General features: G+C 30.2%; 1 protein-coding gene across 1 annotated transcript; it reads right to left on the bottom strand.

The window, feature by feature from the left end:
- Positions 1 to 26,931: 26,931 nt before the first annotated feature.
- On the bottom strand, positions 26,932 to 28,860 carry LOC107443937 (uncharacterized). Its single transcript, XM_016057962.3, has 2 exons — positions 28,293 to 28,860; positions 26,932 to 28,136 (listed from the first exon to the last, which is right to left on the bottom strand). Exons 1-2 carry the CDS (start codon positions 28,858 to 28,860, stop codon positions 26,932 to 26,934), a joined length of 1,773 nt encoding a protein of 590 aa, XP_015913448.3.
- Between the last annotated feature and the right edge of the window lie 43,229 nt (positions 28,861 to 72,089).

Genomic DNA, 72,089 nt, shown 5'->3' with positions numbered 1-72,089 from the left:
CTATTATAATTTCAGTGAGATTTTTATGGCCAAATTACCACGAAAATATTTTTTACTTCTTACGGGCAAATTTCTAAAATAAGGATCACTAGGTTGAAGACAAATATAAACTAAGATCGGCTAAAGACAAACATCAAAGCTGTACATCCTATTTAACAATGAATGAATTGAGGATGAAATTCTATACATTGTATGTAGAAAGAAAGCACGTGTATCATCATTTCTTTATCTCATAACGATTTTTGTAATTATTTCTAGTAATGATTTTTTTAAGTGCCATAAAAACTCGATTTTCAACAAAATGTTTAGGTACATTTGTGATATATTTATAATTAGATTTTGACGATAATCGATTAAATATCAAATGCAGCCATGGAATCTCCTATTAAACCATTCTTGAGGACGAAAATGTCAACCAAAAAAATATGTCTGAATACGACGGCATTGCTTTTGATTTCCACTAACTGTGAGATTTCATAAATTTCATTGCGTGGTACTTGATATGATCTCTCTAATTGCCTTGAAAATTTTATTTCACCAAAAATTACTTATTAATTCTGAACGGCAAGATCATGAATAGAAACTAAGATAAATACAGCCATCAAAACTCTCATAAAACAATGTCATTTCATGAGGACGAAAGTGACAAAATATGTAGTCGACGTGCATTTGATGTCCTTTCAACAAATGTTTCTTCACATGAACCTCCGGAAAAAAATCTAAATTATTATTAAAGTCGTCTTTTAACTAAAATTCAATTATTTTTGATAAAAAAAACTAACAGCGTTTTAAGGATTAAATAAAAAACATGCAACGATTCTTATTTAAGAATGCTATTGAATGAGTTTCTCGTCAACGACAAAGTGTGTAATAAATTAGCCTTATTTTTAACTTTCATTACCATGACATCCAGTAAGAAGCTCAAAAATATTAAACGATATATTCTTTGGCAAAACAATCGCCTGACAGATCGTTTTTTTACGAAAAGAACAAAAATGATGTGCATCGGATGTTTAGGTAACGCAGACAAGTTGAGATATGTGAAAAACATGGCACAAACTTCTTTTTCCTGTTATGTTCGAGAGATGATTCAAACATCGAATTACTTTAATGAAATGTAGAAAAATCTCAGTTTTGACGTGCGTCATTAATATACGACATCAAACACTGAAATGATGGGTTTTGACTGTTTGGATTGCATTCAGTAATCTAGCCTCTGTTGGCCCGACGTACTTATTTAGTATTCAAGACAAGGTGTCACAGGGATTTTTTTGAGTTGCTAAGTAAAATATATAGCTTTTGCACCGTAAAACAAAATAGTTTTTTGTGAAACCGTGTTGTAAAATTTAGTAAACAAGAAACGGCAACACAAAAGAAGTTGATGTAAATGAATTACCGAAGTCAATAGAATGAACCATGGATTCAAGGTATTTTATTTGTAAGTTGAACCAGCCAATAAAACCGATTTAAAGATTGAGTGTATTTCTTTCTTCTGTTACTTAAAAACGAAATATAGCACACAACCATAATGCATTTATGATGAATATAAATTGCGTTTGTTATTATGTGGAATTATAAAGGCTAATTTTTAACGATAGATTTAAAAAATAATAACCATGATAGAAAAGTTTATCTATTTTCTTAAGCGTTTGAAATGCGAAAAAAAAAAAAAAAAAAAGATTCTTTGCACTTCGGAACATGATTAAGACGTATTTTGCTTGTAATAAATGCTGCAATACTGTGATTGGATAAACTCTGATCAATATTTAATAATTTGTGAACTTTTAATTGGATATATTAAAAGGTCTTTCGCTCTTTTTTTTCGTTTATTTAAGAACTAAACTATAAATAAAAGTTTTATTTTAAAAAAATAAGAAAAAAGTAGTAATTAAAAAAAAAAAATATTCAGTCCTGGGTCGATGCCGTACCGAATTACCTTTACCTCACCAAACCTTTGCATTTTCTTTTAACAATTAACATTTTTATTTATTTATAATCTGTTTCACTTTTTCACTTAATTTTATTCATTGATTTGTTTTTTTTCCTCGATTGTACCATTTTTTCATTAATTATTGCTTTATTAATCATTAATTGAATGGAAAAATATTAAATGACACTCACTGTATAAAAAATATCCAAAACTTAATCTGTCAAAAAGTATTGTAGCTTAATAGATAAAATAATAGTTTTAATCGTGCTTTTAATTTTAAAAATAAAAATTTATTTTATTTTTATTTATTTATTTTGAGGAAAGCTTTCGCCTTATTCTCATAACGTCGTAGTTATTAGAGAGCTATTTTAATAAGAAGGGAGCATAAAGAAAATAAAATATCCAAATAAATAGCAATTACTTATCACAGGGATGAGTTAAACTAAAAGAGAAGTTAAATAGAAACTTTTCACGTGTGATTACTGCACATATTAATGGAACTATTACTACAAGAAAAGTATGTAAGGGAGGGAATATATATTTCTTGATTGCGGCCAGCATTTAAAAAATTATTAATTTCAAATTTCATAAATGAGAAATTGATATATTTCATTTCAATAAAACCTTAATGACATCATAAAGTTAAAATAACTAAAAAACATCAAAATTGCAAGCTAAATTAATTAAATAAATAAAAATAACAGCATATACCATAATTCTTAACACAGACTTGAAATTAATAATATAAAAAGGGTATAGCTTGATGAAAAAGATAAAAAAAAATCAAATAATAATTTTGTATGATTATAATTTATATGAATCCTGATTTTAAGTGTTACAAATATGCTTTAAATTATAATTAGGCAGGCTCTTATTACATTATCCGTAGGTTAAATACTCTTAATGTTATGAAATATATCGTGATGTGTGACTTTTTAAAATTTTGTAAATGCGAATAGCGGTGAGTGATGTTTAAATCGCCTGAATAGGATTCACGATGCGTAAATTTTTGATCGCATGAATATGAAACAAAATGTGCCATTTTTTTTAATCACAGAAATCGGTATCATGAATTTAAATTGCGATGCATTATTTGTAATTGGGTGCTGATGTTTGAATCAGGAGAAAACGGATTTACATTCGGTGAATTTTAAATTGTGTGAATACAAATCACGATGTCACGAAGCGTGATGTAAGAGATAATAGCATATTACAATGAATTATCTATTACATTATACAACGTTACATTATATTAAGTCTTTTACATTATACAGTATTAATTTGCAATTCACAAATCGGGTGGAATAATTACGATTCGAAAAACACATGATGTAGCAAGTCGTTCATTTTGTAAATATGAATCGGAAGTTACTTACATGCAAATTTCAATGTAAATACAAATCGTGATTCATTAATCGTAATTCGTCAAAGTGAGCTGAATTTGAAACAAACAGATATGAATATTAATTAAAATAAAATAACGATTGTTAAAATTATTACGTAAAAACAAGAAATAGTGAAGTTAAATCAGAAAAAAAGCTGAGTCTATTTCACATTCCAATTCAGAAATAAACCTAGTTTTTTTTCACCTTGAAAAAAAAAAAAAAAAAAAAAGCGTAAAATGAATTCCTAAAATGTTAATAATTTTTAAGTTCTGGTCCCCAAATGATTTCCCCCCATTCATTCCATTAAAAAATACCAAAGTTGTAAGTTGTGTTTTTAGAAATTAAAATTTAATGTCGATTGACAAAGCCACTTTTTTCAGTTTAATGTAACGGTGAAAGCGGAACTGCTATCAAATACTGCAGCTCATTGTACGACGGTGAGACCGCAGTAAAAGCTTTTATGATCTTATTATTTACTGTTATTGCATTTACGGGTTTTATTGTCTCCATTAAGATAATTCGTAAGTACCAGAAAACTAAGTTTCGTAAATATCTGCCGTCTGTAAACTATCATTCTATCTCCCCACGTTTTGCGTAAAATTAAGTTTAGACATTTATGAAGAGGAACTGCGTTTATTATATTTATTTTTTATTAAGACATAAGCATGTTTCAAGCATTGATTTTCCGTGATGAATATTGACTATTATTTGATCTTGAAATGGAATTAAAATCTCTACAGATTATACTGGGGGGGGGGGGGGCAACAATTAAAATAGATATATAATATAATATATATATATATATATATATATATATATATATATATATATATATATATATATATATATATATATATTACTCACAGGGTTTCAACAATTTTAATCTAATTATTAAAACATTAAAATCAAATAATTATATAATTATATCCGGATTATGATCACTTGATTTTTAAAAAAAATCAATTAGTATTTATTAATCTTCTTTTACTTCTACACTTCGGTAATCTTCATTATATTTTATTTCATATTAAAATAACTTTTTCTTCAGAAAATTTCAGGAGATGATGCACTGATTATATGAAGTATATTTCTTTGAATTTATTTTCTCTGTGAGCTAGGATTCTCACGAATATTGATTGAAAAAAAAAATTTCTTAAGTTATTTATTAAACGTCATAAAACTATGTACTGACTTAAATACAAATATTTCATTAAAACGCCACAATTTGCGTAACATAAAGGCAAGAAAAATAATTTCTTGGTGTTAATTTAACTTACTGATTTAGCTTTATTTTACATTTCTGTTACAATTCATCGTTTTTATTGAGGTTGTGTGACATTTTCAAAGGCTTTGTCACAAGAAAATTACTATGCTCATAAAAGTTAGCATAGCAAAGATGGAGAATTATTCACTGATTTTGTCAAATTTTGGCTATTTTAGTCTACTTGGAAAAAAATATCACCAAATTGGTGGGTTTTTTTTTAAATGTTAAAATATTCACATTATTTGTCCATTTTGTATCCCAGATAATTCTTTATAGCAATATTATATATATGTAACAGGCAAAGTATGAAATCCGGCATTGTATAGAATGCCTAAAATTAGCCGTCAAAGTATGAAATGATTTATATTTCACACATTGCCTACACATTCTATAAAATGCCGATTGAGAAACCGGCAAAGTATAAAATACATCTCTGATTCGTCAAAATGTCATTCGAAAATGACAAATTCAAAACGTCATCCGATTTGATATTAATTTATTCGTGGATATAATTACATTTATTCGATATTTTAATACTTACTGACGATAGATTACATTTATTCGATATTTTAATACTTACTGATGATAGATTACAAGAAGCATCAGTGCTTGGAGTATCGGGCAAATATATACCGGGCAATGGCCCTTGACTTTTAAAAAAAACGTCAGTGTAGGGTATACCGGGCAAATGTATACTGGGCAGTGGCACTGAACCTTAAAATAACATCAGTGTAGGATATACCGGGCAAATGTATACCGGGCAAAAGCACTTAACTAGACCTAGTATGACTAGACCTTTGGAGAATGTCCGAAATATATTCTAGGTCTAGTGCCACTGCCCAGTATACATTTGCCCGGTATACCCTACACTGATGTTTTTTTAAGGTCAAGTGCCATTACCCGGCGTATATTTGCCCGTCATACCCTACACTGATGTTAAGTTCAAGTGCCATTGCCCGGTATACATTTACCCGATACTCCAAACACTGATGTTTCTTCTAATCTATCGTCAGTAAGTATTAAAATATCGAATAAATGCAATTATATCCATGAATAAATTAATATCAAATCGGATGTAATAAATATTTCGAACATTCACCAAAGCGACTATGTGATTGTCAACATTCACCGGTGAAAGTCAACAACCAACGATTTCGGCCATTCATTTTAACGTTTATTTCATACTTTGCCTGAATAGCATTTGGCATTCTATAGAATGCCTAGGCATTTTATACAATGCCTAGGGAAAGTATGTGATATTTCTCACATTTCATACTTTGCATAAAAACATCCGATATTCTATCAATGCCGGCGTTTCATACTTTGCCTGTAACATATATATATAGTTTGAAATTATAGCTTTACCTTCAAGCACTTTAACTGTGGCTTTCTTTTATCATTATTATGTTCCTCGGCGAAAGAGCTTCGAAAAGCATGTTTAAAAAGATCCTAGCATTTAAATTGTAAAACAGAAGTTCTGTTTTAATTTTAGCTTTTGCTAATTCTGAGCCTTCTTCAAAATTCCTTCCATAAATGTATGTAGAAAAGTCTTCCTAAAATATTACTAAGCTGTACGTTTTGTTAAAAACAGTTAAATCTGCAGAAGAATTTTAATTTCTTTCATTATAAGAAATACATTTAGGGGGGAGATATAGTCTTCTTGTTATTGGGGCAGCTTACAATATCAACAGACGTATCAGCACATTTAAAGCGATTTTCGAAGACATTTTAAATTGAATGAAAATTTGTACTAAATGGTGTTAATTAATTAAATAACAAAGCACATTAAATAATTAAAAATAAATAAACAGAAATTATTATAATAACTGCGAAAATAATTTTTTTAGGAATTTCGAAATATCATAAAATGCAAGAAGAACCGTACGTATTAAAACTTATTAAAAATGTTTTCTCCCAAAAGACATGCTATGTAATCAGGGAGGTAATATCATAATTTTTCTGTGATTTGAAAGCCGTTGTGACCCCTTATGAAAAATCTAAAATATATCTCACTAAGACTTAAATAACTGCCAGTGTACATAAGATACGAGGACAATCCCGGAGATAGCTGTCCACGTCGGAAGATTCAGCTATACAAAAAATTCTTCACGACTTTGTTTAGTAAAATATAGATCACAATACCCGAGGTCATTGTACCTCCAAGACATACTTAAATGTCTAAAAGTATTTACATCTTTTTTTGGGAATAATTGAATTATTTCTGACGTCCCACGCCTGAAGCCTACGAAGACTATGACGCACATTTTATAACCCATAAATTCCTAGTGTCATAGGCAGGTGGAGACTGTCCTTCTCCAACAGGTTTTTTATTTCAACTAAGATGTTTTGCGTACCTACAAAAGTGTTCCTAAAATATTGAGTCATGAGCCCGCATAATTGATACCAAAGATGTTAAGCGGACAAACAAAGCTTCGCTTGAAACTATTTTGTATTTGTGCGGCATTGGAAAGTCAATAATTGCCTTTCTTAGTTTTTTGTTATACTTCGGGGAGAGGGAGAGTCCTCATCAAATTCCCATAACAAGAACATGTCTTTCTTTTTTAATTATTTTAAATAAATACTGCTTATATGTTTTATTTCAATATCTTAAATTAATTTTAATTAGAAATAATTATCCTTAAAAGTAATTTGGGTGATGTTAATATAAAACATGCAAACAAAATTTTGCATGAAAACTTAAACAACATTTATTACAATATTTCTAAACCACGAATAAGAAGGAAAAAAAAATCATTACATAAATTTTTTTTTCTTGTTATTTCTAGTAGCCACATAAAGCTTCAGAACTATATAGTAAAAATCTACGTTTTGCGTGATGATAAAATTTCGCTTTTATGCCCATTCATGAATTAAAAACACAACTTTCACATTATTCAAATGATATACGTCATGATTCATTTTCTGATTGGTATCAAATTATCATTTGATTAACTGATGAACCAAAACGAGCTAGTATATGATATAGTTTAGATAATATGTAGGCAATGACTTGAAAGTAGCATCTTTAGGGAGTGGAAACTTGATTGAGACACCTTTTTCCTCCTTTGTTAAATAAGCATTCCAAATCTTTATCAAGTAAATGATTTCAAATATTTTTACTAGATAACATTCTTTGTTACTACTTAATCGAAAAATAATATAAGAAATCATATATTTCGATGGACCAATTTAAGGAAAATTTGATTGTTTATTGTAATTGTTATTGGTATATTATATTGTATTATATTATTGTAATTGTTATTGGAATTAGCAGAATCGGTATAAAACCGGCTATCCCATTTTATATCATGTCAAGTCGTGTAGATTTTTGTTACAACACATGAATTTATTACAAACAAATTCAATGCTTGTTTACTCATTCATAACGGCATACTAGAATGTTCGAATTCTAATTAAAATTTTATATCTTTTGACTAAATGAATTTAAGTTTTTTCATTGTATCTCTCTACAATCCAACCGAAAGGAATCAGTTTATGTAAATTCCAAAAAGCATGTATTTTAAAGAATAAATTTTAATCCACAAAAACATATGTGAGTACAAATCGACAACACGCACACTGTGCAGCATAGAAAAACCCAAGGTTTTGCAGATTTAAAAAAAAAATCTTTTCTTTAAAGAAAATGAAAATCCTCCTTCGTAAAGGAATAACAACCTTTTCTTACTTTTTTTAAAATTCCTTTCTGGAGTAGTGCAAAATACTTTACCAAATGTAGTAATGCGTTACTTAAACAATGTTTTGCACTAAAATTTTGTCCGTTAAGTAGTTTTTATTTTATAACCGGCATTGAACAGTCGACCCATTTTTGAGCGTAAGATTATCACCATTCAACTCTGTAGCCTTGAAATTTCGAACACACCCCAGAAAACAAGGGAACTCCTAGAACATGCATTGGGATGAACGAACCATCTTCATCGATTTTTCAGAAAATTAACTCGCCTTTGCTTTACAAAGACAGGAAAACCAGGAACGGCTAGTCTGATATCAAAGGAATTCTAAGTCGTCTATCACTGAACATATTAATACACCAGCTCTATGGTCGGTGCAAGCCGGTTGTAGAATTCGTATAGATCAACCGTTTTTAGAGATTCGTTTTAGAGATTCGTGCCCGTAGAGATTCGTGCCCGTTTTTTTTAAAATCATTTTTAAGCTACACACTTTCTTATATACAATTAAAAAAATAAATAAAAATTAATTCCCATAATATTCAGAGTTTTAGAGTATTTACCATACTTCGATCGATGCATTTTTGTATAGATTTGGGTTTCTTTCTTTATATTGTATATTTTGATTATACGCATTGTTTAAGTTATTTGTTTGAATTATGAGATTTTCTCTAACGTTGAAGCTTTTTGAAGCTGTTCTTCATTTCTTTATTTTTCCGTATTTTTAGAAAACTGTCATTTTCTCATAAGTTTTATAAAATTACGAATGGAAATACGCTTAGACATCCGTTGGGGACAATTTTTTTAGAGATTAATATTCTGGACACAATTCCATTTTTGTATACTTAACGCATGCACGTAAACATTGAAGCGGAAAAAAAAAGAAGAAGAAAGGAAGTAGAAAGAAAAAAGCATAATCCACTCACAAATCTCGCTTTCCTCATTTGATGCATTTAATTTATGACAATCCAGCGGCAATTTTTTGGCTCTTTGCCATCTTTCGATACGGTACACGTTAGAAGATGGATTGCTTTCTAGGGGAAAGGCTAAGGTCAATTTTTCAAGGTAAAAACAAAATTTGACAGCAAAAAAACTGTATTTCGGCTCCTTAAAGAGGCTATATGAGATAACTTGGTGGGGGTGAGGGCTTGAGATGGTACAGAAGAGATATTTAAATTGTCGCTGACCTTCATGTTATTGGATGAAGATTTGTTTAAACTATCATTGTTAAAGAAGAAATCTATTTCAAATGTTTAACGAATTGAATGACTTATTTTGAATTAATGACAAACTTCATGTAGGAACAATGACAAATTACAAAATTAAACAATATACAAGAAAAATGTACAAGAAATATACAGTCAAAAACAATAATAATTTCACATATTTTTTAATAAATTGAAAATCTTTTTGTGAGTTAAAAAAAAATTCTAATGGGAGCAATAACAAGCCACATAAAATGTAGAGAGATTTCTGTTTCCGAAATTAGATTAGAAAGAAAAATAAGCTTATAATAACAAGCAATAAGTAAAATAAGCAAAATTTTTCCTATTGTGAACTATTCACAAAGCTTCCCATGGGAATAATGATTTGCTACAAATTTAAACAATAACACAAAAGCAACAAAAAAAAGACAAAGACAAATAGACAAAGAAGGAATCATAGACAAAGAAGGAATCTAATTCATATATGTAATGAATTTTAGATCCGATGATGAATTAATGATAATTTCTCGTGGAAACAAAAACAAATCATGCAAAATGAAGTGAAATTTGTATTTCAAAACTTAGATTAGGATGTAAAACACACACATACACTTTTTATTATTCTGACTTATCGACAAAGCTTTCCATGGAAATAATGATTAGCTACAAATTAAGAAGCAAAAAACAGATTCAAAGGAGTAATCTCATAGTGAATTGAAGATCTTATTATAAATCAATGATAATTTCAAGTGGAGACAATAACAAGTCATACAAAATGTTGAGAAATTTCTGTTTCAGAAGTATTATTAGAGCATCTACAATTATTCATATTATAAAATGATGACAAATTTTATTTCGAAACAACAAATTTAAATAATAAAGTAAAAAAAAAAACTGTACGACGAAACTGTACGAACTATGGACGAAAAGAAATCTGTTTAAAATATTTAGTGAATCAGAGATCTTATTGCGAATTCATGATAACCATCAAATAAAGACGATAACAAGAATTCCTACTTCTGATGCTTTTCTACGGTTCTTATAATAATACAGTGATACTTTTGCAGATTATATGAAAATGGCATAATCTCATCGACCACACAATTGAAACTTAATTCCCACAAAACTGTATTCCAGGCGAAAGCAATAGCATTAAAGGAAGTCATCACTCACGCCATGAAACAACAAATCATAAGCCAAACTACAATATGGTCAGACACTCTTTCAACAATAATAGCACTTAGGAATTATAATACCACTCATCAAATTGTACAGGATATCCGAAATCTACTTAATAATACTAATGGCCTCCAAATCTCATGGATTAAAGCACATAATAACAACGATGGAAACGAACAAGCTGATAACTTAGCAAAAGAGGCAATTAATAAGGGTCAATTTTTCAACATCAAAGTTCCACATTCATTCATTAAGCTTAAAGCTAAAACACAAATTAAGAAAGACTGGCAACACTACTGGCATCATCACAAACCGAAATCAGGAATATTAATCTGGGAAATTTTTAGCAGATGTCTCATTCAAACCTTTAGAATCGAATAGGCAGCTAATCCTCTTCTTTACAGAGCATCGCCCCTTTAAAGCGTATCTAAAGCGCTTTCGCCTAGCTACTAACAACACACGTGCCTGTGGAGGAGAAGGAACAGTGTGGTATTTTACAATAGAATGTCCGCTTACCACATCCTACCACTTTAAATAACCTAAGATAGAATTACTCATAGCCTGGAAGAGATCTATCTATAAGAATCCAAAGTTGAAACAGAAGGCAACTAGCCTAATTATTTTTCTAGAAGAATACGAGGAAATCCTGAAATAATTTTCATGAAAAAATGACGAAATTATGCAATGGTGAGTACCAACCACTACTAAACTTGATCAATTAGCTCTGGATACTTTCTAATCAAAACTCCGTAACTAATAGAAAAATTGTTTCTTTTTTTCCCTTCAGTTTTTGTATTTCTTTTTAATTTTATATTTCTTTTTATTTCCTTCTCATTTTTGTTTCTATTTGTTATTTTTTCTCTTTTTTTCTATCTGTCTTGTCTTCTAACCTTAACCATTAACCAATAAATGCCCCTTTAGGGGCATAGGTGAGGGGTTAAATGTTGGTGTGTGTGCTTTTACAGATTTGCATTAAGTCATTAAACAGTACAGTTAAATGGAAACATTAACTATTAACTTCTGAAAAATTTCAAATCGTGAATTATGTATTTCAGCATGTTACAGTGTTATGTTGCTTTTTTAACTTTTAACTTATCTAATTTAAATTGCATAAAACTAAAAATAAGTTAATTTATTTGGGAAATTCATTAATTAATGACTTAGTTTAGGGCATGCAAAATTTACATTTCGAATTTAAATAATATATAAAGAAGAGTAGGAATAGAGTTAAATAAACTGTTAAAAGAATTCCATGGAAGAAAGTAAATTCTTACTTAGGTATAAAATAATGATCTCTGTTATTTCTTCAGTTGTAAACAAAGATGCAGTGACCAAATTTAAGTTGCTATTTGAGTAGCAAGAAACAAAAAGTTAAATTAGCAGTAGTTGGACATGCTAAAATCATCTGCTTCTATTTAAGCATGAAAAGAATTTCAAATAATTTTAGAAGTACAAACATTTCCTTCTATTTGTTTCAGGAACAAAATCTGAACTACGAATAAGCAGAAGTAAAATGAATGCATATATGTTGAAAAATTGAAAAAGAAGAAAAGTCTATTAAGAAAAAATGCAAAGAGAGCCTGTAATTTTGATATTATATCTCGGATTCTAAATTAATAAATTGAGCAAAATAAATAAAATCAACAATGAAACATTCTTGACACATGTTTTAAACTGTATAATGTGGCAAGATTTGATGAAATGAAAATATTTTATCAATAAACTATTTGCTCAGGTTTTCTATTGAAATCTACTAATTTTAAAATGATAAAACATTAATAATCAAAGGATGTCATCAGCGTAGTGTAAAAAATATGGTTTTAGAAGGAAACACATTTAGATTAATATTTGTTTTTTAAGATTTAGGAAAATGATTTGTTTTAAATGACAGTATACCATGTAATTTAAGATGATATAAACTCATGTTTGTGAAAATTGCAACGACATGAAGGAATCGTCATAATTAAATGAAATTTAATACACAGTTGAGTGGTAGTGGTACAAATAAATGATTAAACTTTCAAATCAAACAAACAATAACAAGAGATCAAAATCAGTATTTTGTGTAGCCTCCACGCGCCGCAATAAGTGCTGCTACACGACGTGGCATGGAGTCAAGCAAATTTTGAATGTCTGTCTGAGGAAGAGTATTCCATATTGTTTCTATGCGTACCCAAAGTTCGTCCGTAGAAGCAACAGGACGAGGATCACGTGCGAGAAGCCGACCAACGAAATCCCACCCATGTTCAATCGGCGACATATCCGGGGAATACGCAGGCCAAGGAAGAAGTTTTACCTGTCGCGATGCAAGGAAGGATTGAACAGTCCTAGCAATATGAGGGCGGGCATTGTCCTGTTGAAATACAGCACCTGGCAAGGCTTGAAGGAAGGGAACAGCTTGGGCCTGTAGAACTTTACTGATGTACCGGTTGCTGTTCAGATTACCCACAATTCGTAGCAATTGAGATCGTCCCTGATATGCTATGGCACACCATAACTCCGGGTGTTCGTCCACTGTGGCGCTCAATAACGCACTCCGGAAGGTGGCGTTCACCGGCATAGCGTCTGACACAAATACGGCCATCATGGTACCACAAATTGAAGCGAGATTCGTCAGAAAACACGACACGCTGCCAATCAGCACGCCAGTCCCTATACTGGTTGGCCCATTGCAGCCGCAGGCGGAGTTGGTTTAGCGTGAGGGGGATCCTGTATAAAGGAGTTCTTGCGCGCAGTCCACGTTGCAGCAGACGTCTATGAATTGATGAAGCACACAATGAAACACCTGTAGCTATTGACCACTGTGCTGCCAGTTGTCTAGAGGGAGCCGTACGGTCCATCAGCGCCATGCGGACCAGGTGTCTATCATCGCGAGCTGACGTGACATTTCGGGGTCCACTCCCAGATTTCCGAGTTGTCTGACACTCATACGTCCACTACTTCCAAACACGCATTACTGTGCTGCTGTTACGCTGCACACGAACGGCTACTTCACGATAAGACAATCCAGTTTCACGAAGGCCGATGATTCTCCCACGCTCAAACTCCGTAATTAGTTGTTGAAATCTCGCTCTTTTTCGTGGAAGAGGCATAAGTAACGACTAAGCTAACGCTTACCACAAGCAGATAACCACCGATAACCATAGACTCTGTTCTGTTCTGTTAGGTTGTTCGGGGTGCCTGAGGCCGGAACGGCCCTTTACCCCTTCATCTTGTGATAGGTTCAATGAGGTAGTTCCTTAAGGTGGATAGTGGGATGATGATTCTAAGTAGAAATAAGATGGTGGCTTGGCTGAGTTGTCGGCGTCATGGAGTAGTGAGGATCACTATGTCTTGTTTTCGGGAAGTAGAGATCGGAGTAATTGGACTAACTCCTCGTTCTGTAGTAGTTCTTGCAGCTCCCGGAAGATCTGCAGGAATCTGTTTGCAGTTTCGCTGGCACTCTTGGGCTGTCTCTGCTTCTGCTCACCATAGACTCCTCGCTACAGCCGTCTATTTATTCGGATCCATCAGCCATTCAGAGGGCGCTGCTTGGCATACGCATGCGCTACGGATCTGAAATTCTAATCATTTGCATATCATGTTCTACTTTGCATTTCCTGAAAATTTCAGCTCACTCGCATAAGCCCTTCATGGTGTTGCAATTTTCACAAACATGAGTTTATATAAAAATGAGATAAACACACAAAATCCAGAAAAAAAAAGGATTTTAAATAAAAAAGAAGGAAAAATTAATAAAAATTTAGATATTCTAAAATTTTATATGAACTTTTAAATGAGGAATTAAAAAAAGTAAAAGTTTCAAGCTTATCAATTTAAATAATACACTATAATTAAAATTTTTCACTTTCCTCTGAGAAATTAAATATTTAAATTATTAATGTGCAATTTCTATACTGAATAATCAGTCCAAAATTTCATAAAATACCTATTAAATTTAGAACAAACACTTGTGGATCTAATATTTACTAAACTAAATCTGGCACTATTCTATCTTAACTGCTAAAATAAAATTAGTAACAATATTATTAAAAAGATCTTTCATAGATTATTACCCCAAAGTCATTTGATCACATTAAACACAAAAGAATTAAATCAATTGTGACCTTTGATTTTAAGGATCTCCTTAATAGCATTCCACTAGCAACTTAAAAATGCTTCTTTGAGTTATTATTATGATTGAGAAAATATCCCAAATTGGGAATTTGATTACTGGAAAATTTTAATTAATCTGTCATTTTTCAATAAATATTTTAAAAATGGAAAGAATTTTTTAAATTTAAATAGTTGGAATACATCAAGGATCTAAGTTTTTACTATGAAAACAATTATTATCAACCTTACTATGAAAACAATTAGGCCCTTAGTATTAATTTGGTATTATATCGATTGATGGTTTAATTCCTTAATTTTTAAAGTTACATAATATTATAAAATTAAAGAAATTAATAATGCTTCAAAATCATGAAGATTATATTAATTTCAATTTCTTTGGATTTAAGTATTAAAAAAGAGGAAGATATCTGCATTGTTGACATATACGATGAAAGGAATGATTTATAAGTTTACTGCAAACATATTAAATACTTTTGAACACGTTTATTTAAATATTATTTTTAATCAAATAAATAGAATTAAAACATTTGTAGTAATTATTTATTCATTCAAAAAACAAATAGATTAACTTTTCCAAAAATTTGATTAAAAACAGTGGATATCCAAAATTAAGGAGATATTGGGGCATTAAAATTAATAAAAGAATATATTTACATAAAAAAGTTATCTAGAGTTATATTTTTGCCGTTGCAAATATAATACGGGAAAATCCGTGGTTACAAATTTTATCACAAACCTCCATTATTCAATGAAATATATACCAGGGCACCGGCAGAATAATATAAAAGGGGGTGCAACCCTCTAACAAACTACCCCCCCCCCCTCAGAAAAAAATATTCTGTTATTACATTTTGTTTTGTTACTACATATACTTTAACCTGTTAATTTTTTTAAGATACATTTCTTCATTGTTAACAAGATATTTAAAAAAAAAAGGTACGAATTTCTTGTACTTGCAAATTTTGCCACTAGAAACTCTATTGATTGCGCTGGCATAGCTACTGACTTTGAAACACAAATAACTACAAACAGTAGTTTCGTATACTAACGTGTTTGTGCACGCTTAACATTGGTATTTATTGTATTGATGAATTTTTACAGTTGTGATAGGTCAGTTAGTGTTCTACACCTTTGTTAAACCAAATAACTAATGGAAAATATAATATTACTTATATTTTATTAAATGAAATTAAAAAATATAACTTAGATATCTGCCAAGTTTGTGCATGCTCAGTGTGCATTACAAAAGAATGAAAGATGACTCAGAATTCATTGAAAAAGTTATAAACTGACTTGGACAGCAAACAAGACGATTACAATTCTTGTTTGATTGAACAATTTTTTAATTGTTATGTATCAATAATTACTTAATTATTTGTTTTTGAATAAAAATATATAAAATTTTATAACAAAATTGTTTTTCTGTATCTCCTTAATTGTTTGTTTTAAAGAAAAAAAGTCAGTGGGGTGCAAGTGCACCCTTTTGCATCCCGCTGCCGGCGCCCTTGAATATATATATACATATAAAAGACAATATATATAAAAGAAAACTCTACCAAACGATTTTTTTTATTGAAATGAAATTTGGGAAAACCCTTGAAGTGACTGGTATATATATATATATATATATATTTGAACAACAACAATTACGAAACTAGATCTGAAATACACGTGGTATTTATATTAAAAGTCATTCCATCGATGTTGCCCGAAAAATCGCGCCAGATAATAAATCTACACAAATTTTGATAAAATTCAACGAAAAGTTTTCATTTCTTATTGTTTATTATTTCATAACCTTTTTACTTACATTCTTTTAGGTTATCAACGTTTAGAGCCTTCGAACAATAAGATTAGTTTCACTACAAAATTATGGATTTCCATTTAGTAAAAGAAAACAAAAACTTTTCCTACATTTTTTTGGAGTCATGAATAAGTCCTACATAGACTTATGAACACGAAACTTTTTATTTTAATTTCACGGTTTAATGAAACTTCTAAACCAAATTCATTTTAAAATAATATTTTTTGATGCGTATATCATGTAAAATAACTGGTTCTATAGCTTAATTTTTTTTAAAAAAAGTATGAGAGATTTCATATTCTGAGCAAAATATTTTTCTTTTAAAAGGATAATGTCTGAGAAATTAAAATATTGCTAGATAATAAATATATTTTATTATGAATTCTTAAAAACTATACATTTTGTTCTATAGAAAAGAAATAAAAGAAAAGATCAGATCTCATGTTCACTAGATTTAAAAACTGAATTATATGTAAATTCGTTTTATAGTTCCAAGATTTTTGAAATATATCATTTTGACACAGAAGAATCAGTGTATTTTATAGTTATGTTAATTTTTTTTTTCAAAAAGGAAATATATCCATTATGTAATTTTGCTTTAATATTCATTGTTGTTTTTATATACAATAATCATTTTCTCCCACGCCTATCCCTTTCAAGCATGTAGAGATGGTCTTTTTTATGTCATAATAAATTTTATTTTTAGAATGCTTCCCGCAAAATCTATTTAACTTGGGGGAAAAGTATATTGAAATTACTAAATGCTGAAAGTATTGATATTTATTTTAACATTTAGCATTTTCCAGCATTAGTTTTTGTGCTCAAGTTTAAATTATTATTTTCCTTTCTTCAATATTAGTTAGAAAAACATTTTTACTCGGAAGATGAATTTGTTGTGTTGTTGTTTCTAATCCCCAAGAGGTCCATCCCAATTAGACCAAATCCATAAGTCCAAAAATGTCCGGAAAGTCTAAAAACAGAAGAGGTTTTGAAAAAACCTTGCCGATCTTAAAATCGATACAATTTAGAATATGCTCGGGCGAAGCCTGAGCAGTCCTACATTTAGCGCAAAGTCCAAAAGTCTTTTGCCCTTGAACATACGAGAGTGACCACTTGCAAAGTGACCACTTGCAAAGCGAGATAAGCAAGTCTGCTGGCTTCTAGGTCCCTCAAAAAGCAAGGCACGTCCAAATCGTTTTCTAAAATACCAACTACGCCGAGGTGGAACCCTCCAGAGGTCCATAAACATTTTTTTGCACTCTGTAAAGACCTCGTTGAAAGTGGAAGGTTATCTCGTTACCTTTCGTTTACCATCTCGTTACCTTTGATTCCAACGTGAAGACGAATTTAAAAGAGAGTGTCACCTAGCACTCGAAATTTCGTGCAAAAGAGTTTCTAATCCCAGAAATAGTTTTTACATAATACGAAAAGGTAATGACTTATGCGTATTTTTTCAGAAATAATTTCACTTGCTGAATTTTCATTATTTCTTTATCTATATTTAATTTTAATGCTATTCTATTTCCATTTTAATAGCCGGACAGCGTGCCCTACTGTGTAGTCAATGGTAGTGGGCTCGAATCCCGCTCAGAGCATGGAGGTTTCACCCTTTGCGTTGTTTTCTATTGTGTGATGTGTGAATGTGGCCCACCCTATAAACTGGTATAGGTGGCAGTGTGGCGTGGGTAATGTTGTTCGCCTCCGTGACGTAGGTTCACAGTTGCCCTCTGGGTAACGTTAAATGAGGCATCGTTAAATAAGGTAACGTTAAATCCGGCATCTTCCGAGGGGAAGAATTATGTTCAGTGCCTTCCATAGGAAAAAAAAAAGATTTATTTCAATTTGAATTCCATTATTACTTTATGATTTTTTACCGTAATTTTTTAAACAAGTTCAAATAGAGGTTGTTTGGTCATTTAAAAATATATATGTAACAGTTTACAGAAATTTTCTGTTTCACAAACTGATGTTCTTCATTTTAACTACAGATATTTTTCCGTTTTAAAAACTGAAGAGGTTTTAGAGAAAATATTTTAAATCAACATTGTGCAAATCTATTCGTCTAATTTAGTTCTTTTCATTTCATATAATTACTGTTTTTTGTAGTTTCAAATTTTGGTTCGAGAAAAGGATAAGAAAAGGAAAATATACAGTATATGTGCAGTATTTCATGCATTGTATTTTAAACTTCCCTCTCGCTCTCACACACACACACAAAAAAAAAAAAAAAAAGAGGAAAAAAAGCAGAGAATGTAATGGCAGCAGAGTTGCCGAGATTTTTCGGTTATTTGACGAAAGTAATATTTTCCGTTTTCAATACAGATATTTTCCGTTTTACAAACTGGCTTTATCTTTTTCAATTTCAGACTCATTTTTATCTAGGAACTTTAATAAAAATTGTGAAGAAGTGTACATGAAATCGATAGTTATTTGCTGTTATCAATTAAATAAAATGCTTTTTTTAAAGTCATACGCACTTAATGTATGCAAATGTTACAATACAATTATGGAATTGCTCAGCTTATACATATCTACTATTTCATCATCCAACAACTATCATTCTCTTAGGGATATTAATGCAATCTTGTTTTGATAGTTCTGTTGTATTGAGAAAAAATTCAATTAATTTTAAAGTCCTAGAGTTTTCATAAAATTGATAAAATGATGCATTTTTTACTTATAGGTCAGTAAATATGACAAAGTGATTAAATAATATATATATAAGGTGCTTGCCATATTTGCCGAAGATAAATACGTACAGATATAAATACAATACATACATTTACACATACGATATATTGAAACTTGAAATATCAAAACAAAATAATAGTGGTTCACACTAAAGTACACTAAATAGTAAGAGCCCCAAGAATTAATATAAGATAATCAATTCAGTCTGGTCAAGACTGTTCTTAACAATTTGAGTGGAAAACCTTCAATCTTTCCCTTCACCAGTCTTTAATTCAATTATAGTATCCTCGATTATTTTCAGTCATGTGTAAGTTATCTTCTTCAAATACAATGAATCGATAGCAGAACTTATAGAACAGGATCTACTGTTTGCACATAGGTGAAACTAGAGACATATTGAGCTCTAAAAATCAATAAAAACCTCCTCTTTCAACATCCTTGGTTACAGCAGCTTACGGTTGATGTCAGAATCTGAAAATTTATAGGAAACTAAACAAAATAGAATTATTTCAGAAAATACAGAAAAACTATTATTTTTATACATCATAGTTATTTTTTTAAATTTTTAATGACAAACGATTTTCATTTTATCTATAACATTATAACCTAGTTTTAAATATATTAAAACATTAGATAATAGGAATTACAATTATTTTAATTTATAAACCATCGAAATTTATATATTTTTGCATGCATTTCATATAAGCAGAGGTTTATCATTAAAAAACATATTCATTAATGGCTTAGTTAAAAAAAATAGAAATAATGCTAGTATTAGAAACTGTTGCTAGCAAATAAAAGAAATAGAAATTCTGGGATTGCATACTCTTCAGTCCTGATTTTTTTAAAATTTTTTTTTTTTAGTGTCCGTATCTGTAAGCAACTGAATATTTAATTCAGAAAGAATATGCTGAACCAAAATAAATAAATAAAATAATAAATAAAAAAAAACAAGTAATCCTCTAAACTATTTTAAATTAGATTGATTATCTATGCTATGGAAAGATATTTATAAATGTCAGTTATGCCATTAGCTGTTATATAAAAACCAATTATAAAATAGCACTAAAAAAGGGATTGAATAAATAACAAAGCCTTATTTTTTAAGTACTGTATCATTTCATAAGAATTTGGACAGCAATTTACAATAAAATGTTGACTTATAGTTTCGAATAAAATAAGTTTTAATCTAAGTATTGCTTAAGTTTAATAATTAATTTTATAGTTATATTTACTTTTTAAGCCTGCCATTATTGACTGAGTAACGTAAACAAGTCAACTTCATATTTGCACTTAATTTTCTTTAACCAGCTATAATATCGGTCAGTAAGAGGCGAAATCATGAATAATTGCTCATTTGATGCTCATTTAAAACTTATTTGCAAAATTTTCTTAGAAAATTTTAACCAAAAAATAGATAATAATTGCTATAAAAAATCAAGCAAAACCTAAACTGCAAACTTTAAAATTACGGTTTTGCCAACCATGTTTCTTAGTAAACAATATACTACAATATTAATGTTACAAACTTATGAAATTTATATGTCGTAGGTATTATCACAGTTAACAATTTTAGTTAAGGAAAAAAAAAGAAAGAAGTGATCAAAAATAAACAACGAAATTTTCACATAACACGAATATATAAGTAGTTTGCAAAAATGAAATACCTTCATTTGAAATGCATGAAAAAAGCCAATTCAACTTATTTAAAATACGCATAATAAAAGGGAGCTAAAATTGAGTAATAAAGCAAAAAATATTTTCAATATGGAATTACAACGATATAATCATTGCGTATGCGCACTGAATATTTACTTACACAGTTAGAAATTTCTCGGAAAAAATGGTTAAATAACAATTTATTGAATGGTTATTTTACCATATTTAATCAAAACAGTCAAATTACCATAAAAAAAATGGTAATCAAACTGCTAAGTTTGAGAAAAACTGTTTATTGACCTGCGCTCACCTAATATGGTTAAACAACCAGAATTTTATCTCACCAATTAGAACCACGTAATGAAGCTACTTAGTTCTATACAACGGCGTACATATCATAGCCGAGCGGGCTTATCTGTCAATCTCATAACCGGTTGAACTAGAGTTCGAGTCCTAGTGGTGACACCACAATATTTCTTCAATTTCCTTCACCACATGGAGAATTTCCAGTGTCCGGCACTCTCTCATTACCTTACGAAAAACCGAGCTCCAATGCCTAGTTAGATAATTATTTTTTTTAACATTTTTGAAAAATGCTAGCTGTAAATGGTTAAAAAACCGTATAGTTTTATATTCATCGTTTTATAACCATACTTTCTGTAAATGGTTTCAAAACCAAAAAGGAAAGAAAAAATCTTCTTTACCGTAAACTTTACGGTTAATCGGATGGACAGACAGCTGCCAGTTATTTTAACATAATTTTGGAATGAAAATTTTAACAGTGTACCGAGACTGTCTACGTCTGTACATTTCCTCTAATATCTTCCCTATTAGGATAGATGGAAAAACTTTGCAAAAGATTTTAAATTGTTTAATTAATTTAATATTCTCTGAAAAAGTTATATAAAACGAAGATACTTTTTAATAGCCAGCGGTGTAGATGATGCCGTGTAAAGTTACATCTAGAGCGGATCTTTCCCTTCAACCAAGACAAGAAGTACAGCGAATTCTCAGAAGATACAATTTAACAGTATGTATATTTAATTATTATCTTGTGACTATTTTTTCTCTCGTTATTTAGAAAATTTTTGTTGAACCAGTTTTAATTCAAATTTTCATTTAAACATTTTTTTTTTAGTTTATATTTAACTTCTTTAGTTTGTTCATTATATTTAGGTAAGACAAAAATGAATAAATAAATGAATGAATCGACTCCAAAAACATTAATTTGTAGCGAGAATAGTCAGCTACGAAATATAATTTCTTGCGGCTATACTCAAAATCTTTATTCTCCATTCTTTTATAAGTGGTTGGTTGAATGAATACTCTTATTCTGTATGTAATTTAATTCTCTTTATGTAATGCTCAGTTTTTATTTATTTAACTAAAAATAAATAAAGGCCCTGGTTTTTGCTTGGTTAACACAATATCTAAAAGTCCACTAGGAACTACACTTCTCAGTGTTATAGTGGTTATTTTTAAAGTTTCTTCCTTTTTTCCTTTTGAAACATATTCTTAAACGAAAAAATAAGACATTTTTTTTTTGATGATGACTTCAAGTTTTTCTAATTGTTTGCACAATACAAAAAAAAGGGTGGTATGAGGTAGATCATTCTTACGTTCAAAACCAGACATAAATGGCTATACCCGAAGTAGTGAACTCGAATAAAAGCTCTCAATTGCTGAAATTTTTTTAAATAATAGCAATAATATCTTCATGCCGGATAGACATGTTTAAATTAAAGGACTCTTTCGTTTTGAAGAAGAACAAGCGAACTGAAATAACGTTCCTACGCATCCCTTTTCTATCTTTGCTTTTATTTTCCACAACCCTCTCCATTTAGGGGTCAAGAGATACTAAGAGGTCAAATAGGGCGGATACCTCGTTACAGTTTTCTTCCTAATAACGAGTATAGTCAGGGTCTTCCTGTGCCTTACATAATGAAGATAAATTCCTTACCTGCAAGTGAGTGAGACCTTAGTTTACCTGCTGATAAAAATCTTTTGCATTTGGTATTTTGAATAGTATGGGGGTGCGCTAGAGGAAGACTAAATCCCCCCCCCCCAGTACTCTAACTCGAGACTTATCTTCCGCTTATATTTATTTGCTTTTTATGGTCTTGGGAAAGGGAACTAGGATCTTACCTTATTGTTGTTTTTCAAGGATCTGTTTTTTTTCCTTATTTTCTTGGGTTCTTGTTTTTCTTCTGTCTACGCGTTGAAAAATAAAAAAGAAAAAGATAAAGATTAAAAAATAAAAAAATTACTGCAAATTTCACCTATTTCTGATGTGACTATGTTGTTCGCCGGTGGACATTTCTGTTGTTTTGCTGATAACAACTGGGGAGGGGTGGTGGTATTGTTTTGATTTGGACTATAAGGTACAGGAGTTTAAATGAAGTGCAGGATAATAGTTTGAAAGGTATTTGTTCAATACTAGGAAATTAGGAAATTTTTGTTTATTCAAGCCAGTAACCCCCCTTTTTTTTTTCTTTCTTTCTTCAATGACTAAAAATAAACGACTAGAAATAAGTTGCGTGAACCAAGGAATGGAGAGAGGAGGGACGTGGGACTGATGTTAACAGTTGAAATAATTTTGTTTTGTTTCTTAACCGAAAGTTTCGCTAAAAATTTTGGCAGATTCACAAATCTCGTATGAGTTTCCATACGCACTCACATGACAGTGTACTTAATTGTTATACTGAATATTTTAAAATAAAATTTTATTTTTTAAATTATTTAACATTTTATTATTTACAAAGGTTGCATCTTAATTGAAAATGATTGATCCATTTTTTTGGTACAAATAAATTATCTATTATTGATTGTATCAACATTATAATTGATCCATTCGGTTGATACATTTAATTTATAAAATTAATTTATGTATATAATGTGTATGCTTAGGGAAAAACAAAATAGAAAAATTATCGAGTCGAAAAATAGACCAATGCATTAAAAAAGTAAATTAATTTTATAAAGGGCATCGCTCAGATGGCTGAGTGCTTTCTAAACTTATCCTAATTTACTCTGAAATATAAGCATATGTTTATTATGTGATACAAAGCTTAAGTATGTTTCGTACAGTAATGTAAGTTAAAGACAGATTTAACACTAGGGTTGTTTAATGGCTCAAATTAAAACAGATATTTTTGCTTTTGTCAACAAATTTCTGAAAATTGCAGAAAAATAATGTTTCCAATAAAATATTTAATTTATAGTAAGACCAAAGAAGGTAAAAAACAAATCCTACGAACGTTCTAAGTGGCACTCAAATAATAGCCAATTAAGTGCACAAGAAAGTAGCAATTTGGTTTTAGTAAGATAAAAAAAGTGAGAAATAAGAACACAGTTAGTATTGAGAAACAAAAACATTTCTTCGAAATAAAAACAAAATTTGTTTTATCATAACTTCAAGTGCAACTGGTTTTTTATTTCATAAAGGGCTTAAAAATAAGGATGAGGTATGAAATTGTAGAGTAATTTTCCTTTCTACTCTTTCTGATATTCAATAAATTCGTAATCTTTGAGGGGCGACAATGTTTTTATTTTTTGAATTATGATTATTTTTATATTTTACTATTACTATGAAAAAATCTGTTTGAGAACCAAGAGCTAGAGATATTTTCAGAGATCATCAAAGAAAAAAATCCGATTTTATATCATCTTCGAACTCTCACGTGTTTCTAAAATTCCATAGAAATGATTGCGGGACTGGAATGAAGAATCTCTTGGATTTACGATTAAATCGGTGCAAAATCGTACTAACGTGGTCGGAAATCGAAAGGTTGTTACTCATTTGTGCGATTCGAGATCCAATACAATAGTAATTCACGTAGTAGTGCCAATTTAAAAATATCGTTTCTTTTTAAAATTATTTAGAAATACATGAGTATTATTGCCAAAAAATTTATTAAAATTTTTTTTTAAAAAATAATAAATAATAAAAAAACATTTGAACTAGCGACAAAATTGGCGCAAATCGAGCGTTTTCGTCAAAATTTATTATTGAAAAGTACGATTCGAAATTCCCATTGAGATATTTAATTAAACGCATCGGGATTTCAAAATACCATATAGAAATCAGTGCTGAAAAACCATATGGATTTACGAGGAAATCGGTGCAAAATCGAGAGAAATGGTCGATAATCAATAGGTGATTACTTACATGTGCGAACGGAGAATCATTAGTAGTTTATTTTAGAAATATCGAGATTTTAAAAATTACGCATAAAATCATTGAATATAACCACCGAAGAAGTGGTTCAAAAAATAATGAGAATTTACGAAACAATCGGCGTGTGAGAATTTTAATTTTTAAATGAACGATTTGAAATTCGCTTGCCTCAATAGCATCCGATTTCAAATATCGAGATTCAAAAAACAATGAAGGAACCTATTGAAATAATTCATAAAAAGCCACGTAGATTTATGATGAATCAGCTGCCCATTCGTATTAAAAATATATAATATAATTAAAATATTAAAAATATATAATAAAAAATATAATTTTAATATTAATTTCATTCTAAAAAGGTAAAAATGAGTCTTATTCACATTTATTTCATCGAAATAATAATAAGATGAATCATTTGCTTTCATCCGCTGCAATCGCACAACTTTTGTGCGAGACTCGCGATTTCATATTTTTTGTGTTCTGAAGTTGTGATGAAGTTGCATCCCAATTTATAATTTGCGTTAAAAAAAAGCTATATTCAACCCTATTACTGCAAATTCTCAGATATTGATCATAGTTAACTGCAATAACACAATACTTCGAATACTCATAGGTTTTTATAATTTTGATGTATCCTAATCTTTTTTGCTTTGTTAAGTATTTCATTCGTTTTGTAATAGTTCGATTTTTATGCATGGATGTATTCGACAAAAGTTGAAATTTGGAAGAAAAAAAAAGAGGCGGGGAAGGTGTTAATATTTTTACCAAAATTTCTTCAAATATTCAAATCCCTGTGCGCGTATTCAATTCATTTCCTCCGCTGGTATAAAACTAGTTATTCAAAATCCTTAAGCATACTGCGATAAGCTTCATACCTTTGTTATTTAAACAATTTAAAAATGCAAAAATTGTATAGTTGAAGGTTTTTACTGTTATATGTTAATTCTTCTGTATGGAACTGTATTTTCGTCTGAAGGTGATTTAGAACAAGGTTATTTTTTATTTTATTATTTTAATTTCGTTCCTAATCTATGCATGTATTAAAATTTGTAAGGAATACTACCGAAACTGTTTGCAAACCCAATAACTATTTGAAAGTTCTTTTAACGACAAGTTGCTTCGACAAGAGTGGAACAACTACATTCGAATACAAGTATAGAGTTCTCAGTTTATTTATTTTAAATTAAATATTATTTTCCCTTTAACCATAAAATCAACATATTCCAATTATAGATGGAGCAATACACCCGGAAAATGTGTCATTGTTTCGTTCAGAGTTTCGGGTTGTGACTCAAAAGTAACCATATCGTAATTATGTGTGGAACAACACATTCAGTAAATGTTTCTGTTACGTCTCGGGATCTTATTGGCTATTGGTTTGAAATAAATCAGTGCGAGCCAATATTCTTTTTAGAGTTTTTTTATTTTAAGCTTAACGAAACGACATAAAAAAAAAAAAGACTGATGAAAAAAGCTATGTATCCTTACAGATGGGCACACTGCGCCATCTATCACAAGGTAAAAATTTAATTTAATGGAAGGAAGATGCAACATCCTCCAACCGCAAAAGGTTAAAGTTTAAAATTATCAAAAATTTTAAATAAAAGTTAAAGTATTAAGTTTAGAAATATGAAACAAAATTATTGCAAATACATAAAATATAAATCGAAAAGGACAAAAAGTTTTAAAGTATATTAATACAAAATTGAAGATTACAGTTTAACAGGTTTGACTGTTGATCTTAGAGTTTTACTTACAATACCTGTTGTTTTTAAACGAAATAATCGTTGAAATGGTCGAACTATTTCACCATTTTGAGTTTTAACCTTCGCAACTCAGGAAACACCATCTCGTCCTTTATAAATTTCAATTACTTTGGCTAGAGGAAAATCAACACGTTTCTTATTATCTGAACTGATTAGAATCATATCTCCCACTTCAAGTGGGGTTTGATGAGAGTGTCTGGATTGCTTAAAGAGCAAAATATATTCCTTATAGAAACGTGTTTTTAGTTTTTGTTTAAGGGAGTGAAGGTGTTTCGCGCGTTTGCGAAGATTCTGCATATCATTCTGATCTAGATCATCTACACAAAATTTAGTCTGATCCTGTAAAAAGAGAGAAGGAGTTAATGGCACTAGATCTGATGGTTCTTCGGAGAGGTAAGTTAGAGGTCTACCTTTAAGTAGAGCTTCACATTCACACACAACGGTGTACAATTCTTCGTAGTTAAGACACGCTTTTCCTAAATTGCGTCTCAACAATTCCTTTAACATTCTTACCACCCTCTCCCACCAACCCCCCCCCCACCAAGCAGCGGTAGGTGGGTTGAAATGCCAGGAGATTTTTCTCCAATCTGAGTGAGCAATGATGACATTCCAGTCGATACTTTTCAGTTCGTTCTTTGCACCAACAAAGTTTGCGCCATTATCTGAATAGATTAATTTTACTCGACCTCGAAGTGAAATGAAACGTCTCAATGCGAGAAGAAAACTTTGTGTGGAGATGTCCGAAACAAGTTCGAAATGCACCGCACGGTACACGGCAAACGTGAAGATTGTAATCCAAACTTTGTCACAATTTCGAAGAACCAAAGCACCAGCTAAATCAACTCCAGTTGTTTCGAACACTGCTGATATTCGTACACGTTCTTCTGGAAGAGAAGCGAACATCGTCGTAGCAGATTTGGATTTAAATCTTTGGCAAATTACACATTTGGAAACAACTGATCGAACGGTTTTTATTGATCGCAAAATCCAGTACTTTTCACGAAGGGTTGTGACAAGTGTTTGTACGCCTACATGGCTGTAGGTCCGATGAGTCTCTTCGATGAGTTTGAAAACTAGTTCATTCCTGTCTGGCAACAGGATAGGACATCTAAAAAAATAACCATCACCAGTCGAGACAAGTTTTGTCTCAACTCTTGGAAGACTACTGGAGTTGCGGTGAATGATGAAATTGGGTGGTATCAGTCGACGATTTTTCCCATATGAGTCATTTTGTATGAAAAGGAATATATCGAGTTCAGATTTGGTGAGCTCTTCTTATTTTAAGTTTCCATTCAAGAGTGATTCATTCTGTTTATTTACTACTGATTTAGCATTGAAGATAAATCGCTTAACATAGGCCAAAATTCGAACAATTGTTGAAAATTTCGAAATTCGCTAAGTCCATTCGAAAAAATTAGGTTCGGAATTACCTAAAGAAATATTCATCGTAACTGTAGGTTTTTTCCCGACGGTAGCAAGCTCTAAACCGTCTGAGAAATCAGCATTGTGAATGTTTGGCCAAGAGTCTCGATTTTTTAACCATGTGGGACCCTCCCACCAACGAAGACTGAACAGAGTTTGTGCGTTGCACCTACGAGAAGCGATGTCCGCTGCATTCATTTGAGATGGGATGTAACACCAATTTTCTTTAGATGAATTCAAGTGAATTTCTTGTATTCGGTTGTTCACGAAAGTTTTCCATGTTCCGGGATTTTTGATCCAACAAAGAACCACTTTAGAGTCAGTCGAATAGAAGGTTTCGATATCAGAAATGTTTAATGAAGTCTTGACTGTCTGAACAAGACGAGTACCTATCAGTGCAGCTAAGAGTTCTAATTTTGGAATAGACATTTCAGTTTTGATTTTGGTGATGGGATCCTTTTTTAGAGGAGCGATGCGTGATTTCACCTGCACTAATTTAATTTGAACTTCTTTTTCGCATTCAATTCGCAAAAATACGCACGCCGCGAAGGCCTTCCCACTAGCGTCGCTAAACATGTGAATAGTAGTAGTTGACTTATTAATTAATCCTCCAAAATAACGCGGAATTTGAATTAATTTCAAAATTCACTATTTAATAAGGATTATAGGTTGCGAACTAAAGTAGCGATTTCAAAATTAAGCAGGGAATGTCACTGTATTTTTTTCTTAATTTTTGATAATATTCATTTTTCTACTTATTATAATAATATAAATTAAGGTGGTTATTACGGAACACCACGTTTAGGATTTTTTTTTCGAAGGTTTTTCTTGCTCTAACTCTGATTCAATAATTATTTTAATGCCTGTTTACTTTGATTCTGTTAAAAGCCAGACATTTTTTCAAACTTTCTAAAAGAAAAAAATAACTATAAAAAATTTTTTTTGGTAATTTACTTTCAAAATTTTATTTTTAAAATTCTATTATTTTGTGTTGTTTTTGCGTTGCTTAGAAAATAATTATAAATTAAAAAAGATTAATACAGTTGATAGAAATATTTTTAATGAAATTAATGTCAGTAAAAATCCGGATAACTCGAAGAATTTAAAAAAGTTTTCCCTCTAAAAGGAAGAAACACGCCGAATTTCTGAATGAATATCATAAAAAAATATTGCTGATAGTTTCTGCATTGTAGAAGAATACTTAGAATTAACAAATTTAATCTAATAACATATTTTTCCATGTATTTTAAAAGCATTACTTAACGATGTTGATAATTCTTGTTTAAAATGCTTAGATTTTTTTTGTCATTAGGACTTCTTGGGAATGGTAATTGTAAGAATACTTAAGGAATTTTAAAATATAAATAATAAAAGCTATTCGACTACGTGTTCTAACACTAAAGTATGTATGTATTTATATATATACATATATATATATATATATATATATATATATATATATATATATATATATATATATATATATATATATATATATATATATATATATATATATATATATATATATATATATATATATATATATATGTATAAATCTTTTAATCATTAATCTTTGGATTACTATCTTAGATAAAAACAAACATAGCAATGAATTTTTTGTAAAACATTTCATATTGACCTTATAAATAAAAATAATGGCTAAAAGTATGAAAATCAAATAACAATACCACTTTAAACAGAATTTCAGCTTTCTATAAGCGCGTCTAATTGGAAATATTGGGGCAATATTATGTTTGGTAAAGTATTTTCCAAAGGTATCCAATCTGAATCAAAGTTTTTTTTAGCAAAATTATAGTTCTTATTAATCTTATAAGTCCTTATTTTTTTACTTTTTGTAAAGGGGCGTTTTTGGAATTTTCACTAAAAAATCATACTACACACAGAAATATTTTACGGTAACTACTCAGTAATCATGAAGTGTTTTTTTCTATCAAAAAAGCTCTCCAAAATAGTTTAAAAATGTGGCTTATTATTATATCGTTACAAGCCCTTCAACTATTAAATCTGACAGTAAATAATTTTCTTGACATATAAATATTCTTAAATTTCTTAATGAAACCATTAAATTTCATACTACAGTGAGAGACAAAGTATGGTCAAAACTACCAGAATATGGTAAAATTACCGCGCTTCTGTCTCTATGGGGCACCAAACTCGGTAATTTTTATCGAAATCTTTGGTCAAGGTTCTGGTAAAAATCAACAAAATGTGGTTTTATGAAATAACATAAAATTTGGTAAATGTGATAGAATTTGGTAATTTTATGTTATCTTAGAGCATGTCATAAAAACACTTTATTCGGTGAAATTTACTTTGCAGTCTTGTATTTTTTTACTAAATGTGAGTTAATAAGAACTATAATTTTGAAATTTCCAGTAAACCGTTTCCATATGAATATAAAAATTACCTAATGAATGGCTGAACTTCCGCGTATTTTCTTTTCGTTAGCCAAGATTATGTTTTTTATCTTCTTGGAAAAAATATCATTACCATAGAGTATGGTAATTTTGCCAGATTTTTTTCTCTCTCCTTGTATTAAGTGTGATTGCTTACATTGCTATCTTCATTAGTGACAATCTCCGTGAATCCTTGGCTAACAAAGAGCTATTGCGGGAATATTTTGAAGTTATACTTCTTATGCGACTTCCAGCAAGGTTGCGTTAAACGTTTAACGCTACATTTTCATTAGCCGGGAAATCACGTGGTAGGATCCAGTTTCCCCTCATTCATTTCCATATTGTTTTGGTTCTCACTAGCATAAAAATAATAAAAGTCATAAAATTATTTTTTTTCTATAAATATTTTTTTAGTTTGATTTGATACACATATAATTTAATAGGGTAGTATTTTTTATTTTCAAATTTAGTGGATAACAATTGCAAAAAATGAGTGAAAACAATCCTACGGACAATGCGACGGATTTAAGGTTATGTCAAGGTACGTCTCTTGTGAATATCAATTGATTGTTAGGTTTTCTCCTTTGAAATTACATTATGACGCATTCACATACATTATTAATACAAATACATTTTCCATGGCGAGACGATGAGGCTACCACAAGCACTTCCACTGGTCCAAAGGGTCCACGAGGGAAAAATGCACAATATTACCGTTATTACAGAGCATGGAAGCGAGCGGAGCAGGAAAAAGAGTCGTTGAATAGAACTAGTGATCCTTCTACGACTGCTGATTCTTCTACAATTAACGGCGCAGGTTACGAAGTTTAACTTCTTCCGCGCGGAGGGACTCCATGCACTATTTTTTCTTATTCATTTATTACTTTGGTTCCTTATATATTTTGAAATAATCTATGAATTATTTTCCTTAAATGCTTTAGCAAAATTATTACCAAACTTTTTGAAGGAAGATTTGCATGGCAAATCACAAATAATCAACCTATTTTACATTTTATTCGAAACAATACGACATATTTTATTGCTACCTTTAAAATTTCAAGATTCATTTAATACTGTTCCCTATAAAGGAATGAAGTGTTATTGGGAATTTAAAAATATCATAATTTGTGGTTTGGAATACTAAATTTGTTTGTATGTTTTAGCAACTCTATCAGACTTCAAATAAAAGGGATTGAAATTAGCTGCGAAATCTACACTACTGGCCAATAAAATTGTTACACCAGGAAGGCGACACACCACGAACTTGAAGTTTGCAGGACGGATAAAGCATGTTGTGGTATGCAAATGATTAGCTTATCAGCGCATTCGTACAAAGCAAGTCTCGACGGTAGCAACACCTACAATGTGTCTAAAAAAAGAGACTTGACAGTAAGTTTCTCATACAGAAATTGAATTTGAGCTTTGTTCTTGCCCATTGGCAGCTTGCATTCGAAATCGTCATACTGGCCCATCACCTAGAGTAATGGTATGGAGTGCCATTGGATACACGTCTCGATCACCTCTTGTTCACATTGCCAGCACTTTGAACAGCAGCCGTAACATTTCTGATGTGTTAGGGCCAGTTTCTCTGCTTTATCTTCGAGGCCTCCATAACGATACGTTTCAACTGGAAAATGCACGACTGCATGTTGCCCGCACTGTCATGACATTCCTTGATACAGAGCACGTTCTCCTGATCTCTCAACGTCTGGTCAATGGTTGCCGAACGACTGGCTCGCCAGCACTCTGTTCTGAGTACTAATTCCTCAGGATCTATACATCCAAATATCTTGAAAATTTAATCACTTGCTCTTCCAACCATAATGTATGTGCTCAATGAATATCATTCTGTTACTTGCATTCCTTCCTGGTGTAGCAATTATAATGGCCAGTAGTGTAGTTTAGTTAAATTTGGTTATAAAGGATGACAGCAGAAGTTGTCGAATTAGCCACGACGTTAAAAAATGTATCCAAAATGGGTAATGATGCTCTGCTATCATAAGATCTCGTAAGATGCTTTATCACACAGAAATGTTTCCATTCTGATTCTGGAGCATATGAAAGACGAGAGTATATTCTAAGCTTGACAAAATAGCAATATTCTCACTAAAGCGGCTGTAGTAAAAAGTCTAAAACTAGTTAGAGGGATTCGTTTATCTCTTTCTTTTATTATTTTAAATGAATTTGCAAAGTACATCTGGTACAAATTCGTCGTATAACTCAAGAGGATGCGTGTTCTTCGTTTTACACAAGAACGAGAGCTGGGCTATGTACACTCGATGTAGTTTTTCTTAACAAAACACAAATAATATAGTTCTAAAAATTAAAAAAAAAACTTACCAGTCTTAAAATACAGTATATGATATAAAAACAACAGTTTAACTCAGATCCAGGCAATTCTGCTTATTATTAAGCGTTTCTGTCTATTTTACAAATCTATCTGAACAAATTTTTCTAGCTAAAAAGATCTGTAAACTAAGATCTATAAAAGAGACATCTTTTTAACTAAAATGATTAGCGCAGAAAGTACTACAACTATTTATAATTAACATTATTATGAATTCAATATCATTTGAAGCGAAAAGTTTGTTAAGAAATGTAAAGCGCCAGCAACAATTTTGTTTTTCAGTGGCAGTTACGATCTCCAAAATACCTATTATGTCTATGTTATATTTATGAATTTGACAAAAAGAGTGTTTGATTAATTTCTGTCATAAATAACTTAAAACGAAACATTCTTGGTCAAAAATTAGTTACCCCACTAAGGTTACCTAACCTCTGGACTGGATAGAAGTTTCTATTCTAGATGGTAAAAATACGTCAAATGGCATTATTAAAGGTGGCACAATTTCAACTGTTTATGACCAATTGCGTAAACTAAAAAAAAGAACTTAGAAAAATATATGATTCTAGTCAGAGCAATTGGTAATGATTTATCACTCCAAATCAATCCGTTTGCAGCACTGTGGGAGGACTCGAATAAGGAGTGGACACGCCTTGCTGCAGCGAAAATTGAAAAATATTCAAATCTCGCTGTTTGATAAGGGCGTTGCCAACGAAATTCTAACCGAATCTTTTGGGATGATAAAATTGAAAGGAAAGAAAAATTTATGCGGACTTCCTTTCCGGCATGATCATTTTTATTTATTTACTTTTGTCTGTCTTGTTTCATTTTTTCCGTACAATGGTGGCGGTTGTAGCGTTTTCAACTGCCACTCTATTTTTCCTTGGATTATAACTATTTCGAAATCTTGTATAAATGGCAATTACGAAGGTATTTGAGGATTTTTCACCTACACGATTTTGCAATGATTCTCTTTTCCGTGTTCGTGTTTGAAACTTTTGGTAAATTTTCTTTTAAGTATGTGTCATGAACTGATGGTAAATTTCCTTTAAGGAATGAGTCATAAACTGATCATTGTTGAGAAAGTCAATAACGACATGGATGCCCCCAAGACAAGGGGGCCTGCAGAATAATATAAAACGGGGTGCAATCCTCTAGCAAACTAACCCACCCAAAAAAAAGGAAAAAAAAATTAAAAATTTTCTGTTATTACATTTTGTTTTGTTGTTACATATACTTTCATCTGTTAATTTTTTTCGAGATTCATTTCTTCATTATTAACAAGATATTTAAAAAAAAGTACGAATTTCTTGTACTTGCAAATTTTGCCACGAGAAACTGTATTGATGACGCTGGCATAGCTACTGACTTTTAAACACAAATAACTATACAAACAGTAGTTTCGTATACTAGCGTGTTTGTTGCTGGCCAAGAAGGTGGTGTTCAAAAATTGATTCGAGACCAAATATCCTAAAGCTGTGTTTTTTGATTGTGCCAATCATGTATTGAATTACGTGATCAACGACTTAAACCGCGTTAGTTAAAGTACAGAATACTATAGGGACAACGTAGGAAATTATTAGCTTTTCAGAGAAAGTACCTTGCGACGAAAATAAATTCCTAACATCCCCTTACTCTGTGAAACACGCTGGTCGGAAAAATACAATAGTACCAGATGATTTTCTGAGAAGTTTGTTGCGAGTATAAAAGCTTTTGAGGGCCTTACAGAAAAAGAGGCAAACAAAAACACCAAAGTGAAAGCTAATATACTTTCATCAGCTGCTACAACGCCAACATACAATGTATCACTTTTTGTTATTGCTACTTATTCTGCCAAACTTAAACCTGTGTGCAATCAGTTGCAAAAAGTAAACGCAGTTCTAAAAGAAGTAACTGATTATGTAGTCAAATTGATAGATGTGCAGCAAAATTCATCAAAACAATGCTTCTGAAGAGTTTACAGCAATTTTCACGAAAGCAGAACACATTTGCGAAGAATTAGGCACTGAAATGATTCGACCTCGAGTGACATCTAGACGAGTTCATAGATCGAATGTGCCTTTTGAAAACGCGGTTGAATTTTTCAGGAGGTCAATCTTTATTCCTTATTTGGACTCTATTATATCTTCTATGAAAGACCATTTTCCTTCTACACAAAGAAAAGCATTTTCACTCTTACAGCTACACCCGAATGCGATGAACAAACTGGACAAAGCATCATATCTTGAAGTTTTAGAAGATATATGTATTATGTATAAAAATCTGCTCTCATCGAATTTCATAACTGAAGCTACAACGTGGTACGAAATGTGATGGAATAGAGTAAATTCTTACGAATCCCTCGGATACATCGATTTAGTTATTGAGGCCCCGCCGCTTTATCCAGCTGTAGCGGAGGCAATTAAAATTGGCCTTACTCTTCCAGCTACTACGTGCACTATTGAACGCACTTTTAGTACAATGCGACGCTTCAAAACATGGAATCAGTCTACAATGTCTCACGAGATATTACGTAGTTTGTGCATGCTCAGTGTGCATAAGAAAAGAATCAAAGATGACTCAGAATTCATTATAAACGTTATAAACAGATTTGGACAGCAAACAAGGTGGTTACAATTCTTGTTTGATTAAACAATTCTTTAATTGTTTAAGTATCAATAATTACTTAAATATTTATTTTTGAATAAGAATATTTTTGCTAAAAAAATTTTATAACAAAATTGTTTATTCTGTATCTCTTTAATTGTTTAAAAAAAAGCCCCTTCTTGTACCCCCTACCGTCGCCCTTGCCCCAAGATGCTCCCTGTCATCGATAGAAATTCAGTACTTAAACCTTCCTCAGCTAACTAAATATTAGGCCAATGGACTAATGATTTGTGCCATTCTGAGGTGTAATAACTAGTTTACCATCTTCAAAGATATTATGCTTTAACATTTATCACATCATTTATATTTTAAAACAAGTTGATAGGTTTTTCAAAAATGTAAGATAAAATGTCCATTTAGAATTAAAAAAATGTTGCTTGGGTTAATATAAGATTTAAATTTAAGTATTTATTTAATTTGGAAAAATTATACGATTCTGCAAACAGTATTTGTTAAAAGGTTGTTCCGCATTCATATTTACGAAATTTAGAAAGTTAACAACACCTTTATTTTTGCGTAATTTACGTTAAGAGAAATTGTCAGCGTCATCCAAATCGGTTTGAATCATTTAGAACACTATTAAAAGTAAACAGTAAAATATTTAAAAATGGAAAAATATGCAGCATTAAATTACCTATCGCAAATTACTAACTGCATTATTTTATCACTTTACATTTTTGAGAAAATATCTCTAAAAGTTCTGAAAAGTTCTTCTTCTCATTTAATGTGGCTTTCATTTTAAGCCTATTTTTTAAATCTGTTGAATGATATTTTTCTGTTAAAAGTTTTTTAAGGACAGATAAATTAAAAAAGAAAAAAAAATACAGCGAAAATTAAAATACCTGAAATTCAAGATGATGAAATAGGAAACTATGCTGCAATTCTACAAAAGAGAATGATATCAGAGTCGGTTACATCACAGTGACGTAAATTGTTGGTTAACTGATTCAGCTTCGCAAACACAAAAATATTTATTTATTTTTACATCGTTTACATTATTTTCTACAATAAATAACTATATACCAAGAAAGCTAAAGTTTTATCAAGACTTTAATTTTAAATTAAAAAAGATAAATAAAAGCGAAAAATAAAAATTTAATATTTGTAATTTTTAGTTAAAAAAAAAAAATGAAAGTTTAGTTTTTGTATTGAAAATTTAATTTTTAATAAAACGTAAGCGTTCTAACGTTTTGATATAGTTGTATTAATAACTTAGTGCCAATAATATTACCGTTATCAAAAGTTAATTATTTAGCACCATTTATGTGATAAACTAACTAAATACCCGTTCTTGCGCTTCGTACACGGGATGTAAGAAAGTAAGCAATAAATGTATTAGTAATGAACAACGCTAAAAAATAATCCTGCTCTAAACTAAATTACCAATGCAATTATTTAAGCTAAAATAATAACATTGCTTAAATTTATTATTATAATCTTGTTCTTCTCGGTGTCTTTCCATTATTAAATAAGGCAAGTCACGTTTTCAGTAGATTATTCATTCAAACTAAAAAACAGAAAAGAGCATTTTTCACGATGTCTATATTAAAGCTTCCTAGTATTGATGCAATTTTAATAGGTATCAAATATACTAATATAATACATTGTACCTTTATTTATACAATTATTTCCTATGAAAATTGCCCCAATTACCATAATACCAGTAGTTCCGATTACCAAAATTAATTCAACATGATTGACTTCAATAATGTTAAGGCGAAATTTTAAATTTCTCTGATTCGAATAAGTGCCATTTCTCTATTGATTTTGCTTTATAGTTTTTAGAGTAAGCAGTTTTTTTTATTTCAGTTATTACTTAATACCAAAATTAGTTAAACATTATTGGCGTCAATAACAGTTTGGCGATTTTTAAGATTTTTTTTGAAAAAGGGATAAGTACCATTTCTTCATTAATATTACTTTAAACATAGCTCATTTCTAATTCTAATTAGTGAATTATTTCCAAACTTAATTAAGTATCAATAGCACCAATAATAATAAACTCCTGTTTGTGAAAATTGCAACACCATGAAGGAATCGTCATAATTGAATGAAATTTAATACACAGTTCAGTGGTAGTGGTACAAATAAATGATTAAACTTTCAAAGCAAACAAACAATAACAAGAGATCGAAATCAGTATTTTGTGTAACCACCACGCGCCGCAATAAGTGCTGCTACACGACGTGGCATGGAGTAAAGCAAACTTTGAATGTCTGTCTGAGGAAGAGAATTCCATACTGTTTGTATGCGTACCCAAAGTTCGTCTGTAGAAGCAACAGGACGCGGACCAGGAGCAAGACGCCGACCAACGAAATCCCACACATGTTCAATCGGCGACATATCCGGGGAATACGCAGGCCAAGAAAGAAGCTATACCTGCCGCGATGCAAGGAAGGATTGAACAGTCCTCAGCAATATGAGGGCGGGCATTGTCCTGTTGAAATACAGCGCCTGGCACGGCTTCTAGGAAGGGAACAGATTGGGGCTGTAGAACTTCACTGATGAACCGGTTGCTGTCCAGATTACCCACAATTGGTAGCAATTGAGATCGTCCATTCTTTGCTATGGCACCCCAGACCATAACTCCGGGTGTTCGTCCACTGTGGCTATCGATAATGCACTCCGGAAGGTGGCGTTCACCGGCATAGCGTCTGACACGAATGCGGCCCTCATGGTACCACAAATTAAAGCGGGATTCATCAGAAAACACGACACCCTGCCAATCAGCACGGCAGTCCCTATGCTGATTGGCCCATTGTAGCCGCAGGTGGCAATGGTTTAGCATGAGGAGTATCCTGTATAAAGGAGTCCTTACGCGCAGTCCACGCTGTAGCAGACACATCTATCTACGAATTGATGAAGCACACAATGAAACACCTGTAGCTATTGACCACCGTGCTGCCAGTTGTCTAAAGGGAGCCTCACGGTCCGTTAGCGCAACACGAAACAGGTGTCTAACATCGCGAGCTAACGTGACATTTCAGGGTTCACTCCAAAATTTCCGAGTTGTCCGACGCTTGTCCATCCACTGCTTCCAAACACGCATCACTGTGCTTTAGCTCACTCGCGTAAGTCCTTCATGGTGTTGCAATTTTCACAAACATGAGTTTATATAGCTATTTTTTATGTTTTTCCTAAATGATTTAGCAACATTTGCTTATTAATTTTGACTTATTAGTACACAGAATATTTCTTTTTTCATTCTATTATAGCCAAAACTAACTGAGCATTATTGGCATCTATTATAGTTTATTTTTATGTTTCTCTTAAATAAATCAGTTCCAATTCTCCTTTAATTTTTCTTTTTAGTTCACAGCTTAATTTTTATTTCAATTTGTATATTTCACTAAAAAGAATTAAGATTTATTGGGGACAATGAGCGTTTCTTCAAGTTTACCTTAAAAGGATAAGTGAATTTATGCAATTTATTTTGCTTTTTAGAACATAATTTTTTTATTTCAATTAAAATCTATTTCCAAATGCAGTTTGCATCGTTGCCGTAAATAATAGTGGGGAGTTTTTTTCACGCTTCTTCGATACGAATTATGTACTATATCTTCACTAATTTTGCTTTTCAATTTTGTAACTTCTTTTTTTAATGGCTCTTCGTATTAACTTTTTTAATATTTTTGATTCACGTTTGAAAGCATAACTGGAAAAAACATAAACATGTGATTTCAAATAATTTTAGGAATACTAATTTGGTGACGTAATCTACCTATGCCAAATGTTCATGCTGATCAAATGATGATCATTGCGTTTATAAGCTAGCAAACACCACTGATGTTATCTTTAAAATATTTGAAAAAAAGAGAACCTTCTGCAGTCCTATTTTTATCAAGACAATGAAAAAATTTAATTCTTCATATGGCTCTGCAGATTGCTGGACTCATTGAAAACTTTGAATGCATTTTAGGATCGGGACTAAATTTGACCCTTTCAGGCAGACGCTGTCCAAATTTCAGAGTGATAGATGAAGCGGTCCTTGATTCTTAAGACAGACACAGAAACTCTGCATTTATTATTAAAGATACTTTGAAAATTTAAGATCAATTTAAACTAAAAAAAAAACGTTAAAAAGATTATGTTTTAATAATATTACAATTTTACAGAATAAGAATAACTGACATGGCTGGTAGATGACTCCATTTTCATTTCAGGGAAAATTTTTCGTTACTTTTCGTTAAATTATGGCTCAGACTGTTACCCGCATATCGTTACTTTAAAAGCACATTTTGCTCATTGATAATTGAGATAATAAAAAATGGACGTTCTTAATTAATAGTCAATGGGCATTTACAGAAACACTTATTTAAGAGAGAGAGAGGAGATGTGTGTTTGAAACTTAGTTAAAGATTATTGTTAAATTTAAGAGATAGAACGAGTGAGATATTAAAGATTTGAGAATGATTTGGATGAGAAAGGTTAGTGAGGCAGATTAAAGAGAGAGTAATGGTTAGGTTTACAAATATTAAATGAGACTGACTTGAAAGAGAAAGAAAAAGAGATTAAAAAGAATTCAAAATTAGAAAGAGAAAAAAGTTGAGGAGAGATTAGCGAATTGAGAGTCAAAGATTTGGAAGGAAAGATTAGAGAAAATGTTTGATTAGAGAGAATGAAAGAAAGAGCTCTCCAATTTAATGTGTATGAGATGTTGTCCTATTCCAAATACCGGCATACAAAATATTTCCCTTATCCGTTTGTAAAGTTGAAAAAATTCCTATTTTAATGAGTAAATTAAGAATTTCTCAATAGCTGTTTTATTTAATTTATTTTTTTAGTATAGTCATTTTTTTTTTGTTTCCGAGTAAGGAAATATTGAAAGTTTTGATTTCCATTATGGTTGTTTAATTTTGCTGATGCTTTTGTAGGTATCTTTCATTTGTAGGTATTTGGTTTCACATACCACTTTTTTAGCGTACACTTAAACGGAAAGGAATTGAATGAATGGGGGCGATAACCTTCGTGTATTAACGCGGGTTCCTGCAGAGTAAGAAATTCATTACCAAGTGTTACAAAACCCGTAAAACGATTTGTTCGAACCAAATAAAGGAGGAACGAAGGTGAAACGTTTTTGAATTATGGACTCAGAAAGAAAATTTGACGGGGTTTTTTGGAGCCAAGTACCACCCGTACGTAAACCCGTATTTTTAAAGATGAATAATTTCTTTTTGATTGAAAATATGCTTTAAAAATTGCCAAACATTAAAAAAAATTAAAAAGTATAGATTTATGTATATATACGCACGACCCTACAATAGTTGAAGAGGCGCTTTCAGTTTTTGATATTTTTCGAATTTCTCAAGAAAAACTTGGTGAAATATTTTGTAAATTTAGCATGCAATTTTTCATACTTATCAATTAAGTTTAAAGCTTTCAGACGTTTGAGAGACCGACAATAAATTAAGAACGAAGACAAGTATTTTTTTAACACATTAAGCTAGAAAATCAAGCAATAAGCTTGTAACTTGTATCGATTACTTTGGTTGTTAATTGCAATGGCTGCATAAAACTAAATGAATCTAGCTTAAATGTTTATGCGGAACATTTTTTATAAGAAACTAATTTTTTTGACTTATGATTTTTTACTATAACTTCAAAAACATTCAATAAAATAAAGCAAAATTTTTTGATCAATTTTAAATAACTTGAATAACTTATAAAATTATAGTTCAAAATTTCGAAAGAAATTGCTAAAAAAATGCTCAAAATATGAGTATTTGAAGTAGTTCATTTGCACGGAGCATGTGCGGAAAATTCATAATTTTTCATAATTTTGTAGTGAATCATATTAGGCAACTAATGGAAATAATCTGATTTAAATATCTTAAAAATGTAAAAATTTTTAAGAAATTTTTAAGTTTTTTTTTTATACTTTTTAAAAGGAAGCTGAAAATAACCACTAAACAATAACAACTAAAGTAATCCATACAAGGTACAAGCTTATTGTTCGAGTTTCTGACATAGAGTGTTTAAAAATACTTGCTTTCTTTTGTAATTTATTGTCGATGCTTAAAACCTCTGAACGCTTTAAACCTTATTGCGAAGTATGAAAAATCGCACGAACCAAACACTTCTAAAATTACAATTTTTATATATATATATATATATATATATATATATATATATATATATATATATATATATATATATATATATATATATATATATATATATATATATATATATATATATATATATATATATATATATATATATATATTACAACTACAGCTAATTTTACAACTTCTGCTGTCCTCCTCTTTAACCAAATTCAACTAAACTAGATTCTGCAGCTAATTTCAACCTTCCAATCAATATTAAAAAACCGAAAAACAAAGCAATGGAAAGATATTATCACATCATCAGCTCACGTTTATATCCGCAGAAAGGAGAGTTTTCTAATATTGCATCAATATAGCCAAAGTAAAATATATCAATACAATAGTGTGAAGAGCACTCAAAAATGCAACAAAATAAAACAAACTAAGTAAGAACGCGCCATAAAACAAAAATCCCTCTACTTACGCTTTTAGCTTCATTTGCGCTTCTGTTTTCATATTTTGTAGTCTAGCAATCTTATAACGAAAATATTTTAAATTATTCTTGTAAGAGTCTTGTACAGTCCGCAAAAACAAAAAGATATCACTCTGAATAACTTTTGTTCTAATGATCGGATTTTCATGAACTAAGTGTCAATCTTAATGGTTCCTGGGGGTGTCCTCAAATATGCTAATTAATTAGTGCTAACTATCAATTAAGTTATGAAATCAGACATGAAATCACACTTTCTCTGAATAAACATAGATTTTTTTTTTTTACATTTGGAATTCTGACATTTGAAATAGATTTCGAAAAACAAAACAATTTAGACAAAATTTCGAAAAATTTGGGTCGTAAATCGGGTTGCAATAAAGATTTATATACTTGGCGATAGTCCCTGAAAGCTCTGACAGACGTTACTGGTTAAGACATTGATTATTGTGAGCGGCCTGTGATCCTTGCAGGAGATTTTAATGTGAATTTCTCGTTACCTGAGGATGAAACATTATTAACCTTCCTTAAAGACAAATTTGGATTGGAAATGATAAATGGTAGAAATGATCCAACAACCAAAGGGGGAACTACCATTGATGCAGTTTTTGCAAGAAATATTGAAAAAAATAGAACTCAAACATTTCGTGTCTTACTTTAGTTATCATAATCCCATTGTAAATGTTATAGGTTTGGATATTTCTCCACTCGAAAAGGATAATTAAAAGATGCGATCAATTGTGAATTGTAAGCAATGTTAATAAAGTTTGTCTTAAAGAAACAATATGATTTCACTAAAAATAAATTTCCACCCGTTCCTCTTTTCATTTCCACATTATGAAGTTTCACTTCTTCCACGCGGAGGACCTCCACGCACTGTTTTTTATTATCAATTATTTTTTAAATGTTTGAAGTTTTTATCATTTCGATTCAGTTTCTTAGGATTATTCATTTAGTAACACACTATATTAAATTACTTCACTCGATATTAAAATAAGTTTTATGTAAGATATAGGCATAGGTTTTTAGATTGAAAAAATAATAATTGGTCTCCACTTTCTAAAAAATTCAGTGGAGTAATTTTTTTTTTGAAGTTGTTTGAAAAGGTATTTTTTATTTATCTAGTCCGAAGTTTATTCTAAATATATTTTAGGGTATACTTCAGACGTATTTCGAATGAGTTTATTTTTACACCCTTATTTGCTTAAACGTATTAAATAATTTGCTTAAAATAAATTATTCAAGCTATTTGATTTAATGCGTTTATAGTATAATAGTAAACGGGGCTTCCATCACATATTCTTAACCTTGTTACCGCTATCAATAAATAAATAAGCTTAGGTGAATAATAATAGTGAAATTTTTTCTCATTTTAAATTTCAAGGAATAATATGTTTCGTCCAATCAGATTTCAATTCTCGAAAAAACGAAATTTATTGAGTAGGTTTTTTGGAGCAATTTCATCCTCTTATGTCAAAATATATAGGAAAAATTGCATTTCGCAGTTTCAGTAAAAAGTATGTTAACCTTCTCTCAGCGTATTTATTATTTTTTTTTTATTAAAATAAGTGTGAAAATCGCGTATTTTTTATTGCATTTTTTAAAATCAGATGCGGATTCTGAAATTGGCGTGCCTTCGGAATTTTTTTACAAATTTCATTTTTAGTAGTCGTTGTTTAACAAAATAAGGCATTTTCCTAATAACAAATTATGCTATAATAATATCTTGGGAATCATGCTAAAGTTGGAAAATAATTTTAACTGAAGTAAATTTTTTCAACACATTTTTTTAAAAAGAGCAACTTTCTTAAAATTAACTTTGCAATGTATAAGTTTAAACGTCAAAAAAATGTGGTCTAAATTAGTTTACTTAAAAAACAAAGCAAACAGTTGAGGTTTTTTGAGTTGCACTAATATGTTTTTACTTTTCACAAACCAAACAAATAAGAAACAATAAAGTAAATAAATAAATAATTTGCTTGTTCAATCTTAGAGAAAAGTGTGCACTTATTCACTACGATCAGTCAGATGTTTGCACTGAATAATTTTAACATAGAAATTGTTTTTAAAATCTTATCAGCTAACTAGCTATAGTTCTCAAAAAACTTAGAAATTCATTACAACGAGGGATAATTTAAAGAAAACCTCTAAGTACCAATAAAAATTAAGCAAAATAGTTTAGTATATTATCAAGGAAAAAATTTACGTGGTAGCATAAAGAAAAAGCAAAGGATATAATGAAATAATTAGTTGAATAGTTCTGTGAATCACAAGTGGCCAGGTAATTAAAAATTTAATATCGCAATTAAGATATTAGGACGACATTTAAGATACTGAGATATTTTAAGACGCTTAAAAATTTTGGCTACATATTCGACAGCTTTTTTTGTTCGGTATCTTTATACTCCTTGTAGTGACTTATAAAACATCAACACTATTTTAGATAATCTATGTTGAAGTCACCAGGAAAAAAAATCAATAATTTATTTTTATTTTTCGAAAAAATAGCATACTTAGCAAATAGTCAGCTGTTTTGCATCAAATAATTTTAAACAGCAGAATGTTTTTAATTTCTTAACAAGATTTTATTCTTAGCTAGCAGGCAAGTTTTCTTTCTATCAAAACTTGACAATAATTTGAAAATGAACTTTAATTTAAATGAAAACTTAAATTAAAGTAAAATTTATTAGTACATTAATGAAAGAATAATATACGTGATAGTGTAAAGAATATGATTTCTAGAAATGTTAAAATTTAATTAAATAGTTGGAAAATTGGAAAGTTGTGCGAAACATGGCAGATGATTAAAAAATTTAATTTAAGATTAAGACGATATGTAAGATGTTGAGAAATTTTAAGATACTTAGAAATGTTGACTACGTATTCGTATTAATTCGTATTAATAATTATGAAATATACTAGGAGGCTCTGCCCCCTGCTCGCTAACGCTCGTCAACCCCCGAGAATTGCCGCGCAATCCTATGTGGTTCACGCCGTGAACCATGGCTCGCTGCGCTCGCTCGCCAATGAACACAATGTTCTAGCACAAAGACATAGTTTATTATCATGAAAGACATAGTATTTTATCATCAAAGACATAGTTTTGTACTTATGTCGAAGAATTCTATCAATGTTTTTATTGGCTTTTAAAAAAGAATATTAGCTATTTAGATTGTACATGGTGAAAAAATCAAAACATTAGCTAAATGAGAAACATATTAGCAAAATAAATTATCAAATATTGCAGTTACTCGCCTAAATTCAACTAAATGTGTATAGTATATTAGTTAATGCTAGAAATTCTGAAAGTTTTAGAAAAAAAATTTATTATTTAAAAATATAAACTTTAAACCCTAACTTTTCCTGGTGAGATAATAACCCTCAAAAAGTCTTTCATTTTCAAGAACACAAAAATTTGTTTTATAGCCAAATGAAATATTTTTTGGTGATCAGCATTATTGAAATCAATTTCTATATTAATAATTTGTGATAAAGTACATAACATTCTAGAACAAAATAAGGATGTTTTACATACAATAAATTAAAATGCATGGCTGTTAGCATTCCCCGAGAAATACTAAACTGATTTTCTCAAAAGTCTGACCTTGTGACTTATTTATAGTCATGGAGAAGGCCAGCCTAATTAATTCCTAATTGAGTTTAAATTAAATATTATCATGTTTTTAGGGCATGAATCTGATTTTCACAACCTGATAATGCTCACTCTGGTTATTGTTTCCGTTTTTAAAAGCGCTATATGTTGAGCCACCGCATGTGACATTTTTAGCAGCAATCATTGGCCGATTTTCTAACGTTGCCATTCGGGGAGTTTTAATGAGGCTTTTTTTTGGTGCCGTGTAAGAGAAATATATATATAGATATTGAAGATATTGATAAATGTATTATTCCAAATCTATACATACGTAAGTATATTATTGAAATTGTATCAATTATTGAAAAAAGATTCTAAGAAATTAAATATAATCACATTAAATATAAGCACAATCTGATGTATAACCATATTCTATATAAGTATGCTTTTATAAAACTCATCATTCGTTAAATAAAATGTTTTATTCAAATTTCTTTACTAAATTACGAATAAATTTTTAGACGACTAAAAAAGTTAATTTAAATAAAAAAAGAAGATTAGCAATCGGTTACTAACGAAAAGAATATGAATGAAATTTTACACTACTGGCGCGTAAATCTAGTTCCTCGTAAGTTAACCACATTTAAATATTAATCGCCCCCCATTTAAATATTTCTTCATTGTCGCCAAATTATTTTTTTAAAAATAGTTAATTTCAACTTTTCTCAGCTTCTACTTAATAAAAACAGTTAAGTTATAGTTAAGAGTATGTAGATTAATATGGTATAAAAAAATTTATATCTCACAATTCAAAATTTTTTCATCTCCAATTAAATTAAATGAAAAAAAAAAAATTATTAAAAATTATTTTCATATGAAATTATCTTTGGGTAAAAGAGTCTTATTAGTGGATGAAATGTTTTTTTGAATTGCATCGTTAGTTTTAAAAATATGACTGAAAGCGAAAAGAGTGAAATGAACAACTCCGAACTTCGCTCTCCTGACCAAATTATGGGGACCATGCTTCCCAGATTGCTGTTACCCCCTATATTTTGAAGGTTAAAAATCCAAATATGTATAAAAAATATATGTTTATACTAGGGAAAGTGAGTTTTTGCGTCTGATTTCATAACTTAATTAATAGTTAGCACTAAATAATTTGCATATTTAAGTTCACCCTAAAGAACCATTAAGATTGACACTTAGTACGTGAAAATTCGATCATTAGAACGAAAGTTACTCAGGGTGATATATATATATATATATATATATATATATATATATATATATATATATATATATATATAAGTTCAAAATGAAGAATAAAACAAAGAAAAATTATAGACATATGAAAAAAAGGGGGGTGGGAAATAATAAGTAAAAAAATAACAAACAACAGTTTATTGAAAAAAAAAAGGAAAAAAAATGAAATGAAATGTTAATTAAAAAACCGGAAAAAAAGATATAATCTTTTCTTCAGCCCACACGATTATATCCGTAAAACAGAGTGCTCTCTGATATTGTATCAATAAAGCCAAAGCAAAATATATTAATACAATAGTGTGAGGAGCACTCAAAAATTTTTGTTTATAAAAATGACAACAAATAAAATAGATCACAAAAAGTAAAAATAAGTAAAAATAACATGTAAAAACAGATAATAAAATAAAATAAAAAGAAAAAACATTAAAAAGGGGGGACTATAAAGCGAGTAGCAAAATCAGATCAACTTACATGGACAGAAAATTTTTCAAGAGTGATTTAAAAATGTTTTCGCAGAAAGATTGCCAAATTACAAAATATGAAAACAAAAGCGCAAATTGAGTGTAACAAGAGGGTTTTAAAGTGTCTTCTTACTGCACTGCTGAAGTGATTTGTTATTCTGAGTTTTGATTTGTTAGTTACCAAGGATGGGCCCGAAATGGATGTGCGCAAGGTAATATTATACTGGATAATTTTAAAAATTGATCATAAATAGTTTTAGAAGATAGATGTTTATTTAAGAAAAAATATAAAATAGAAAAGAGAAACATAAATTGCCTGTTTTGCAAATAATTTTAGCCGCGGATTTGCACGATATAGATTAGCACATAGAAAAATTATTTAAATTATCAAAGAAGAAAATTTTAATAGATAATTTTAACACGGATTTGCCCGAAATGGATTTGCACATGGAAAAATTAACAAAGAAAAAATATTTTAGTAGCTAATTTTAGCCACGGATTTGCCCGACATGGATTTGCACATGGAAAAATTGTATAAGTTAATAAAGAAATTTTTACCAAACAATTTAACCCACATATCTAATGAGTTTTGTTTACTTGCAGCTTAATCGCATTAAATGAAACTTATTGTTTTTCTTAACTTTCTTCGTGTTTTCTTGTATTTATTTATTTATTATATATATATATATATATATATATATATATATATATATATATATATATATATATATATATACATCAAGAAGTAATATTTCTGATTTGAAATTCGTGTTGTGTAATAACAACATGAAAACTTATTAAAACCATGTTTATAAAAATAAAAAAAATCCGCGGAGGAAAAAAACTGTCAAAAATCGAAGCCATAAGACGTTAATATTTTATACCCTGGTGAAATAAATCAAGAGAATTTGCATATTTCATCGAATTTCATGAAAAGAACTGAACTGAAGATAAACCACTGATTCTAGACAAAAATGCAAATCTTGTACATAAAATGCGTAAGCGTACATGTGTGTGTTCGTGGAGCCCGTAGAGAAACAGACTTTATATGTGAGCATAAGTTAAGACCCATTTCGTTCGCTAACACATCTCGGCGAATTTCTTGCTGTTATTTGTAGCAATAGGTTAAATTCAAATTGTAACAGTAAAAAAGAGTAACCATCAACGTTTAGATGATGGAATGAGGTGGCGCATTACGTGGAGGCTAGAAGCAGACCAATCTCAGGTCCAGATTTGTAGAGAGTTTAATTTAATGCTCAGCGTCGGGTATAATGATCGTTATGGAAACAATTCCAGGATATTAATCCCATCGAGAGAAAGCCTGGACAAGGTTGTCCAAGAGCCACGACGGCCAGAGAAGATCTCCATTTGTTCATTATAGCGAGGCGTAACAGAGGGGCTACAGCATCTCAGCTCTCTCGTGACTTGTATGCAGCCAAAGGAACCCGTGAATTAAGGGTGATTGTTTCCAAATGACTTCATGAGAGAGGGTTGTCTGTAGGAAGACCTGCTGTTTGCGACCCGCTCATGTCTACGAACAGGAGAGTCACTTTAGCATAGTGAAGAAAGAATAGAGATTGGAGTATGGATCAATGGGCGACCATTCTCTTCACTGATGAGTTCCGGTTCAGCCTAAACACCGATTCTTGCCATACGTTCATATGGAGAGAACCAGGGACCCGCTACCTACCCTCCAATGTCGACCATTATGCCGGAGCAGGTTTAATGGTCTGGGAAGACATCATGTCGGATGGCCGCACACCTCTCCATATCCTGGAAAGAGGCTCTATGGCTGTTGCGAGGCTTAGGAATGAGGTCTTGGAGCCCTATGTTTGCTTTTACAGGGGTGCAGTTGGTCTTGAGTTGTAATAAATAGAAATTTATTATAGTTTTCTTCTTCTCAATACATTTAAAGAAGGGTTTGTGACTATTTTTTCTAATGGATCCTTTTTTTTTTTGTTCTGACGTCCACTGGATGCGGGATGACTCTTGAGGTAGTAAACCAGTCAGCCTGGATCCTTTCGCCTGGCTGAGAGGAGAGATAAAAAGGACTTGAAGAGTGGATGAAGAAGCAGTACTACGAGAGGGCGGATGAACTAAGACGGTACTGCTGAGGGAATGATGAATTAAAGCCGGAGTCTCTGGAGGAATGGCTAGGTCGGAGCCCCTGAGTATATTGAGCAGGAGTCTTGAGCAAAGTTAAGTCAAAGCCGCTAAGTTGAAAACTGAAAGTGACGAGCTGAGTTCGTATGTTCGTATCTGTTTACCTGTCCCGAGCGTCTCAGTGCTGAAAGTCTGTTGTCCCCCAAGAGCTAACCGTCTCCCTATAGAAAAGCCCAGAGCTTGAAGTGTTGGAGTGCTGTCTATCAGAGAATGGAATGTTGACCGGATCCACGAGTCTGACGGCAATACCAGTGGGCGTTCCAGGGATTTGGTCCGTATTTTAATTTGAATTTATAAACTCTAGGTTCGATTTTAGTACTGCTTTGAAAAAATAATTTACTCTGACTTTTAATTGCTTCTACTAAATTTCAAGATATATATTTGAGGATAAGGCTTTTATTTTTAATCCTGCTTACGAGATTCAGAGAATAGTGTGTTCTATATTTATAATTGAGTTTGGTAGATTTTAAGATAAGTGTGCTTTTTTAATTGTTTTACTACACTTGAAGTAATAGCATGTTGAGCCATAGATTTTTAATTACATTTTTATTGAAAATACAGGGTGTCTATAAAAGAACTCCGGGGTTTTGAGGCAAAATATTTTAATGAAATAAAAAACATACATACATGTTTTATACATGACTGAAAAGCTTACATTTTCAAGTCTTTTTTTACACTTAGTAAAGTTCTATATGAGCCCCGCCCCGTTAGTGGCACGACAGACATCTAAACGGTATTCTACCTCTTCCCATGTCCTGGCGAGCATGTCTGGGGGGACGGTTGCCACGCAATTGACTATTCGTTCCGTTGAACATCACGAATTTTCTCTACACTTTGTACGGTAACTAAAGACTTCGTTTCTATGAGCCAAATAGCACATTGAGCTTTTTGTTGCGGAGTAGCCATCATTTCAAATTTCGCGACGTCATTTCAAGGTCAACGCCCTGCAGCGTCGCCAACAGTTGATACAAACATTCCCAATGGGTATGAGTAAAACTTTTTGAGCTACTCTTTTCAGAGAAATCGACTAAATTTTGCTATCTTTTATAGTTAGTAAGATATGAATTTTTAAAACCCCGGAGTTCTTTTATAGACACCCTGTATAATTTGGTGTTGATAAATACTAAGCTAGAAGTAAAGTATAATTTGGAAATGTGTGATTGATAGCATTTGGAAATGTTTGGAGTGTGTCTTTGTTTACAAATTTGAATTTTAATAAAGTCGGTTGAAAATGTTAAGTGTTTCAAATAATTCCTTTGTTAATTTTCTTGGTTGAACCTGGGTAACTGTTATCAAATGTTGTTTATTGGTCAAAGCATAATAAAAGTTGTAAAAGATAACAATACAGAGTTTATTTAATGGAAGATAACATGAGGCCATATTTGGTCGACGAATTTCTAGAGAGTGAGGATATTTGCCGGATGAATTGGCCAACTAGATGTCCAGATCTTAAGCCTATTGAGCCTGTCTGACACTCTCTGGGGAGAGCAATTTCAAATCTCTATACCTCCCTCCGAGCACCATCCAGGGAATGAAAACAGCGTTGCTAAACGAGTGGGACCAATTGCCACCGGAAATGATGAACTGCCTTATTTCAAGTATGAAATCACGCTGCAAGGCCTGTAAGAGGTGACCATTAACCCATTTTTTTCTTTGTTTATTCTACAACCGCTCTTTCGAACTTTCCGACTACAACGAGTGTTACGCACGATCATGCGTATTTATTACAATTGTTGAATGGTTATTTGTTTTGTATTGTATCATTGCATGCACATATCAAATTTCTTTAAAATCGGTCCAGTAGTTCTAGACATAATCGTCATTGTCACCAGTGTATACGTCATACCAGTCTATACAACCATCATTGAAAAGCCTAATCAATTTTTGAGTTTACGACTACTAATTTTCATCACCACAACCTTGTAGGTTTGAACTCAATTCAGAAGACAGGAAAAATCCTAAATTAAGTATTGGGAGAAATTTCGCCTTTATGCAGGATTTTTTAATGGAACTAACCCGCATTTGCATTACATGGGGAGGAAAACCACAAAAAATTTCCATGGTTAGCCTTACGGCATAGGGACTCTAACGCATGATTCGTCTACCACTGAGGATCTTTCACGTCAGCAGTGTGGTCAGTGCGAGCGGAGTGCGGAATTCGTTTCCAATAGCCAGTGCTGAGAATCGAAACCAAATCACCTCATTGGTAGGCGGAAGCTCTTCTTTCATGAGCCACTACGATTAGGCTATTAACAATTTTTGAGTATTCTTTAAACTAGCCTTTTATTTTTATCAACTAGCAATTTGTTACTTGCTAGTCGATGAAATCACATCCTTGACTAGAGGGATATTTTTATTAAGCGCTTTTATACTCTGAAGTAAAGAACCGCATTTTGTTTGCCTGGTACTTTTGATTGTCCCGAAAACAGGAATTGCGTAAGGTAATAATATGCAATACTGAAAAATTTTAAGTTTATAATTAATAAAAGACCTAATATATTTTTAAATACAACATTTCGATTCAGTGACTTTTATAGAAATTATTAACATTTACTTAATAATATTGATTATTTAACTAAATATTGGTGAAGGTTATTGGTAACTTCAGTCACAAATAAAGGAATTCTATGTAAATATAGTCTTTTATTTATTTTAATACGCAATTAATTTAATGATTTTGAATAAATCCCAATTACACTTATTCGATATCCAATGTAAATTAATAATAGATGCAAATATGCAAGTGTCAATTGCAGTTTCAGAAATTGTGGACAGTGCAAATCCCGATAAAGCAAATGTAAACTAAAAAATTGAGCTAACAATTGATAATGAAATTATTCGGGAATTTATTCAATGAACAAAATATTAAATCTATTGTGACTTTTGATTTCAAAGATTTCTTTAATAGCATTCCACATTCTAAACTAAAACATGTTATTTTAAGTTATTACTATGACTTTAAAAAAATAAAAAAATGTGATTTTTTTAACTGAAAAATTAAAATAACATTTTAATGATGCATGAATTAACATTTTAATGTTTACTCTTCACTAAGTGTGAGAACCATATTTTTCCCATCAAGGGAAAAATATGGTTCCCATTAATTAATTTAATGGACCCATTTTAATTACTCAGGTTTCTTTTTTTCCATAAAACGCAACATATCATCCGAACTATTTCGAAAGAGTTGTTCTGTTTTGTTTTTCTGAAGCACTTTGTTTTTGTGCCGCTTTTGTCACTAACAATGTGTTATACCAATGGTTTAAGATTGCCATTTGGATGGAAGAACGCTCCTAGTATTTTTCAAAGAACAATGCTCCGAATTCTCACTAAAAATAAAGAGTTTTTTTTCAGCTAATTATTTCGATGATATTATTAGTTTTTCTAATAGTTTTGAAGAAAATTTACCTTACCTTAGAACCTGAAAGAACATTTTAAAATATGTTGATTTGAAAACTTAAAATTAAAAGCTTCTAAGAGCTGTTTTTTACAAACTAAAATTCAATTTTTAGGTTATGAAATATGTAATGGTATACTAACTCCTGATAACAACGACATTGAAGCAATTAAAAATTTAAAACCATGAACAAATATTAAATCTCTTCAACGCTTCTTAGGTTCAATAAACATGTTAAATAAATTTATAAATAATTATGCTAAAATTTCAGCACCATCTTTAAATAATCTCTTAAAGAAAGATACAATTTGGTGTTGGACTTATAAATCTTAAGTAGCTTTCGAAAGTTTGAGAAATACTTTAATCTGTAAAGCTGTTTTAGAAATATATGATCCTAAATTACAATGTCATATTTTTGTTGATACTAGTCAAAGTGGTGCAATTTTGAAACAGTAAGATGTTTCGGGTGTCATTACATTCAATAGCATTCCATTCTCGAAAAAGATTATGCTATCATAGAATTGGATTGTCTTTCTCATGTTGATGCATTTAAAAAATTTCATCATTATTTATTTGGCAACAAATTCATCATACATACAGACCATGCAGCATTAGCTTGGCTAAAAAATGTAAAAAACTTAAAAGGAAGGCTGTTGCGCTGTTCTTTAAAATCCAGTATGTTTGATTATGATAAAAAATACTCAAAAGGCCCTTTAAACTTTGAAGCTGACATGTTGTCTCATGATATTCCTGGCAATAGTAATAACAATAATGATAATAATATTGATAAAAATAATGAAAACCATTTTTAAAATCTTTTGTAATTGGATGAAATTCGCGAACCTCAAGAAATTAACAATTTGATTGGAAATGCTATTGAAATTGAACATGTTTTTCGTTTACGTAAAAAAGGTGTAACTAAAATGGTTGTTCCACTTTCTTTAAGATATAAGTTGCAGGAGAATATTACTTTAGATATTACAAATTTTAATAAACATTGGCTTAAATGTCAAATAAATAAGAACCCTAGACAAAAACGATTTGTTTTACTTCAGGAAATACCCCAGGTTGATAAACCTTTTGAAATAATTGCAATCGGTAGTATAGGTAGTTTTAGTTATTATAACTCTAAAAAAGATATTTAACTTTAATAATTGATCATCAAACTCGATGTGTATGGTCTTTTGCATCTAAATCAATAACAATAGAAACTTATATTAATTTTTTTGCACCAAACTTTTCAAATTCAAACTACTAAAAGTATTTTAAGTGATCAAAATGCAGCTTCTAAATTTACTTCATCTCATTTAAATAAAATTCTTAAACATTGTAAAATGAAACAATTATTAACTACAGCTCATAGACTGGAAACTAATGGAAAAGTTGTACGTTTAGGAAAAACCAGTGTAACGCGTTTAAAATGTGAAGTTAATGAAAAAATTATTCAAAAAAAAAAAAAAAAAAAATTCCTTAGCCTAAATTATTCAAAAAAGTAACTGAAAAATATAATTTAACACCACATCAGGTAGCTAATTCCCAGCTGCTTATTTAATTTTTGGCGCTATTCTTTATCAGAAGAAATTTATCAATCAATCGAAGATGCCAGAAAAATTGCTGTTAAGGAACAAAGCTTTATCATGAAAAAAGTCAAATTATTACGATTCAAGATTCACTCATATCGAACTTTCACTTAACGATACTGTAATGTATGAAGATTGACTATCTCAAATTATCTCATTAGTAATAAACAAATGTAATAATTTAAATACTAATGTGGTTTAATGATAGAATTTGTTTCAAATGTAATGTTTACGCATATTTACTATTAAACTTAATGCTTTGATGGGTTTTCACTGTTAAATATGAAATGAAATTATTTGAAAAATACCGAATATGACCAGACAAAACATTGTTCAGACGAACATATTGTCTCCTTTTTTTTTCTGAAAGTTCCGATCCTTTTAAATTTCTTCGAATTCAGTCTTTACCCTTATCTAACTAAAAGATATGGGGTGATGTATGTTTTTTTTTCTTCCGTTTGCGGACAACTCCACAAATGCATAAATTTTTTTTTTTTTTTTTTTTTTTTTAATTTTTTTTTTATAATACAGGATCTTCCAGCCAAGCATTGTTAAGATTTAGGACTATTTTTTTTTTCCTTTTGAGGATTACAGCTCCAGAAAAAATTCTTCTAAAAATACTGAAAGCCTCAACTTCAGAATAGCGACTAAAGTGTCATTTTTTAAAACAAGGTAAACAATACTGTCTTTAACTTCGATAGATTTTTTTCAAATAACGAAAAATGTCAACTTCTATTTTCATATTTTTTTTATCTCATGTTTTGGAATCTTTGCATTTTTAAAGTGTATGTAGAAATTTACAATTTAAAATAAAGGAGTTGAACTTGGTAATGCCTGCAGTTGTGTCTTAAAATAGTATAACTGTGTTAAATTTTTATCATTTTTAAAAAATGTGTTCATTTTATCTTTATACATTCCTCGTATGTTAATATTGCGAATTTTCGCCTTTTCGTTTCTGCGCTTCTAACGTAAGGAAAGTATTGCAAGTAATTTTTTTTTTTTAAATTTCTAGATTGTATTTAAGACTTTCGGGGATGGGGGATGTAACATGAAAGTATTTTTAGGTTATTTATTGCTTCTTCTCAATTTATTATTCAAAATTAAGGGTACAAGGGACGTTTAAAAAATTTTTTTCAATTTTTGAGGTACAATTTTAAAATTTACAGCATTTAGTTGTTTCATCTTAAGCAGACTAAGCATGAAGTTTGGTGACAGTAGTATAAGCCGGGATTGGTGCGGCGGAAGTGACGTCATCACCCAAAGTCAACCAGAGCTTATTTCTGCCCCAACCGGAAGTTGCTTATTTCTACCCGCTTGCTTATTTCTGCCCGCCTGAAACTTCGTCTGCAGCGTCATGGGGGAGCTCATTTCTTTTTTTCTTAAATCTAATATAATTTTAGCTTCGGTTTCTGTTTTTAATTTAGTTTCGTTTTTTAAATATTATTTAACTTATTAGTTTTTTTTGAGAGTGGCAACACTTATTATTTTAATATTAGTTTTTGAAGGATGGCAACACTTAGAAACTTTGTTATTTGGGGGAGAAATTGTGTATTATGAAGTTATGACGTCATCTTTTATTATATAATACATAAATTATATCATGCTTTTGATCTAGTGGCGCCATCTATGTTGGAATAAAATGACTTTAAATCTATTTTAATATTTAAATCTGTTTTAATATTATTTATTAAATATAATTAAGGCTGAGGATCGAACTCGCGCCATTAAAAAGCCTTCGTGGGTCAGTAGTTGGATATCATAACCACTGACCCACGAATGCTTGGTTAGATATTTGTTAATAAGTTTAACTTTTGTATTCTGAGTGCGTGTATAAATAAAAAGGATTTGATAACGATATCATTCTACAGTTTCATCGATATTCACTTAACCTTTGACAGTTATTAAATAATTATTTCTGCCCTCCTCTTAATGTTATTATAACTTTCTCTGGATGGCAACGGTACTGACCATACACGTGTTAATTATTACATAATAAATAAATGATATCATGCACATGCTTTTTATTCTAATGGCTCCATCTATACTTAAAAGAAAATATATTAAAAACTCTTAATTTTAGTTATTTTTAATATAAATATAGATGATATAAGAGACTTTAATTATTATTAACCTAATCAATATTAATGAATACATTTAAATAAATTGATTCTATATTAAAATAAAAATTTTATTTATTAAGTACGTCTACTGTGAATATTAAAAGTATTAGACTTAAAGACATATTAATTTTAAGTCAATGAATGTTATTTTATAAGATTAGATATTTATCACTTTCGTTTGGATTTACGGCTATCAATGTAGTTTTGTCATTTTTGAACCCAGGAGACAAGGGAACTCCTAGATCTAGAGACAATACATGTCTTCGAAGTGGACTTTGTGAGTACCCATGTTATATGAAAAGGAAAACCACGAAAACCTCTTAGGCTTAGTCCAACGACAAGTAGTGGGCTTGGTTTTTGTTAACCAGTATCCTGTGAATGTACAGAGATCAGAGGAAAAGCTTAAGGTTTTAATAAAATAAATGTTATTATTTTATATATATTCTAATGGTGTCATCTATACTTAAAATGTTAGAAGTTTAGTTATTTTTTGATATATGCATAGTTGATATAAATGACTGTAATTATTATTAAACTATTCAATATTACCCATTATTATCCTACTCAGTAAGAAAGTACACCCTTTTAATAATTAATACAAAAAAGTTTAGGAAAATTATATAGAATTTTCTGAAAAAAACTAGAAAATATAAAAAAACTTTCTTCGAAAAACTAGAAACTTTCTACAAAAAGAAAAAATATTTTACTAAAAGAGAGAAAATTTTCATAAAAATAAGAAATATTTTCTGAAATGTTAGAAAATTTTATACGAAAATAAAAATATTTTCTGAAAACTGGAAAATGCTAATAAAAAGTTTGAAATATTTTTACAAAACTATGATATTTTTAATAAAAAGCAAAAATATTTTACTAAAAGATTGAAAATTTTTATAAAAATAAGAAATATTTTCTGAAATGTTAGAAATTTTTGACAAAAATAAAAAATATTTTCTGAAAACTGGAAAATGTTAATAAAAAGTTTGAAATATTTTTACAAAACTATAATCTATGATTTAATTAATCTATTACTCAATCACACTAATGATGAAAAAATGAATATGATATTAGCAATGAATGGTTGTTAGTTGAAAACTGGACAGATGCCTTTGATTTCACCGAATTTTTAGATTTGCAAGAGCTCCAACACGTATTAATATAGATATTTATAGAAATATAAATTTTATTAATTTTCTATAAAATCATTTATGAAAAAAAATTATTATCTAATTAAAAACTAATATATAACGATATATCTACGGTGTTTATTCAATCATATTTTTATTAAAATAAAAACATTAATAAATTTGATTTTATTTTCTATTAGAAAATGAATAACGACATATTTATGTTATAAATTATATATTAAATTTACTTAAAATTTCAAATGAATTAATTCAAATCTAAGAAACATATAAAAGGAATTTTTGCCGCTATAAACTCATTTATGTTCAAAACATATTCATTTATTATTATTTAATATTATAATAATACAATTAACTTACTTTATTTTCAAATTAGGAATTAATTTGAAACTATCTATAGCCTTTCTATTTGAAAGAATATATTTAAATGATACTGATTACAGAACTTGAACACGATATCTATTTCTCACAAAATTTTACAAAGATAATGTCTGTACAGGACGTTTAGGGTTTATCTACGTTTTATCAATTGGTCATAATATAAAGTGCAGCATAGTGCTTCATACTTGTTATAGAACGTGGGAATACAACTATTTCTCAGAAAATTGTTAAGAAACATATGATGTATGCTCGCAGAAGTGATTGGGTGAAACTTTGAATAAAATGTTATTTATTTTATTAAAATATATTTTGTCTTTATTGATCATTTTCACATGCGAAAAAGTTTATATTATCAAGAAAAAATTACACTCTTTAATAATTAAAAGTTTCAGAAAAATACATAGAATTTTCTGAAAAACTAGGAGATTTTAGAAAAAACTTAAATATTTTTATAAAACTAACAAATTTTTAACAAAAAAGTAAAAATACTTTCTTAAAAGAGAGTTTGTTTTTTTTGTAAAAGCATAAATATTTTCTTAAAACGTCGAAATTTTTTTCCAAAAACGTAAATATTTTCTTAAAAGATAGAAAATTTTTAACAAAAAAGTTAAAATATTTTCTTAAAAGACAAACTTTTTTGTAAAAACGTAAATATTTTCTTAAAAGATGGAAAATTTTGTGAAAAAGTTTGAAATATTTTTATAAAATTAGCAAATTTTTTACAAAAAGTTAAAAAAATGTTTGAAAGATAGAAGATTTTATGTAAAAACATAAATATTTTCTTAAAAGATAGAAAATGTTTAACAAAAAGTTAAAATTTTTCTTAAAAGATAGAAAATTTTTGTAAAAACATTAATATTTTCTTAAAAGATTGAAAATTCTGTTAAAAAGTTTGAAATATTTTCATAAAACTAGCAAATTTTTAACAAAAAGTAAAAATATTTTCTTAGAAGGGAAAATTTTTTTTGTAAAAGCATAAATACTTTCTTAAAAGATAGAAAATTTTTAACAAAGAGTTAAAATATTTTCATAAAAGACAAATTTTTTTGTAAAAACATGAATATTTTCTGGTAAAATAGAAAATTTTGTTGAAAAGTTAGAAATAATTTTATAAAGCTAGCAAATTTTTAACAAAAAAGTTAAAATATTTTCTTAAAAGAGAAAATTTTTGCAAAAACATGCATTTTTTCTATGCAAAAATTTTCTCTTTTAAGAAAATATTTTAACTTTTTTGTTAAAAATTTGCTAGCTTTATAAAATTATTTCTAACTTTTCAACAAAATTTTCTATTTTACCAGAAAATATTCATGTTTTTACAAAAAAATTTGTCTTTTATGAAAATATTTTAACTCTTTGTTAAAAATTTTCTATCTTTTAAGAAAGTATTTATGCTTTTACAAAAAAAATTTTCCCTTCTAAGAAAATATTTTTACTTTTTGTTAAAAATTTGCTAGTTTTATGAAAATATTTCAAACTTTTTAACAGAATTTTCAATCTTTTAAGAAAATATTAATGTTTTTACAAAAATTTTCTATCTTTTAAGAAAAATTTTAACTTTTTGTTAAACATTTTCTATCTTTTAAGAAAATATTTATGTTTTTACATAAAATCTTCTATCTTTCAAACATTTTTTTAACTTTTTGTAAAAAATTTGCTAATTTTATAAAAATATTTCAAACTTTTTCACAAAATTTTCCATCTTTTAAGAAAATATTTACGTTTTTACAAAAAAGTTTGTCTTTTAAGAAAATATTTTAACTTTTTTGTTAAAAATTTTCTATCTTTTAAGAAAATATTTACGTTTTTGGAAAAAAATTTCGACGTTTTAAGAAAATATTTATGCTTTTACAAAAAAAACAAACTCTCTTTTAAGAAAGTATTTTTACTTTTTTGTTAAAAATTTGTTAGTTTTATAAAAATATTTAAGTTTTTTCTAAAATCTCCTAGTTTTTCAGAAAATTCTATGTATTTTTCTGAAACTTTTAATTATTAAAGAGTGTAATTTTTTCTTGATAATATAAACTTTTTCGCATGTGAAAATGATCAATAAAGACAAAATATATTTTAATAAAATAAATAACATTTTATTCAAAGTTTCACCCAATCACTTCTGCGAGCATACATCATATGTTTCTTAACAATTTTCTGAGAAATAGTTGTATTCCCACGTTCTATAACAAGTATGAAGCACTATGCTGCACTTTATATTATGACCAATTGATAAAACGTAGATAAACCCTAAACGTCCTGTACAGACATTATCTTTGTAAAATTTTGTGAGAAATAGATATCGTGTTCAAGTTCTGTAATCAGTATCATTTAAATATATTCTTTCAAATAGAAAGGCTATAGATAGTTTCAAATTAATTCCTAATTTGAAAATAAAGTAAGTTAATTGTATTATTATAATATTAAATAATAATAAATGAATATGTTTTGAACATAAATGAGTTTATAGCGGCAAAAATTCCTTTTATATGTTTCTTAGATTTGAATTAATTCATTTGAAATTTTAAGTAAATTTAATATATAATTTATAACATAAATATGTCGTTATTCATTTTCTAATAGAAAATAAAATCAAATTTATTAATGTTTTTATTTTAATAAAAATATGATTGAATAAACACCGTAGATATATCGTTATATATTAGTTTTTAATTAGATAATAATTTTTTTTCATAAATGATTTTATAGAAAATTAATAAAATTTATATTTCTATAAATATCTATATTAATACGTGTTGGAGCTCTTGCAAATCTAAAAATTCGGTGAAATCAAAGGCATCTGTCCAGTTTTCAACTAACAACCATTCATTGCTAATATCATATTCATTTTTTCATCATTAGTGTGATTGAGTAATAGATTAATTAAATCATAGATTATAGTTTTGTAAAAATATTTCAAACTTTTTATTAACATTTTCCAGTTTTCAGAAAATATTTTTTATTTTTGTCAAAAATTTCTAACATTTCAGAAAATATTTCTTATTTTTATAAAAATTTTCAATCTTTTAGTAAAATATTTTTGCTTTTTATTAAAAATATCATAGTTTTGTAAAAATATTTCAAACTTTTTATTAGCATTTTCCAGTTTTCAGAAAATATTTTTATTTTCGTATAAAATTTTCTAACATTTCAGAAAATATTTCTTATTTTTATGAAAATTTTCTCTCTTTTAGTAAAATATTTTTTCTTTTTGTAGAAAGTTTCTAGTTTTTCGAAGAAAGTTTTTTTATATTTTCTAGTTTTTTTCAGAAAATTCTATATAATTTTCCTAAACTTTTTTGTATTAATTATTAAAAGGGTGTACTTTCTTACTGAGTAGGATAATAATGGGTAATATTGAATAGTTTAATAATAATTACAGTCATTTATATCAACTATGCATATATCAAAAAATAACTAAACTTCTAACATTTTAAGTATAGATGACACCATTAGAATATATATAAAATAATAACATTTATTTTATTAAAACCTTAAGCTTTTCCTCTGATCTCTGTACATTCACAGGATACTGGTTAACAAAAACCAAGCCCACTACTTGTCGTTGGACTAAGCCTAAGAGGTTTTCGTGGTTTTCCTTTTCATATAACATGGGTACTCACAAAGTCCACTTCGAAGACATGTATTGTCTCTAGATCTAGGAGTTCCCTTGTCTCCTGGGTTCAAAAATGACAAAACTACATTGATAGCCGTAAATCCAAACGAAAGTGATAAATATCTAATCTTATAAAATAACATTCATTGACTTAAAATTAATATGTCTTTAAGTCTAATACTTTTAATATTCACAGTAGACGTACTTAATAAATAAAATTTTTATTTTAATATAGAATCAATTTATTTAAATGTATTCATTAATATTGATTAGGTTAATAATAATTAAAGTCTCTTATATCATCTATATTTATATTAAAAATAACTAAAATTAAGAGTTTTTAATATATTTTCTTTTAAGTATAGATGGAGCCATTAGAATAAAAAGCATGTGCATGATATCATTTATTTATTATGTAATAATTAACACGTGTATGGTCAGTACCGTTGCCATCCAGAGAAAGTTATAATAACATTAAGAGGAGGGCAGAAATAATTATTTAATAACTGTCAAAGGTTAAGTGAATATCGATGAAACTGTAGAATGATATCGTTATCAAATCCTTTTTATTTATACACGCACTCAGAATACAAAAGTTAAACTTATTAACAAATATCTAACCAAGCATTCGTGGGTCAGTGGTTATGATATCCAACTACTGACCCACGAAGGCTTTTTAATGGCGCGAGTTCGATCCTCAGCCTTAATTATATTTAATAAATAATATTAAAACAGATTTAAATATTAAAATAGATTTAAAGTCATTTTATTCCAACATAGATGGCGCCACTAGATCAAAAGCATGATATAATTTATGTATTATATAATAAAAGATGACGTCATAACTTCATAATACACAATTTCTCCCCCAAATAACAAAGTTTCTAAGTGTTGCCATCCTTCAAAAACTAATATTAAAATAATAAGTGTTGCCACTCTCAAAAAAAACTAATAAGTTAAATAATATTTAAAAAACGAAACTAAATTAAAAACAGAAACCGAAGCTAAAATTATATTAGATTTAAGAAAAAAAGAAATGAGCTCCCCCATGACGCTGCAGACGAAGTTTCAGGCGGGCAGAAATAAGCAAGCGGGTAGAAATAAGCAACTTCCGGTTGGGGCAGAAATAAGCTCTGGTTGACTTTGGGTGATGACGTCACTTCCGCCGCACCAATCCCGGCTTATACTACTGGTGACGATTGTTCAATTATTATTAAAATAAATTAAATTTTAATTTTTTTTAAATACCCAAAAAAGGAAATATTTGAAATGCTCCATTTGTTCGGAAAAGCAAAGTAGGAAGTTATTTTTTTTTACAAGATTTTTATTATATTTCTAAACAAAAGTTGCGATAATTCATAACTTTTAAACAAATTTAATTTTAAAACAATAATGAAATATTAAAAAACACATAATTTTAACTAAAATAGTTACATAAGAATTTTCATTTGTGACTAAAAATTTTTTTTTACTCGAGTTAAACTTATAATGCATCGCAACTTTCATTTAGACATGTATAACGAGCAATTTGATGAAATATAATTAAAAACAGATAAAAATTAAAATGTATGGAGCATTTCGAAAACACCAAATTTACCAGAATATTGATTTTGAGAAAAAGCCAGTTTTAAAATTTGCACACAATAATACACTATTTTTTGCTTGAATAATAAATTTTTAATGAGTTAAATATGTGTAAAATACTTTTGATTAACCTCATCAGAAATTATATAGTATTTAATAATATTCAAATGAAAAATAATCCAAAATAACAATGTTATTACAATACTTGAAAGAGAAAACGAGAAAGGTGTGATAACACATTTTTAAACATATTTCAAATATGCTACTTTTAACACTTAATTTAATGTTCAAAATTCGCCTGCAGAATATGTCAACCCTTCTTTTTTAACTGATTTCTTTTCTAATGATATTTTTTTATATTTTCTTGAATTTTTCTCTTCCTTGAATTTTTGAGAGGATTTTCGCTTTTTCTGCCTTGCGCGCCTGCAATCTTTCCTTTCAGCAACTGTTACAGAGCTCTGATAAATATGTTGATTTTTAATTTTTATGTCTCAACATAACCTAAATTGTACTCTGCAACTGCAGCAATAACGCCAAGCTCAAATTTTTTTTTGGAGATAAACACTTCTTTGGCAAACTTACGCCAAATGCAACTGCAAAGGGGCGTGGTCATACTAAAAAAGCTTATATCTCGGTGAAAAATGATCAGATTTTAATTTTTTTTTTTTTAATTTAAAGCTTATGATTCCTACTTCAAATATAAAGTAAAATCTCAAAATTGAAAATTTAGTCATTTTATTCGAATTTCAACGTCTCTTGTACCCTAAACGCTTTCTGGTACTTTAATACCATGTCTTTTAATCGATTTTTAGTTAAAGTATGCATGAATTAACATTTTACTGCTTTCCCTTAACTAAGTGTGAGGACCATATTTTCCCCTCGATCTAATTTAATGGTACCATTTTATTTACTCCGATTTTTCTTTTTCCATCTGACTTAGCATATTATCCGAACTACACTCCTCAAAAGTGAAATTGCAACACCAAGAATTAATGCACGTAGCGTCATGCAAATTTCAGGAGCGATAGTAGTGAGATGGATATGCAAATGATTAAATTTGCGCACGCATCTGATCACGTGGTACGCATATTCGGGCTATAAAGGCCAGTAACTTTCCCTTCTCATTAACGGCATCTGAGGTTTTGCGTAGCATTTGCGACTTTCGAAAAAGCGTAGAAAATGCCTCTGAGACGTCGGCGAGCTCAATACCATCAGTTAACGACCGAGGAACGTGACCGTATTATCGAACTCCATGAACTTGGTTTGTCGCTGCGCGCAAACCAAGTTCTCGTGTTCTCGTAGCAACTCGTGTTGGGCACAACGTGAGTACCATCCAACGTTGTGTCACACGGTGGATCCAGGAAGGTCTACGTGCACGCCGAAGAGGAAGTGGTGCGCACAGGTGCACGTCAGAGCGCACAGACCGGCGTATTCGCCAGTTGACTATTCGAGACCCTTTCTCCACGGCAGGTGCCATCCGAAGCCGGTTACCTTCAGGAGCAGGTGGATCTGTGTCCACCCAAACCATACGCAACAGATTGCATGAAGTACAATTACGTGCACGGGTACCAGCAACAGGGGTACCGTTGACCGCTTTACACAGGGCTAGACGCGTGGTGTGGTGTCATCGTCATCGTACCTGGACCATCCAATGGCATCGGGTATTGTTCACGGATGAATCTCGTTTCTGTCTGTGGAGAAATGACGGTAGTCGACGGGTATGGCGGCGACCCGGAGAACGCTACGAATCAGCCCATTACGCCGAGCGTCACAACAGTCTTACACCGGGCATCATGGTTTGGGGTGGCATAATGTTTGATCGCAGAACGCCCCTGGTACATATTCACGGCAGTTTGACAGCGGACCGCTACGTCACACAAGTTGTGTATCCCGTTGTTCTGCCCTTGTTGCAGGGCGCACCCAACACGGTATTCCAGCAAGACAATACCAGGCCGCATGTCGCTTGACATCCTTCCCTGGCCGGCAGTCTCTCCAGATCTGAATCCCATAGAACACCTATGGGACCTCATTGGACGTGGTATGAACAGAGGACCACTGGCGCAAACCATAAATGATCTGCGCACAGCAGTGGATGTGGATGTGGCTTGGCAAAGGTTACCTCAGGCAACCATCAATGGAGTCATTGATAGCATGCCTCACCGGATTGAGGCCTGTATAGCTGCCCGAGGTAGGCACATTAGATATTGAATAAATTGCTTTATAATGATTTTATAAGTCTGTTTTTTTAATCATTTGCATATCCATCTCACTACTATCGCTCCTGAAATTTGCATAACGCTACGCGCATTATTTCTTGGTGTTGCAACTTCACTTTTGAGGAGTGTATTTTGCAAGATTTTTCCTAATTTTTAAATCTGAAGCACTTTCATTTTTGATGATTATGCTAAATTCTATATAATTTACGAATTGCCTGGTGCCTGATATATATGTGTATATATACATACAGAGAGAGCGAGAGAGAGATATAACTTTGCCATTGAATAAAACTATTTTGACTCTCAGGTAGTTTGAAGCACGAGGCTTACAGTTGTATCCGTTGTATTGCAACTGAAAGAGGCCGTGAAAAAATAATGATACATCAATAATACAATATATCTACTTAAAAATAAGTTTCCCTGAACGTTTATTGATCGTTCTTAATAATTCTTCTTCTTCAAATGGGGAAAACACAAGTAAAGATTACGCGAATAAATTTCGTTCTAAGTAGGTATAATGTGGGTAAATTTTGAAAGCTATTAGAAAGCACGTGCTTATATTGTTATGTAAGTCAACGAGAATTTGAACCTCTGTTATGATTAATTTAAAAATGAAATTATACCAAGAAGCGTAACAAATAAGGCAATAAATGCCATTTAAATTTGTAACACGGCTGAAAAAAAAGAGATTATTAATTACCGTAGCAAAATCTCAAAAGTTTAGACTATGAAAAAAATTATTTGAATAACTATTAATAATTAAATAATAATGTTAATATTTAATATTTAAAGAAAGATATAGATGATAAGGAATTACGAGAATAGTTGAAATTCGAGCAATTAATAGCAATTAAAAAGTGTTTTGTCTTACTGCTCAAAATTCGGGTTTGACTCTTAGATAAATCCTTAAAGAAAGAGCGTTTATAAACATGCGAAATAGCTGTGCCTAAGTTTTTAAAACAATAATAATAACAGCAATAATAATAACAAAAAATAGAACCATAAATTCAAGGATTCTGAGATTTAGAAATGAAATTATTGTTTTCAAAAAAAGATTTATCACAGTCTAATTGTTTTCAGCATCAATTTTACAAGTCTAATTAATATTTCGTTATAGTCTCTAAGTTAATGTAACCAGACGTCCTCATATCTTAAAGACAGTCATTACTTCGATTGGTTTCAAAATCCAATTGAGGACTGAAAATGTCCCTATATTTTAACTTTTATCCTCAGATGTCTTCGAATTTCACTGAAAATATATAATACTTTTATATGTTGTGAAGTACAAAAAAAAGAAGAGAAATGCGCATGTTTTATTTAATCAAAATAGTTTTATCTTTCATGGAATACAAACGAAAAGCAAAAAAGCACCATGCTAAAACTAGTAGACGGAAACGCCATGCTCGTTTTAATATAATTTCAGCTGAAAATAAACAAATTGAAACAATCATGTAAATATTTGTTATACAGTCTCTTTCTAAATTATTAAACACACTGTAGTTTTTTAATAATTGCATGTTTTGCACGAGTTTATATGCAATACTTTCATATTTAAACATACATGTAATGGGTTTTTATTCAGGAGATTTTTTATGCAAACAAGTGCAAACGAAAGTAAACAAGTGCAAACCGGTTTCAGTCGTGTTCTCGCGTGCTTCAGTTGCGGGCGTGTTTTTGTGTTTTCATGCGCTGTGTTTATTTGTTTCGCAAATTTATACTACGGAGTTTTTTATTTTTATTTTGTGTGCAGTGTATAAATAATCAATTGAAACATTTTCATCGTGAGTAAAAAAGACGCTCTTTCATCACGTGAAAAAGCTGAAGTAAAGGCCCCTCGTGAATGCTAAAATATTTTCTAATGTCACGAAGATTGAGGGTTTCGAAAGCTAGCGTATGACGCATTAGTAAGAAGACAAATTGAGCCCGAAACGAGCAAAAAGATGCTGCCGAATCTTAGAGTGCGTCCAATAATTTGGTCAGGGACTGTTTACGTATTCAAAGGAAGAATATTATATAACATTTCAAACTTAGTAATGAAATCAAGTTTGATGACGATGGTTCTGCAACTGAAATTAGTTATAAACAAAATCTTTGCTGCATAAATAAATTAATATTTTCCGTAAATAAATGAGTGGTCACAAATCGTAAAATATTTCGAGGAATGTTCCACAGATTTTTCCGTCGATAAATCTGGTCATCTTTGCTTTAAATCATGGAAAAAACCGGGAAATACGCATACTTTTCTGCGTAATGAGAATTTATATCATTAAAAAGGAAATAAATTATTGCTCTCAGCGATTATTTTAATTAATTTGGGGACACTAAGTGAGAAACAGAATTAAGTGCGAAGCTTATAATTTTGTTTCAGAGATTTTGGAATCATAATGTGGAATCCGCGGAATTTTCCTTTTGTAAAGCTTATTCCATGGCTATGCAGATAGCTTTCTTCATTTAAATCTCTCCTCTGACACTTAAACAATGACTGATTAGAGCTTCAAAGAAAATAATAAGAGAGGAAGATTAAAAAGCTCCAATATTCCAGAATTACATTTGGTGAGTTGGAAACAGAGAAGAATGTTCTCTGGTTTAAATTTTCCCCCGGGAGTACTTGTAACTATAATGAGAAGTGATCCTTTCTTCGTTCAAATATCGCCTACTTTGACAAGGTCGCATTCTTTTCTTTTAGAATGAAACTCGGAAAAAAATGGGGAGGGGGTAAGGAATGAAAAGAAAGTAGGCTAAAAGCACATCCCTTGAAGGTAGAATGTTTTATTTTACTTCATTTATTTATTTGATTTTTTTTCTGTCCGAGACAAAGATCTTTAAGTAAAATCTGGAATATCATAGCCGTCACCAATAAAAGGAGATAAGACTGATGAAAGATAATCGTAAGCCGGAAAATTACGTTCAGAAAAAACAGTATATTTTTTTAATAAGTGAAATGAGATTGAACCAGAGATGGCGCTGTGATCGAACATGGTATTACGTGGGCAAAGATTAAATGACATATTAAATCCATTAATTCAGTTTTTTAATATCATCTATATTCCCTTCCAACTATTAGAAACTGATTGGAAATTTTGTTATTGACAGGTTTACATGCTGATGAGAAGTCAGTTTTGATTGCATTTCAATTATAGTGATGAAGAAGATTTGACTCTGATTACAGGGTGAAAGAGTTTCGATCACCCTTGGATTTTACAATGCTTGTATTTGAAAGTTTTTTCGCATTTTGAATGTGACGAAGTTGTATTTGTTCATAATTTACGATAAACTGTTTGGACTATTAAATTATTTGTCAGGAACTTGACAGGTATGCTGATTAGAAGACAAAGTCAAGTTTGATTGCATTTCAATTATAATGAAGATGATTAAACTTTGATTACAAGAATAAAAAAAAACTTTCTACCTCCGTTGACACTTTGATATTTCAATACTCGCATCTGAAAGTTACTGTATTTTGCATTTTAGAAAACTTGTATTCAACTATCTTTTCATTTTAGTAGTTTATTAGGACCTGAATATTTCCTTGAACTTTGGAAATTTTATATAGACTTATGAAAATAATTTTAAGGTGAAATTTACGGTAACCAGTTTAATTCCGCTATTTAATCGAGTTATTAATAATATTAACGTATGCCAATGATAAGAAAAGACTATTTTGATTGTGACTAAACTTGCTTCAATTACGAGGTTGAAGAATTTTCTACTAACGTTAACTTTTTACTTTAAAGGTGGGAAAAACAATTCCAATTTTTCAATGTTCGTATTTGAACTTTGGGAAAGTTTGTAATTTCATACAGATCCTTGAATTATATCTAATTAATTACATTTACCATTAGTTAACTTATATCATACATATGATATCATCATCAGCATACCTTAAGATGCAGACAAGGTCTTTACTCTCTGGCATTGTTAGTAGTAAAGATGGTTTAACTTACAAATTAAACATTTTTCTACTACCGTTAACACTTTATCTTCAAAGCAGAAAAAAAACTTCAATGTTTCCTATTTGAACTTTGAGAAATTTTGGAAGATCAGACAGATCCATGAATTTAATAAACTGATTTAATCAAGTTATTTATCGTGCTGATGAGAAGAACTGCGTTAGTCTTAATAGGGATTATGATAAATTTAGTTTACACGGTAGAAAATAATTATACAAAATCTTTACATTAAAAGCTCCAATTTTTAAATAATTGAATTCAAACCTTGTTAATTTTTAAAATTTCAATCAGATTCTAAAACTTATTAAGCCTATTTTTATTATGCATTTGATATGTAACGTATGATGAGAAGAAAAAGTCAGTTCTCATCGTGATGAAGGTGGTTTAACGTTGGTTGGAGAAATGCGACGTCTCTTTGCCGCGTTTATCCTAAATGTCGGAAAATTTTTGCATTTATTAAACCTTTGTTCTTCTTTATACTTCCAACCTAATTTCATCGCCTCGTTTACTGTTTATCCTTCTATAGTTGAGTCATCTCTTGCTAAACTCACTAGACCAGAACGTCCCACTTTTTCTAATCCTCACAGGGAACTCGTTACTTTACCATTTTTTTCACTGGTTTATTATAAAATTGTTAATATCCCCTCCTAATGGGGTTTTAAATTCATTTTTAGGCCAATTAATCCAATTTCTTGAGGATCTTACTGGTTTTGATAATTGCTGAGGCTTTAACCGCATCCCACTTGTTAATGCGACCTTGCCCACATCGGACAAACTGGACGCGCTTTAAAATTTTGACTTAAGGAACAATGTACGTTATCAAGAATACTTGAAATCATCCATTGCTGCACATTGTTGGAATCTTGGACATAAATTCAATTTCAACGATGCCAATATTATTTCCATTCCAGTCACATCAGACCAGCCATTGAATCTTGTTTTATTTACATGAATGCTGATCCTTTGGTAACGGCACCGCCTCTTCATTGCGTGTAAAAATGCATTTTACCCTGATTCGTCCCTCTCGACCCCTATAGTTTCTCTTTTTCTGTTTTTCATCTTTTTTTTTCTCTCTCTCTCGGATGTGAACTGGTTTTTTTTCCAGTATTATTTCTCCCCTTTATTTTTCCATTTTTCATTGGCGTTTTATATTTCAAATCCCTCTTGTGCTTTCTCGCTCGGCTAGTCTTGAAAATAGACACTTATTTTTCAGCTCTTGAAACAAGTCATTTTAAGTTCTTAATCAAGTTTCAAACTTCTTCTACTTTTCTCTATTAAGCAGGAGAAGCAACCTTTTTAATGATTTTATTTACTGGTCGGAAGGGCGCTGGGCTCATGTCCAAGAGTTCGTGGGTTCGATCCCAGCATGCCGAAGACTCCCCGTGTAGTAAATGGTGACTGGTGCACGTTAAATCTGTCGAGTCTCAAAGTCCTCCATGTTCCCATAACAAATCAAAACCTCTGGGGGTACTGATCCAGGAGTTTCCTTGTCTTCTGGATTGGTTCAAAATTACAAGGCTACGGAGTTGAACATTAGTAGTCATAAACCCAAAAACTGGATCAGCTGTTCAACGACGGATATAAAATAAAATAAAATAATTGTATTTGAATCGTTGGAAGTTTCAAACAGGTCCTAAAATTTTAAAAGAGTATTTAATTAAGTTATTTATCATCTGGTTGATATAATGTATACTCTTAAGAAGACGTCATCAATTTTAATTGTGATAAAGATCATTTAACGTACAAGTTGACGAACTACCTACTACCGTTAACCCTTTACTTTATAAAGAAAAAGAAAAAAACAATTTGGCAACATTTGTATTTGAAAATGAGTGACATTTTCAACGAAACCTCCAATTTATAATGAACCCATTTAATTACGTTATTTATCGTACAGTTGTCAAGTTAATGTATGCTAATGTCAATTTAGGTAGTGATAAAGATAGTTTAACCTAAATGTTTGAAGACATTTCTTGCATCATTGAACCCTCTCTTTTTAAAAGCAAGGAAATTAACTCCAATCTTTCCACATTCGCATTCAGATGTTTGAGCGTTTCGAATTTCAAAAACACATCGTTGCTTTATTGTTAGTTTACGATAAATAGTTTTATTCGTCTGTTAAATTTTTCTCTTGTTGGTCAACTTCAGGGTCTTGAAAATATGGAAACTTTTGTAATTTGCTATGAATTCACCGGTTTAAATGCTCAATCATGAGCCACTTTTTTCGTATCATAAAAACTAGTTTAAAATATGAAAAATCTCAGTTTTTACGGATTCCATTCGGATTCTAGAACCTCAAAACTTTTAAACAGCAGCCATAGGAAAATAGTATCTCAACAGTTTAGCTCCAAAGCTTTAGACATATTGCTTGCGTTTTGTTTTTTAAATTTTCTATCTATACTTGTCAC

The sequence above is a fragment of the Parasteatoda tepidariorum genome, chromosome 9 (assembly GCF_982258835.1).
Source record: "Parasteatoda tepidariorum strain Cologne lab strain chromosome 9, Ptep-v5.0, whole genome shotgun sequence".
NCBI lineage: Eukaryota > Metazoa > Arthropoda > Arachnida > Araneae > Theridiidae > Parasteatoda > Parasteatoda tepidariorum.
Note: the sequence above shows the minus strand (reverse complement) of the source record. Positions and strands in the feature narration are given on the sequence as shown.

Bases quoted from the DNA above. Each gene is read 5' to 3' on its own strand.
- LOC107443937 (XM_016057962.3), bottom strand. From the start codon at position 28,860: ATGTTTAGCGACGCTAGTGGGAAGGCCTTCGCGGCGTGCGTATTTTTG. The intron at 28,137-28,292 runs GTAATTCCGAAC...ACTTAAAATAAG, and splicing joins TACGATGAATATTTCTTTAG to AAGAGCTCACCAAATCTGAA.